This window comes from Muscardinus avellanarius (assembly GCF_963383645.1).
Source record: "Muscardinus avellanarius genome assembly, chromosome: X".
Lineage (NCBI taxonomy): Eukaryota > Metazoa > Chordata > Mammalia > Rodentia > Gliridae > Muscardinus > Muscardinus avellanarius.
This window is the reverse complement of record NC_137792.1, coordinates 40,426,876-40,497,829: the sequence shown is the minus strand read 5'-3', so window position 1 is coordinate 40,497,829 and position 70,954 is coordinate 40,426,876. Positions and strand designations below refer to the sequence as shown.

The following is a 70,954-nucleotide window of genomic DNA, read 5'->3' as shown; positions in this document are numbered from 1 at the left end:
GCATTCTACCTTCGAGCAACACCCCCAGCCCTTTTTTATTCTTTTTTTTTTTTTTTGGTGTGTGATACTAGGGCTAGAACCCAGGGGCTTTTCTACCTCCAGACTACACTCCCAGACCTATTTTATATATTTTTTTGGAAACAGGGTCTCACTAAGTTGCTGAGAGCCTCACTAAGCAGCTGAGGCTGGCTTCGAACCTGTGCGATCCTCCTGTCTCAGCCTCCCAAACGCGGGGATTACAAGAGTGTGCCACTACGCCTGGCTTTATTTTATTTTTAGTTTGAGGCTGTCCTCAAACCTGAGATCCTCCTGTCTCAGCCTCCCAAGTATTGTGATTACAAGTGTGCACCACCATGTCCAGCATGAAACCAGGGTGTTTTATCTCCTAACTTCATTCCCAGCTCGTTTGTTTTGTCATTTTTGCTTTGAAACAAAATATCCCTAAATTACAGAGGCTGATCTCCAACCTGGGATCCCCCTGTCTCAGCATCCCAAGTACTGGGATTACAAACATGAGTCACCACATCCAGATCTGTCCATTAAATCATAGACTACTATATGTCCAGTAAATTATGTATACATATTCCATTATTATTATTATTATTGCCATACTTGGGTTGGAACCCAGGGGCATTCTACCTCTGAGCTACATCCCCAGTCCTATTATTTATTCTTTCTTTCTTTCTTTTCGATATTAAGGATGGAACCCAGGGGCATTCTACTTCCGGGCTACACCCCCAGCCCTATTTTTTATTCTTTATTTTGAAACCGGGTCTCACTAAGTTGCAGAGGGCCTCACTAGGTAGCTGAGGCTGGCCGCGAACCGTGATCCTCCGGTCTCAGCCTCCTAAATGCTGGGATGACAAGCGTGCGCCACCACACCCGGCTTATATTCCATTTTTAGACTGATCAAAGAAGCCGAGAGAAAAATGTTGCTCACGGCCCAACACTATGGGGACAGTCAAAGTGCTATCAACTAAATGACACCAGCCTGAAGATCCCAAGAAGCAGACCTCCACCGCCTGCTCTGGCCCCGTGATCAAAGGACTCCAGTGCTCGGGATCAGCTCCCCCACACCTCTCAAGTTTCTCTCCTACAAAGCTTCCTTTCAAAGAAGAGCCCCGCACGCCCAGCCGGCCGCCCCTCGCACTTGGAGGTGGCCCATGCTCTCTGTTTGATGTGTATTTCTTACTTTCCCATAAAACCCTCTGTGTCTCTGACTGGCGTGTCTGAAATTCTTTTCCGTCATGTAAGCCAAGAACCCCGCAGATGTTGACGAGGAATCGACCCTTCTCCCCTGACGGTCCCAGTCCTTGGGAGGCTAAGACTAGAGTATCGCAGGTTCAAAGCCAGTCTCCAAAACTTAGTGAGGTCCTGTTTCAAAATGAAAAAATAAAATAGGGCTGGGGAATCTAGTTCAGAAGTAAAATGTCCCCAAGTTTACTACTAATTATATATATATATATATATATATATATATATATATATATATATAGTACTGGGGGTGGAATCCAGAGGCTTTCTACCTCCAAGCTATACTCCCAGACCTAGTTTATATTTTATTTGGAAACAGGGTCTCACTAAGTTGCTGAGAGCCTCAGTAAGTAGCTGAGGCTGGCTTCGAACCTGTGCGATCCTCCTGTCTCAGCCTCCCAAGTGCGGGGATTACAAGCGTGTGCCACCACGCCCAGCTATTAATAATATTTAAAAATAATAAAAAACACCAGGTGTGGTGGTACACACTTGTAATCCCAGTGCTAAGGAGGCTGAGATAGGAGGATCACAGGTTTGAGGACAACCTCAGCAAGTAGTGAGATCTAGTAGTGAGATCAACCTGTGAGACTCTTTTTTTTTTTGCATTCTACCTCCAAGGTACACCCCCAGCCCTATTTTTTATTCTTAATTAATGAATTTATTTATTTATTTTGCTGTACTAGGGGTGGAACCCAAGGGAATTATACATCCGAGTTACACACCCAGCCCTATTTTTTTATTCTTTATTATAAAACAGGGTCTCACTGAGTTGGTGAGGTCATCACTAAGTAGTTGAGGCTGTCCTCGAACCCTGATCCTCCTGCCTCAGCCTCCCAAGTACTGGAATTACAAGCGTCCACCCCCACGCCCAGCTTGAGACTCTTCTTATTTTTTTCGGGTCTGGGGATGGAACCCAGGGACATTCTACCTCTGAGCTACACCCCCAGCCCGATTTTTTATTCTTTATTTTGAAACAGGGTCTCACTGACTTGCAAAGGCTAGTCTCACTGAGTGTGATGGCGCACGCTTCTAATCCCAGCATTCGGAAGGCTGAGAATGGAGGATCACGGTTCGCGGACAGCTTCAGCTACTTAGTGAGGCCCTTCTCAACTCAGTGAGACCCTGTTTCAAAATAAAGAATATTTTAAAAAGTAGGTCTGGGGATGTAGCTCGGAGGTAGAATGGCCCTGGGTTCCATCCCCAGTACCAAAAATAAATAAATAAATAAATAAATAAATAAATAAATAAATAAAAAATAGGGCATGGGGTGTAGCTCGGAGGTAGAATGCCCCTGGGTTCCAACCCTAGACCCGTAAAAACTAAACTAAACTAAAATAAAATAAAATAGGACTTGAGATGTAGCTTGGAGTTAGAATGTCCCTGGGTTCAATCCCCAGTGCCACAAAAATAAGTAAATACAAAAGCCCGGGGTGGTGGTGCACACTTGTAATCCCAGCATTTGGGAGGCTGAGACAGGAGGATCGCAGTTCGAGAAACAGCCTCAGCTACTTAGGCCTTTGCAACTTAGTGAGACCCTGTTTCAAAATAAAAAATAGGCTGGGGGTGTAGCTCGGAGGTAGAATGCCCCTGGGTTCCATCCCCAGTACCACTAAAAATATACATAAGTATATAAAACAACTTTGCAGGGGCCGAGGAACTGGCCTGCACCCCGGGGCGCCCTGCAGTGGCACTGGGGACCTGCCTGCCCTGGAAACTGCAAGGGCAGCCCCACCACCAAGCCCACGCGCACCCACTGTGTTCCCTGTGCAGCGGCGTCAGATGGGGCCAGGGAAACACGACCGGCCTTCCCAACAAAGCCCGGCGCGGTGCCCGGGGCACCAGGCAAACGACCATGTTGAACAGAAGGACGTCACGTGGTGTCTGAAAATGAATTTATTAGTCACAGCCCCCAGAGGTCAGGCCCTGCATGTCACACCGCAAGAAGACGACCATCTGCTAAAATCGAAGATTTAAATAGGATCCCGGGGTCTGAACATACTAGACAAAATGTTCAGGATGCAATAGAAAGAATTAGGTATCCTACCAAGACCCAGAAAAGAGACAAGGTGAGAGAAAAGAGACAGCCCACCGGAGGCCAATAAATATCAAGATGAATCCGAAGGGACCGGACAGGATTACACTTAAATTGGAAATTCAAGAAGATATAAACATTTTACCATATAGGAGATATACAGTAGAACTAAATAGAAATAATACAACTAAATAGCACTAAATATAAATGATACAGAAAATAGAAGCAACATTTAAAACACATCTAGAAAAATCAATGGCAGAATAAATATGACAGAAGAACATTTTTTCTTTCTTTTCTTTTTTTTTCTTTTTATTTCCTCTGGTACTGAGGATTGAACTCCGGGGTATTCTACCTTCAAGGTACACCCCCATCTCTACTTTCATTATTATTATTATTATTATTATTATTAATTATTGTTGTTGCTGCTGAGGATTAAACCCAGAGACATTCTGTCTCCAAGCTACACTCCCTGTCCTATTTTTTATTCTTTATTTTGAAACCGGGTCTCACTGAGTCGCAGAGGGCCTCACTAAGTAGCTGAGGCTGTCTGCGAACCGCGATCCTCCAGTCTCAGCCTCCCGGATCCTGGGATTACAAGTGTGCGCCACCACGCCCAGTTTATACTTCATTTTGAAAAAGGACCTCACTGAATTGCAGAGAGCCTCACTAAGTAGCTGAGGCTGTCGGCAAACTGCAATCCTCCTGTCTCAGCCTCCCGAATCCTTGGATTACAAGCATGCGCCACCATGCCTGGCTCCTATTTTATTTTTTTATTTGGAATTGGGGCCTCAGAAATTGCTGAAGCTGACCGCAAACCTGTGATCCTTCTGTCTCAGTCCCCCAAGTACTGGGATTGTAAATGTATACCACCAAGAAGGCTTATTTTTTGTTTTGAAACAGGATCTCTCAGCTGGGCATGGTGGCCCATCCAAGTTTGTAATCCTAGTACTTAGGAGGCTGAGACAGGAGGATTGCAGGTTCAAGACCAGCCTCAACCATTTAGTGAGAACCTTGTTTAAAAAAATCAGGCTGAAGATGTGTAGCTCAGGGGGAGAACACCCCTGAGTTCAAACCCCAGTACCACAAAAAATAAAAGAAAGAAGAAAAGAAAAAGAAAGAAAAAGGTTCTTTCCCAGTTGCCGAGAGTCTCACTACTTTGCTGAGGCTGATCTTGAACCTGAGAACCTCTCATCTCAGCCTTCCAAGTACTGGGATGACAGGCATGTGCCATCATGCCTGCCACCTCCAGTATTTATTTATTTATTTATTTATTTATTTATTTATTTATTTATTTATTGTGGTACTGGGGTGAAACTCAAGGCCATTCTACCTCTGAACTACACTCTCAGCCCTATTTTATTCTTTTGTTAAAATTTTAAAAATGAAACCCAGTGGCATTGTACGTTCGAGCCCCAGTCCTAATTTTTGTTTCTATGTTTGTTTTCTAAGCCTGGGGATGCAACCCTGGGGTATTCGACCTCCGAGCTACACCCCCTGCCCTATTTTTTATTCTTTATTTTGAAAAAGGGTCTCACTAAGTTGTAGAGAGGTTCACTAAGTACCTGAGGCTGTCTGTGAATCTGTGATCCTCCTGTCTCAGCCTCCCAAGTACTGGGATTACAAGCATGAGCCACCACACCTGGCTCTCTATTTATTTTTATATCTTCTATATGAGAACTTCTAGCATAAAATACAGCAATCATAGCCAGCCATGATGGCATATACTTGTAACCCCAGTACTTGAGAGGCTGAGACAAGCAGGAGGATCGAAGGTTCAAGACCAGCCTCTGTAACTTAGTGAGACCCTGTTTCAAAATAAAAATAAGCCGGGCTTGGTGGCACACGCTTGTAATCCCAGCATTCAGGAGGCTGAAACTGGAGGATTGCGGTTCGAGGACAGCCTCAGCTACTTAGTGAGGCCCTTCGTAACTTAGTGAGACCCTGTTTCAAAATAAAGAATTAAAAATAGGGCTGGCGGTGTAGCTTAGAGGTCGAATGTCCCTGGGTTCCATCCCCAGAACCGCAAAAAATAAAAAATAAAAATAAATAAAAATTAAAGCCGGGCGTGGAGGCGCATGCTTGTAATCCCTGCACTTGGGAGGCGGAGACAGGAGGATCACGCAGGTTCGAAGCCAGCCGCGCTGGCGTAAGAGACCCTGTTTCAAAAATATAAAATAGGTCTGGGAGTGTAGCCCGGAGGTAAAAGGGCTTCCAGGAACCCCAGTACCACCAAATAAATAAATAAATAAATAAATAAATAAATAAAAATTAAAAGAGCTGGGGTGTAGCTCAAAGGTAGTATTCTTCTGAGTTCCATTCCCAGTACCCCCACACTCACACTCACAATCCAGGATTATAAATATGAATTGAACAACACCATTAATTAACACTATCTACTTGACATTTGTAGGACACTTGACTGAGGCAATAGAATGCACATTCTTTTGTGTGTGTGTGTGTGTGTGTGTGTGTGTGTGGTACTGTGGGTGGAACCCAGAGGCTTTCTATCTCCAGGCTATACTCCCAGACCTATTTTATATATATATAATTTTTTTTTTTGGAAACAGGGTCTCACAGTTGCTGAGAGCCTAAGTAGCTGAGGCTGACTTCGAACCTGTGTGATCCTCCTGTCTCTGCCTCCCAAGCGCGGGGATTACAAGCGTGCGCCACCACGCCCGGCATGCACATTCTTTTTGAATGTCCAAGAAACAGTCACCAAGACAAACTATTACCTGAGCCATAAGACAAACCTCGACAATTTTATTTTATTTATTTTTGTGGTATTGGAGGTTGACCCCAGGGGCATTCTGTCTCTGTGCTACATCCCCAAGCACTATTTTATTTTATTTATTTTTGTTTTATTCTTTTCCTTGGAAAGAGGGTCAGCTAGCTGGGCGTGGTAGCGCTCGCTTGTAATCCCAGCATTTGAGAGGCTGAGACAGGAGGATCATGGTTGACAGCCAGCCTCAGCTACTTAGTGAGGCCCTTTGCAACTTAGTGAGACCCTGTTTCAAAATAAAGAATAAAAATAGGGCTGGGGGTCAAATACCTCTGAGCAAAATAGCTCAGAGGTAGAATGTTCCTGGGTTCCATCCCCAATACCACCAAAAAAGAAACAAAAATAGAGGGTCAGCCGGTGTGATGGCGCACACTTGTAATCCCAGTACTTTGGAGGCTGAGGCAGGAGGATTGCAGGTTCCAGGACAGCCTCAGCAAGTAAGGAGACTCTCATCATCCTAGTGAGACCCTGTTTCAAAATTTTACAAAATAGGGCTGGGGGTGTAGCTCAAAGGTAAAATCTCTTTGGGTTCAATCAATGTCCAGTACAAAAAAACAAAAATAAGAAAAGAAAACAGAAACAGAGTTTCACTAAATTGTAGAGGGCCTCACTAAATTGTTGAGGCTGGGCTTGAACCTGTGCTCCTCCTGTCTCAGCCTCACAGGTACTAGAATTGCAGGCATGATGTAATATATATATATATATATATATATATATATATATATATATATTATATGTGTGTGTGTGCATGCATGTTTTTTTTTTTTGTGTGTGTGTGTATTTTTTTTTTTTTTTTGGTGGTACTGGGGTTCCTGGAAGCCCTTCTACCTCCGGTATACACTCCCATGGGCTACACTCCCAGACCTATTTTTTAACATTTTTTTATGTGGAAACAGAGTCTCTTAAGCCAGCGAGGCTGGCTCCAAACCAGCGCGATCCTCCTGTCTCCGCCTCCCAAGCGCGGGGATTACAAGCGTGCGCCACCACGCCCGGCGTGTGTGTGTATTTAGTACTACTGAGGATTGAACCCAGGGTCATTCGGCTTCTGAGCTGTACCCCAGCCCTTTATAATTTATTTTTGAAACATGATCTCATTAGTTTACTGAGAGTCTCACTAAGTTGCCAATGGTGGTCTTGAACGTGCAATCCTTCTGTCTCAGCCACACAAATATTGGTATTACAAGCGTGTGTTACCACATCTATCTTCTCATCTCTAATATATCTTTGTGTGTGTGTGTGTGTGTGTGTGCGCGCGTGCGTGTGTGTTTATGGTACTGGAGGGTCAACCCAGGGGCATTCTGCTTCCAAGCTACATCCCGAGCCCTATTTTTTTTTTAAATTTTGAAATAAGATCTCACTAAGTTATGGAGGGCCTCACTAAATTGTTGAGGCTGACCTTGAACTTGTGGTCCTCCTGTCTCGGCCAGGACAGATGTGGGACAGCCAGGTGTTGTGGCACACACTTGCAATCCTAGTACTTGGGAGGCTGAGGATGGCAGGTTCAAGGCTAGCCTCAGTTACTTAGTGAAGCCTTCTGCAACTTAGTGAGACTCTGTTTCAAAATAAAGGGTCTGGGATATAGCTCAGAGGAAGAATGCCCCTGGGGGGTTCAATCCACAGGGGGAAAGGAAAAGAGAAAAGAAAAGAAAAAAGAAAAGGAAGGAAGGAAGGAAAGAAGAAAGGAAGGAAGAAGAAAGGAAGGAAGGAGTGTGGAACACCACACCCAGCTTCCTCTACATGTTTTGTTAGCTGTATTAACTATTTCATTGTCTTTGGAACCATTATATATGGTGCTGTGGGGTTTTTTTGTTTTGTTTTGTTTTTGGTGGTACTGGGGTTCCTGGAAACCCTTCTACCTCCGGGGGCTTACACTCCCAGACCTATTTTATATATTTTTTTAAATTTTGAAACAGGGTCTCTTAAGCCAGTGCAGCTGGCCTCGAACCAGCATGATCCTCCTGTCTCAGCCTCCCAAGCGTGGAGATTACAAGTGTGCGCCACCATGCCAGGCTGTGTTTGGTTTAAAAAAAAATTTTTTGCGGGTCTGGAGATGGAACCCAGAGGCATTCGACCTCCGAGCTATACCCCCTGCCCAATTTTTATTCTCTATTTTGAAACTGGGTCTCACTGAGTTGCAGAGAATCTCACTAAGTAGCTGAGGCTGTCTGCGAACCGTGATCCTCCAGTCTCAGCCTCCAGAATGCTGGGATTACAAGCGTGCACCACCAGGCCAGGGTTTTATTCTTTATTTTGAAACAGGGTCTCACTGAGTTGCAGAGGGCCTCACTAAGTAGCTGAGGCTGTCTGCGAACCATGATCCTCCAGTCTCAGCCTCCGGAATGCTGGGATTACAGGTGTGTGCCACCAAGCCCAGCCTAAATATATGTATGTATGTATGTATGTATGTATGTATGTATGTATGTATGTATTTTTGGTGCTGGGAATGGAACCCAGTAACTTGCTCATGCCAAACAGGTGCTCTAGAACTGACCACTGAGCTATACCCCTATCGCCTGGTGTTGTGTTTTAAAATTTGATTGTTAGTATATAGAAATAGCATTGATTTTTTTTTTGCGTTCCATTAAACTTTATTTACAAAAGCGGGTAGTAATCCATATTTGATCACAGGCCATTGTTTGCTGGTCCCCTCTCTAAGAGAACAGAAAAATAACTTAAAACCAATCTACTCAGGATTTCTTCTCAAAGGCAAATTTCCCTTCTTACTAAATGGACAAAAATGAAAATCAATTATTTTTTCCATCAGAAAAGATTTCTAGCGCACCGTTCTCATTAGTAACATCGTGGCTCCTGTGAGGCCTGCAGGACATAGGCTAATGCATCTCTCTGTGGCTGAGCAATATCAATTTGTATCAATTCAAACTCCCTTTTCTATACCTACTAATCAAATGATGAAACATGTAAACAGATTTCTTGTGGCAGGAAATGTAAGCAGCCTTCGCTATACACAGTAACTTTTGTTGCCAGGCCAATTCCCATCTTCCTGTGTCTACATTCTTTTTTTTTTTTTTTTTCTTGGAAATGAGGATTGAACTCAGGACTATTCTATACCGTGAAGCTACAGCCTAGCCCTAAATTTTTTTTTTTTTTTGAAATGGGATCTTGTTGGTTGCTGAAAGCTTCAGGACATTACTTAGGTTGTCTTCGAACCTGCAATCTTCCTGTCTCGTGCCCGGCTTGCACTGTATGATTTCAATTTTTTTTTTTTTTTTTTTTGGTGGTACTGGGGTTCCTGGAAGCCCTTCTACCTCCGGGCTACACTCCCAGACCTATTTTATATTTTTGAAACAGAGTCTCTTATGCCAGCGCGGCTGGCTTCGAACCTGCGCGATCCTCCTGTCTCCGCGCTGGCTTCGAACCTGCGCGATCCTCCTGTCTCCGCCTCCCAAGCGCGGGGATTACAAGCTTGCGCCACCATGCCTGGCTGATTTCAATTCTTCTAACCTTGTTAAGGCTGGGCATGGGGATGCACTCCAATAATCCCAGTACTTGAGAGGCCGAGACAGAAGAATCCTAAATTCCAGGTCAGTCACCAGGTCCATAGCAATTTAGAGAGACCTGTTTCAAATTTTTAAAAAAGCCAAGCATGGTGGTGAGCTTCTATAATCCTCGTACTTGAGAGGCTGAGACAGGAGGATGGCAGGTTTAAGGACAACCTCAGCAACGTAGCAAGACTTTCTGTAACCTTGTGAGACTCTATTTCAAAATAAAAAATCGCCGGGCGTGGTGGCGCATACTTGTAATCCCAGTACTTGGGAGGCTGAGACAGGAGGATCGCAGGTTCTCGGCCAGCCTCAGCTACTTAGTGAAGCCCTGAACAATTTAGTGAGACCCTGTCTCAAAACAAAAAATAAAAAAAATAAGTCTAGGGGTATAGCTAGGAAGTAGAATGCCCCTGGGTTTAATCCCCAGTACCACCCACATACACAACACACACACACACAATAATAATAATAATAATAATAATAATAATAATAATAATACTGAATGAATAAATAATAAAATTTGAACGTGGTGGCCCACACCTGTAGTCCCAGTACTTAAGAGCCTGAGACAGGAGGATCGTGGGTTCAATAGTAGGCTCAGAGGCTGGGTGTGGTGCACACGCTTGTAATCCCAGTACTTGGGTGACTGAGACAGGAGGATCGCAGCTTCATGGCCAGCCTCAGCTACTTAGGCCCTCCACAACTTAGTGCGATCCTGTTTCAAAATAAAGATTAAAAAATAGGGCTGAAGCCGGGCATGGTGGCGCACGCTTGTAATCCCAGAGCTTGGGAGGCTGAGACAGGAGGATTGCACAGGTTCGAAGCCAGCCTCAGCTACTTAGTGAGGCTCTCAGAAAATTAGTGTGACCCCGTTTCCAAATAAAATAGAAAATAGGTCTGGGAGTATAGCCCTGAGGTAGAAAGCCCCTGGGTTCCACCCCCACTACCACAAAAAATATTTTAAAAAATAAAAATAATAAAAATTAAAAAAATAAAAAATAGGGCTGGGGGTGTGGCTCGGAGGTAGAATGCCTCTGGGTTCTGATAGATCGGGTCCCTCTCTTCCCCCACGGGAACCCGCAGTGGGGACAGAAGGCAGAACTCCAGAAGCCAGAAGAGGAGATATCCCGAGACTCCAGGTATCAGAAGATTCCAAACATCGCAAGACAGACTCCAGGCATTGTGAGACTCCGGATGTCGAGAGAGAATTGGCATTCCCACACTGCTAGCCCCACCCCAAACCCCTCGCTTTAAATATCAGGGTACTTCTGCTCCCCCGCATGACTCTGTTGACTGCATGGCTCATGGATTCCTTTTCCCATGGTCGGCAGCTTTTGATAACTAGGCTGCTGTTTACCTCCTTCACTACTCCCGCTCAATTTCAATGTTACAGGTTCCATCCCTAGTACCGTACCCCCCCACACACACACACAAAGAGCAGTTTCAGCAATTTAATGAGGCCCTCAGCAATTGAGCAAGAAAATATAAAAAATATCGTACAAGTTTTTTACCCTAGTATAATGTATGAATATAATGCACCAATAAAAAATTGTTTTAAATAATTAAAAAAATAATAAGATCATGGTTGGTGGATAGCCTCAGCTACTTAGTGAGGCCCTTTGAAACTCAGTGAGACCCTGTTTCAAAATAAAGAATAAAACATAGGGCTGGGGTGCCACTCGGAGGTAGAATGCCCCTGGGTTCCACCCCCAGTACTTCCAGAAAAAATAAAAATAAAAAAAGAGGGTTGGGGGTGTAGCTCGGAGGTAGAATGCCGCTTTGGTCACTGGTAACACACGCGCACACACGCACACACATGGTCTTGGTAGCTGTTTTCATAATAGTCAAAACACTGGAATTAGGCCAGATGTCCTTCAGTGAATAAATGGTTGAACAAAGGGTTTTATATCTGTGCTACAGAATATATGCAATGAAAAGGAACTATTGATAAATGCAACAGCTTAGGTGGGTCTCAAAGGAATTGTGCTGGGTAGAAAAAGCCGTTCTCCAACGGTTTCACATGGTGTGATTCCACTTACCTAACATTCTTGAAATAATACAATTATAAAGATGGAGAAAGGATTTGTGGTTGCCAGGGGGACAGGGATGGGGGAGGGGACCAGAAAGGGTTAGCACCAGCTCTTTGTGCTGAATGAACAGTTCCAAATCTTGATTGTAGTCCTTGTTACACATGTGCTAACCCCCCCCCACACACGTGCATGTAAAACTGGTCAAATCTGAATAAATTCGGCGGCTTATTCCAGTGTCAATATCTTCTGTTTTGGTATGTGTGCGTGCATGTGTGAGTGTGTGTGTGTGTGTGTGTGTGTGTGTGTGTGTGTGTGTTGGGGAATTGAACCCAGGGGCATTCTAATTCTGAGCTACACTTCCAGCCCTATTTTATGTTTTTAGTTTGAAAGAGGATGTCACTAATTTGCTGAGGTTGGCCTTGAACCTGCAATTCTTCCATCTCAACTTCCCAAATACTAGGATTATAGGTGGGCACCACCACACCCGCCTTAATGTTTTATTTTGAAACAGGGTCTCACTAGGGTGCTGAGAGTCTTTCTAGGCAGCTGAGGCTGCCTCGTACCTGAGATTCCGTCTCAGCCTCCCAAGTACCGGATTGCAGGTGTGCGTCACCAGGCCTGGCAGCTATGCAAAACTGTGCTAATGATACCTGGAAACTCTTTGTACTTTGTGTGTTTCTGTTGTTGTTATTAATGTTTTTAGGGTACTGTGGATTGAACCCAGGGGCATTCTACTTCTGAGTTATACTCCCAGACTTATTTATTCATTTATTTATTTATTTTGCGGTACTGGGGGTGGAACCCTGGGGCTTTCTACCTCCAGGCTATACTCCAGACCTATTTTTTATATTTTATTGAAAACAGGGTCTCACTAAGTTGCTGAGAGCCTCACTAAGTAGCTGAGGCTGGCTTTGAACCTGTGCGATCCTCCTGTGTCAGCCTCCCAAGTACTGGGATTACAAGAGTGTGCCACCACGCCCAGACTTATTTACTTATTTATTGGTACTGGAGATTGAACCCCAGAGGCTTCTACCTCTGAGCTACATCCTCCATCCTAATTTTTATTTTTTATTTTGATACGGGATCTCACTAAGTTACAGAGGGCCTCAGTAAGTAGCTGAAGCTGGCCATGAACCTGTGATCCTCCTGTCTCAGCCTCCCAAGTACTAGGATTACAAGGGTACACCACCATTTTCTTTCTTTCTTTCTTTCTTTCTTTCTTTCTTTCTTTCTCTTTCTTTCTTTCTTTCTTTCTTTCTTTCTTTCTTTCTTTCTTTCCTTTTTCTGTGGTGCTGGAGATTGAACCCAGGGGCCTTCTGAGCTATACCCCTAGCCCAATTTTTATTTTTATATTTATTATTTATTTATTTATTTATTGCAGGTCTGGAGATGAAACCCAGAGGCATTTGATCTCCAAGCTATACCTCCTACCCTATTTTTTATTCTTTATTTTGAAACAGGGTCTCACTAAGTTGCGGAGGGCCTCACTAAGTAGCTGAGGCTGTCCATGAACCGTGATCCTCTGGTCTCAGCCTCCCGAATGCTGGGATTAAAAGCGTGCGCCACCACTCCCGGCTTATTTTTATTTCGAAACAGGGTCTCACTAAGGTGCAGAAGGCCTCAGTAAGTAGCTGAGGCTGGCCACAAACCTGTGATCCTCCTGTCTCAGCCTCTCAAGTACTGGGATTACAAGCGTGCGCCCCCATGCCCAGTTTATTTTTCCTTTTCTTATCTTTTCTTTCTTCTTTCTTTCCTTTTGTTTGTTTGTTTGTTTGTTTTTGGTACTACGGATGGAACCCAGGGGCATTTTCCCTCAAGCTATACCTCCAACTTTATATTTTAATCTTTATTTTGAAATAGGATCTCACTGAGTTGCAAAGGGCCTCACTAAGCAGCTGAGGCTGTCCACGAACCATGATTCTCCTGTCTCAGCCTCCCGAATGCTGGAATTACAAGCGTTCACCACCATGCCAGGCTTTTTTTTTTTCTTTTTGGTGGTACTGGGGTTCCTGGAAGCCCTTCTACCTCCAGGCTACACTCCCAGACCTATTTTTACATTTTTATTTGGAAACGGTCTCCTAAGCCAGCGCGCGACTGGCTTCGAACCTGCGCGATCCTCCTGTCTCTGCCTCCCAAGCGCGGGGATTACAAGCGGGCGCCACCACGCCCGGCAGGCTTTTTTTTTTTTAAACAGAGTCTGGATAATTTGCTGAGGCTGGCTTCCAACCTTCAATCCCCTTGTCTCAGCCTCCCGCATGCTGGGATGATAGGCCTGTGCCGTGGCACCTGGCTCTTTTACTGGCTCTTTAAGCAGTAACCTGTCTGAACACATTTTAGCTCAGTGTCTCTGTTCCAGCCCAACCCATGGACATGTGACAAGCCAGCCTAGCAACCGCGGGGTTGCTTAGGAACTGCTTGACCACTTGACATCAATGTGCATAAAAGTGAGGGAGGATAAGCTTCCGCACGCGTTGGCATTTTGATGAAACATCTTCCCAGTGGCACCTTATCTTACAAATTCCCACATCAGCCTCCTGTGTCATATCGCCTTCATACATTGACACCCGGGAGAATGGAGCTCTGTGTAATGCGAGCAGTCGGAAATTCACCAGGAATGAAAATGTGGAGTATAATTTAAGAGATTCTAAAAGCAAAGACAAGAAAAATATATCTGTAAATTTCCTAGAAAAAAATCCAATGAAAAAAATTCAGTGTAGGTGTGTGATCTAAGAATGCAGGCCATAGATACGTTTTTGTGTGTGAGACTGGAGATTGAGCCCAGGGACTTTCTACCTCTGAGCTACACCTCTAGCCCTGTTTTACTTTTCTTTTTTTTTTTTCTTTTTTCTCTTTTTGGTGGTACTAGGGATGGAACCTTTCTACCTCCGGGCTACACTCTCAGACCTATTTTTTTATATTTTATTTGGAAACAGGGTCTCTTAAGCCAACAAGGCTGGCTTCGAACCTGCGCGATCCTCCTGTCTCCGCCTCCCAAGCGCGGGGATTACAAGCGTGCACCACCACCCCCAGCTACTTTTCATTTTGAAGCAGGGTCTCACTAAGTTTCTGAAGCTGGTCTCCAACTTGCAATCCTCCTGTCTCAGCCTCCCAAGTACTGGGATTGCAGGCATTGCCACCATGCCAGGCTCACAGACACTTTGTTTTTTTAGTGCTAGAGATAGAAATCGGGACATGTTAGGCAAATGCTGTACCACTGAGCCACATCCTAGCCCCAGATCACAGACATTTTACAATAAAAAATATATTTAGAGCTGGGCGTGGTGGCACACGCTTATAATCCCAGCATTCAGGAGGCTGAGACCGGAGGATCATGGTTCGCGGGCAGCCTCAGCTACTTAGTGAGGCCCTCCACAACTTATTGAGACCCTGTTTCCAAATAAATAACAAAAAATAGGGCAGGGAGTGTAGCTCGGAGGTAGAATGCCCCTGGGTTCCATCCCCAGACCCACTCCCCCCAAAAAAAGGATACTTAGAAATGAATTAGAATTAGCCCAACAACAACCTATATCAAATGGGTACATATTTTTAGTCATGCACGGTGGTATATGCCTGTAATCCCAGTACTTGGGAGGCTGAGACGGGAGGATAACAAGTTTGAGGCCAGTCTCAGCAATTTAGTGAGACCTTCAACAATGTAGTGAGGCCCTGTTTCAAAATACAAAATAAACTGGCATGGTGGTGTATGCCTATAATCCCAGTACTTGGGAGGCTGAGACAGGAGGATCGCAGCAGGTTCAAGGACAGCCTCAGCAACTCTTGAGACTCTCATCAACCTAGTGAGGCCTTGTTTCAAAATAAAAATAAAAAAAGACAGGCATGGTGGTGTACACTTGTAACCCCAGCATTTGGGAGGCTGAGACAGGAGGACCGTGGTCCGCAGACAGCCTCAGCTACTTAGGCCCTTCGCAACTCATTGAGACCCTGTTTCAAAATAAAGAATACAAAATAGGGCTGGGGGTGTAGCTAGGAGGTAGAATGCCCCTGGGTTCCATCCCCTGACCAGCAAAGAAAAAAAAAAGTGCCTGTAGGAAGTTCACTGGTAACATGGCCCAGGCTGTTGTATAGCACTGGCTCTTTGGGCCAAATGATGGTAAGTAAACAGCACCTCTATTGCCATGCACACGCCGAGGACACCAAGTGCCAGCAGCCACAGAGGTCCTGTTAGTCCCACACACCTTTGTGGCTGGCCACCCTGTCACTCCTGATGTCTATTCTTTTTTTTTTTTAATGGTACTGGGGATTAAACCCAGGGACATTCTACCTCATAGCTACATCCCCAGCACTTTTTTTTTTTTTTGGTGGTACTGGGGGTGGAACCCAGAGGCTTTCTACCTCCGGGCTATATTCCCAGACCTATTATATACTTTATTTGGAAGCAGGGTCTCATTAAGTTGCTGAGAGCCTCACTAGGCAGCTGAGGCTGGCTTCGAACCTGTGCGATCCTCCTGTCTCAGCCTCCCAAGTGCGGGGATTACAAGCGTGCGCCACCACGCCTGGCGCTTATTTTTTGTTTTGAAAGAGGGTCTACAAATGGGCATGGTGGTGCATGCCTGCAATTCCCAGTACATGGGAGATACAGGAGGATCACAGGTTCAAGGACAGCCTCGACAACTTAGCAAGACTCTTAAGAACATAATGAGACCCTGTTTCAAAATTTTAAAAAAAAGTAAGCCGGGCATGGTGGCGCACGCTTGTAACCCCCGCGCATGGGAGGCTGTGACAGTAGGATCGCACAGGTTCGAAGCCAGCCTCAGCTACTTAGTGAGACTCTCAGCAACTTAGTGAGACCCTGTTTCCAAATAAAGTATAAAATAGGTCTGGGAGTATAGCCTGGAGGTAGAAAGCCTCTGGGTTCCACCTCCAGTACCACAAAAAATATTTTTAAATTAAATAAAATGGGGCTAAGGATGTAATTCAGAGGTAGAATGCCCGAGTTCCAACCCCAGTACCACTGAAAGAAAAGGAAAGGAAAGAAAAGGGAATGAAACGGGCCTTGCTAAGTTGCTGAGGCTGGCCTTGAACCTGCAGCCTTCCTGACTCCAAGGACCAGGATTATAGGTGTGCGCCACCGCATCCCAGCTTCCGAAAATGTCCATTCCTATCTCATGAGGCCATCACCCCGACTCTGCTGGTCACATGTTCAGGTGTGTACTTGGGCTGGGGAGGGGAATTAGTACAAAGAACAAAAGTTTAGCTTGCAGTTTTCTGTGTGTGTGTGTGTGTGTGTGTGTGTGTGTGTGTGTGTGTGAGTGTGTGCGCGCGCATACTAGGCAAGTGCTCACAGCACTGAAGTACATCCCTAGCTTTTTTCTTTTTTCTTTTTTTTGAGGTACTGGGGATGGAACTCAGGGATGCTCTACCTCTGAGCTACAACTCTGCCCTATTTATTTATTTATTTATTTATTTATTTATTTATTTATTTATGGTGGTACTGGGGTTCCTGGAAGCCCTTCTACCTCTGGGCTACACTCCAAGACCTATTTTGTATTTTTTTGTTTTTGGAAACAGGGTCTCCTAAGCCAGCGCGCGGCTGGCTTCGAACCTGCGCGATCCTCCTGTCTCCGCCTCCCAAGCGCGGGGATGACAAGCGTGCGCCACCACGCCCGGCTTAATTTTTTATTTGGAAACTGGATCTTGCTAGGTTGCTGAGAGTCTCACTAAGTGATGGAACCACTGGAACCCCGGGGCAGTCTACCTCCAAGCTACATCCCCAGTCTTATTTATCATTATCATTATTATTATTATTATTTTTGTGGTACTGGGTTTCCTGGAAACCCTTCTACCTCCGGGCTACAATCCCAGACATCATATATATATATATATATATATATATATATATATATATATATATTTTTTTTTTTTTTTTTTTTTTTTTTTTTTTTTAAACAGGGTCTCTTAAGCCAGCGAGGCTGACTTCGGACCTGCGTGATCCTCCTGTCTCGTCTCCCAAGCGTGGGGATTACAAGTGTGCGCCACCTCGCCCAGCGTTATTCTTTATTTTGAAACAGGGTCTCACTGAGTTGCAAAGGACTGCGAACCATGATCCTCTTGTCTCAGCCTCCGGAATGCCGGGATTACAAGTGTGCGCCACCACACCCAGCTCTTTTTCTCTTTCTTTCTTTCTTTCTTTCTTTCTTTCTTTCTTTCTTTCTTTTTTTTTTGTGGTACTGGGGTTCCTGGAAGCTCTTCTACCTCTGGGCTACATTCCCAGACCTATTTTATATTTTTTTAAATTTGGAAACAGGGTCTCCTAAGCCAGTGAGGCTGGCTTCGAACCTGTGTGATCCTCCTGTCTCTGCCTCCCAAGCGCGGGGATTACAAGTGTGCGCCACCACGCCCGGCTCCTTTTTTTTTTTTATTTTAAGATGGTCTTTCTAAACCTGCAAGGCTGTCCTTGAACATACAATTTTCTGTTTCAACCTCCATGCTAGCTGAGATTATAGGCATGTATAGTGCACCTGGTTTACCTCAAAGTTTTCTATCATACACATTAATCAAACTTACAATTGCACTATAACTATACAGAAGTTTATAGTTAGTTACATAATATAGTCTCAATATTTAGGTAAGAAGCAATGTACTAGAAATTCTAGCTCTGCCTTTTTGACCTGGCATCCTGAAGCACGTTTGTAATCCCAGTACTTGGGAGGCTGAAACAGGGGGATCGTGGTTCACAGACAGCCTTAGGTACTTCATGAGGCCCTCCACAACTTATGAGATCCTGTTTCAAAATAAAAAATAAAAAAATAGGGCTGGTGGAAGCCGGGCGTGGTGGCGCACGCTTGTAATCCCCGCGCTTGGGAAGCAGAGACAGGAGGATCGCACAGGTTCGAAGCCAGCCTCACTGGCTTAGGAGACCCTGTTTCCAAATAAATATATAAAATAGGTCTGGGAGTGTAGCCCGGAGGTAGAAGGGCTTCCAGGAACCCCAGTACCACCAAAAAGAAAAAGAAAAAAATAGGGCTGGTGGTGTAGCTTGAAGGTATATGCCCCTAGGTTCAATCCCCAGTACTGGGGGAAAAAAGTGCTAAGTATTGTAGCTTGGAGTTAAAGCACCCTGGGTTTAATTCCCAGTACCACAAAAAAAGTAGAATTGAGCTGGGGATTGTGGCACATGTCTGTAATCCCAGTACTTAGGTGACTGAAACAAGAAGATCGCTTAAGGAGAGCCTTAGCAACTTAGTGAGATCCTTTATTTCTCTCCCTTCTTTTCTTCTTCTTCTTCTTCTTCTTCTTCTTCTTCTTCTCCTTCTTCCTTTTTCCTTCTTTTTATTTAGTGTGTGTGTGTGTGTGTGTGTGTGTGTGTGTGTGTGTGTGTGTGGTGCTAGGTTTGAACCCAGGGATATTCTACCTCCAAGCTACACTCCCAGCCCATTTAGGGTTTTTTTGGGGGGTGGGGTCTGGGGATGGAACCCAGGGGCATTCGCCTCCGAGCTACACCCTCTGCCCTATTTTTTATTCTTGATTTTGAAACAGGGTCTCACTAAGTTGCAGAGGGCCTCGCTAAGTAGCTGAGGCTGGCCGCGAACCGCAATCCTCTTGTCTCAGCCTCCCAAGCGCTGGGATTACAAGCGTGTGCCACCATGCCCGGCTCAGCCCATTTAGTTTTTTAGTTTGAAACTGGATCTCACTAGGTTGCCGAGAGCCTCACTAAGTTAGTGAGGCTGGCCATAAACCTGGGATCCTCCTGCCTCAGCCTCCCAGGTACTGGAATAACAAGCACATGCCAGCACAAGATCCTGTTTCAAAATTTAAGAAATAATAAGTAAAAGGGTTAGTGATCTGGCTCGGAGGCCAAATGCCTCTGTGTTCAATCCCCAGCACCAAAAATATAAGTAATAAATGTTGCACCTGTAGCCGGCCGCGGTGGCGCACGCTTGTAACCCCAGCATTCGGGAGGCTGAGACCTGGAGGATCGCGGTTCGCGGACAGCCTCAGCTACTTAGTGAGGCCCTCTGCGACTCAGTGAGTCCGGTTTCAAAATAAAGAATAAAAATAGGGCAGGGGGTGTAGCTCGGAGGTCGAATGCCCCTGGGTTCCATCCCCAGACTCTAAATAAAATAAAATATAATATAATATAAATGTTGCAACTGCACTTTAAGAACAATGACAGAAAAACGCTCAGTGTACCTTTGCTCCAAGCCCAGCCAGTGAAGGCTGCCTCTCAGAGGGCTCCTCTCACGTCTTTGACTCCTTTTTTCGAGGTCTCCTTCTGCCTCTCTGAGCAGCAGACCTGGCATTTCACAGAAAGTCACTCACTCACGCTATAAAGCAAAATAGTTATTATGACATCAAGTGAACTCTTATAAAATCACGCAAGTGAGCTGTGTGTGTGTGTAGCACTGAGGAGTGAGCTCGGGGCGCTCTGCCTCCACGCTGCCCCCCTCTAATTACTGAGAGTCTCGCTGTGTTTCCGAGACGGTCCTTAAACCTGCCATCCTCCTGTCTCAGACTCTCAGGTACTGGGATTACAGGCACGCACCACTACACCCGGCTCCATATACTGGTCTAACATTTTCTTTTACAGTACCGGGGCATTCTAGCTCCAGGATACACCCCCAGCCCTATTTTTTAATTTTTATTTTGAAACAAGGTCTCACTGAGTTGCGGAGGACCTCACTAAGTATCTGAAGCTGTCCTGGAACCTGCGATCCTCCTGTCCCAGCCTCCCGAATGCTGGGATTACAAGCGTGCGCCACCATGCCTGGCCTGGTTTAACTTTTTAGATAAAGTACATAAAAGATGATATTGATTTACACATTTAGAGAATTTTATTACTGCTGCTTAGAGGAAAGGCCCACCTTGGTCTAGCAGCTTCTACAGGAAGTTCTGCCGTTTGATAAAATGGAAATATCAGGATCTGATACATCAATAATCTATTCACAAAATGGTACCATTCTCGTATTATATGGGCGTGGTGGCACACGCTTATAATCCAGTACTTGGGAGGCTGAGACCGGAGGATCGCAGTTTGTGGCCAGCCTCAACTACTTAGTGAGGCACTCCGCAATTTAGTGAGACCCTGTTTTATAATAAACAATTTAAAAATAGGGCTGGGAGTATAGCTTGGAGCTAGAATGTTCCGGGGTTCAATTCCCAGTACCACAAAAGAAAAGGAAAAAAAAAAAAAAACCTTTCCTGCACACCTTTAATCCCAGCATTTGGGAGGCTAAAACAGGAGGATCACAAGTTCAAAGACAGCCTTGACAACTTAGCCAGACCTCAGCAACTTAGTGATACCCTGTTTCCAAATACAAAATAAAATAGGGCTGGGGGCTCAGAGGTAGAATGTCCCTGATGTCAGTTCCTGGTATTAAAAAATAAAGAAGCCCTTTCCATACCACAAACTGACCCTGAGAATTTCACGAACTTTGTTGCAATGGATTAGGGCTTTTTGGTGATAAAAAAAAAAGTTTTTTTTATCATTATGCTCTTGAAAGGGTAGCGAGTTATTTTTGCTGTACTTCTGAGGAAAGTAACAAGAAATAACAAAAGCAGGGAAAAAAAGCTGAAAATCATTTTCAAGGTCAAAGGAAAGGAATGTGTGGTACTGTCCACATGTCGTCTGTTAAAACAGGCAAGTGTGCTCAACTATCTTGGGTGGGACAGGCAGGGATCTAGATAAGTCTGAAACAAAATGTTGCTTTTCTGGGTATAACTATAGTAACAAGGACAAGGAAAAATATGTCAGCACCAGAGGGAAAATTGGGTTACATGTCCTGAAAACCACAACCTCCTGGTGCTTCTCGCTATGAGAATTCTTGTTGGGGCTTGCTGGTGCAGCTCAGTGGTAGGACATGCACTTAGCACTCGCCTGGCTCCAGGGTCCATCCACAGCACCAAGGAAGAAAGAGACAGACAGATGGAGGCAGAGACAGACAAGTCCTAGAAACAAGAAGCTGGGCTGTGCATGGTGGTCCATGCCTGCAATCCCAGTACTTGAGAGGCTGAGACAGGAAGATCACAGGTTTGAGTTCAGCCTCAGCAATTTAGTGAGGCCTTCTGCAGCTTAGTGAGACCTTGTTTCAAAAAATAAAAAATACTAGCCGGGTGTGGTGGCGCACGCTTGTAATCCCAGCATTCGGGAGGCTGAGACAGGAGGATCACGGTTCGCGGCCAGCCTCAGCTACTTAGTGAGGCCCTCTGCAACTCAGCGAGGCCCTGTTTCAAAATAAAGAAAAAAAATAGGGCTGGGGATGTAGCTCAGAGGTAGAATGCCCCTGGGATCCATTTCCAGTACCGCAATAAATAAATAAATAAATAAATAAATATAAATAAATTAAAAAATAGGGGTGGGGGTGTAGCTCGGAGATAGAATGCCTGGGTTCCATCCCCGGGACTGCAAAAAAAAGGAGGGGGGGCTGGGGATGTAGCTTGGAGGTAGAACATCCCTGGGTTCCATCCTCAGTACCACAAAATAAATAAAATAAAATAGGGCCGGGGGTGTAGCTCAGAGGTAGAATGCCCTGGGTTTCATCCTAGTACCGCCCCTCAAAAAAGGAGAGAAGCCAGTGTGGTGGTGCACACCAGTAATCCCAGCGTCTGGGAAGCTGAGACAGGAGGCTCTGTCACAGGTTTGAGGACAGCCTCAGCAAGTAGTGAGACTCTCATCAAACTAGCAAGATGTCGTTTCAAAATAAAAAAATCAGGCTGGGGGGTGAAGCTTGAAGGTAGAATGTCCCTGGGTTCAATCTCCAGGACCGAAAGGGAAAAAAAAAAAAAACAAAAAAGCAGCCCAGGACAAGCCAGATGCAGAGGGGCACTGTAACTTTTTTGGTGGAAGGCTTGCAGGTGGTGGGATTGAGTTGATATTAAAGTTATTTTTCTGAAATAATAAAACCTGTTTGTTCCAGAAAAGATTAAAATGAGTCATCCCGCTCCTTATATCTCTTCCACCCACCTCCTGCACAGCTTCAGAAGGTCCAGGAGCAGAAACAATAGCAGAGGGTTACCACCGGCGAAAATAACTGATCTGGTCATCACACATGCATGCTCGTGAACAGAAAAGCATTTCTGTTCTCAAATAGGATTTACCAGGTGAACTCAAATGTCCCGCACACAGCTGAGAGGTTACCATGGACACGGTCACAGACGTGCCCAGTTCTACCATGAAACCTCAGAGCAGCAAGAGCTCTGCGTGCAAAGCATCCCCCAGCCCATTCCTTCTGCAGCTGGAGAGAGAGAGAGAGAGAGAGAGAGAGAGAGAGAGAGAGAGGAGAGGAGAGGAGAGGAGAGGAGAGGAGAGGAGAGGAGAGGAGAGGAGAGGAGAGGAGAGGAGAGGAGAGGAGAGGAGAGATTAGTTCAAGGCCAGAAATGGAGGGTCACGCCCTGCATGGTGAACAGCCAGGGTGGCCAGACTCCCCAACTATTGAGACTCTTATCAACCTAGCGGGACCCTGTTTCAAAATAAGAATAAAATAAGGCTGGGGTGTATCTAGGAGGTGGAATGTCCCTGGGTTCCATCCCCCATACCGCAAAAAAGGGTGCTTTGTGTCTGGCGGGCATTGTTATCAGGTGACAGAGAGCGCTTCTGAAGCCAGCACTTGCCAGGCATCTTTTCCTTCATTCTTACTCAAAGGAAAAAGAGCCGCTTGGCTCAGAACCCTGCCCCTGACTTCTTACATTTCTTTATTTTCTCTTCTCCCCTCCACTCTCCTCTCTTCTTTTTCTTCTTTTTGTGGTACTAGGGATCAAACCCAGGAATATTCTACCTCTGTTCTACAACCCCAGCTCTAATTATATTTTTATTTATTTATTTATTGGTGGTACTAGGGATGGAACCCAGGGGCCTTCCACCTCCAGGCTACACTCCCAGACCTATTTTTATATATTTTATTTGGAAACAGGGTCTCTTAAGCCAGCGGAGGCTGGCTTCGAACCTGCGCGATCCTCCTGTCTCCGCCTCCGAAGCGCCAGGAATACAAGCGTGCGCCATGACGCCCGGCTAGCTCTTCTTATTTTATATTGAAACAGAGCCTTGCTAAGTTGCTGAGGCTGGCTTTAAACCTGCAATCCTCCTGTCTCAGCCCCGCAAATTCTGGGATTACAGGCGTGTACCACCATGCCTGACTAGTATGTCTATTTTTTAAATTGGTACTAGGGATGGAACCCAGGGGCCTTTTACCTCTGGGCTATATCCTCAGACCTATTTTATTTTTTATTCGGGAACAGGCTCTCATTAAGTATCTGAAGCTGGCGGCAAACCTGTGATCCTTTTGTCTCAGCATCCCGAGGACTGGGATTAAAAGCGTACACCAACCACTATACCCAGCTAGAATGTTTCTTAATTTGGTATTATTTAATTTTTTCCCAAATGGACAATACAGGCTATGTCTTTTTAGCAGTACTAAAAAAGTGATGCTGTATCCTCAGCATCTAGAAGCAATTGATGCTGATTTGTTAACTTTGATCACAGTATGTGATTACTGAATGTTCTTTTCTTTGTGCTAGGGATTGAATCCAGCATTCTACCTCTGAGCTACACCCTTAGCCCTTTTTAAATTTTTTTTTCTTTGAAACAGAGTCTCACTAAGTTGCAAAGCGCCTAAATTGTTGAGGATGGCCTCAAACCTGCAATCCTCCTGCCTCAGCCTCCCAAGTGCTGGGATTATACGTGTGTGCCACTATGCCCAGCTTTGATTTTGTTTTTTGAAACAGGCTCTCACTAGGTTGCTGAGATGCTGAGACTGGCTTCAGACCTGCTTTAGCACCCCCCTCCCAAAGCTGGGATTACAAGCATGTGTCACCATGCCTGGCTCTTTTTTTTTTTTTTTGTGATATTGGGGATGACTTGAAGTCAGGGGCATTTTACCTTCAAGCTACACCCCCAACCCTATTTTCTAGTTTATTTATTTATTTATTTTCGCAGGTCTGGAGATGGAACCCAGAGGCATTTGACCTCTGAGCTACACCCCCTGCCCTATTTTTTATTCTTTATTTTGAAACAGTGTCTCACTAAATTGTGGAGGGCCTAAGTAGCTAGGGCTCTCTGCTAATTGAGATCCTCTGCTCTCAGCCTCCCGAATGCTGGGATTATAAGTGTGCACCACCACGCCTGGCTGTCTCTTTACTTTTGAAAGAGTCTCACTGAGTTGCGAAGGGCCTCACTAAGTAACTGAGGGCTGTCCGAGAACTGCCATCCTCTGGTCTCTGCCTCCCAAATACTGGGATTACAAGCATGCGCCACCACGCCCGGCCTGCCCAGCTCTTAATAATGGTTTTTTTTTGTTTGTTTGTTTGTTTGGTGGTACTGGGTTCCTGGAAGCCCTTCTACCTCCGGGCTACACTCCCAGACCTATTTTTACATTTTTATTTGGAAACAGGGTCTCCTAAGCCAGCGCGCGCGGCTGGCTTCGAACCTGCGCGATCCTCCTGTCTCTGCCTCCCAAGCGCGGGGATTACAAGCGTGCGCCACCACGCCCGGCTTAATGTTTTAAAAGTGCAAATATGAGCCAGGTATGGTAGTGCATACTTGTAACATTCAGTACTTTGGGAAGCTGAGACTGAAGGATCTCAGGTTCATGGCCAGCTTCAGCAATTTAGTGAAACCCTGTTTCAAAATAAAACACCAAAAAGGGCCGGGAGTATAGATCAGAGGTAGAATGTCACTGGGTTGACTCTCCAGCCCCACACAAAAAAAGTTCACATATGACTTTGGGAAACTGTTTTCATTGGAATTGATAAGGTACCGCTGCAATTTTTGTTAGTTGGTTGGTTTTGGTTTGTTCTATTTCTCAGTGCTAGGGGTGGAACTCTGGCTCACTCTACCATTGACCTACACCCCCTACCCATTGTTTAATTTTTATTATTTATTTATTTATTTGCGGGCCTGGGGATGGAACCCAGGGCCATCCGACCTCCAAGCTACACCGCCCCGGGTCTCACTGAGTTGCAGAGGGCCTCACTAAATAGCTGAGGCTGGCCGCGAACCGCGATCCTCAGGTGTCAGCCTCCCGAATGCTGGGATTACAAGCGTGCGCCACCACGCCCGGCTCCATTTTTTTATTTTGACAAAGTGTATCACTAAGTTGTCCAGGCTGACCTCAAACTTGTGATCTTCCTTTTTTTTTTTTTTTTTTTTTTTTGCGGTATCGGGAATGGAACCCAGGGGCATTCTACCTACGAACCACACCCCCAGCCCTATTTTTATTCTTTATTTTGAAACAGGGTTTCACTGAGTTGCAAAGGGCCTCACTAAGTAGCTGAGGCTGTCCACAAACCACGATCCTACTGTCTCAGCCTCCTGAATGCTGGGATTACACGCGTGCGCCACCACGCCCGGCTCTCAGAAATGTGATCTTCCTGCCTTAGCCTTCTAAATAGCTGAGTTTACAAGTATATCATGGTGACTGGTATACTGATTTGCTGCAGTGTGTGTGTGTGTGTGTGTGTGTGTGTGTGTGTGTGTGTGTGTGTGAGAGAGATATGTTACTAGGGATTGAACCCAGGGGCATTCTACCTCTAAGCTACACTCCTAGCATTTTTAATCTACTTTTTAATTTTTGAAACAGGATTTTGCAAAATTGCTGAGGTTGGCCTTGAATTTATGATCTTCCTTTCTTCTTCTTTTTTTTTTTTTGCAGCTCTAGGAATGGAACCCAGAGGCATTCTACCTTCGAGCTACACCCCCAGCCCTATTTTTTATTCTTTATTTCGAAACCGGGTCTCACTGAGTTGCACAGGGCCTCACTAAGTAGCTGAGGCTGTCCGCGAACCGTGATCCTCCTGTCTCAGCCTTCCGAATGCTGGGATTACAAGCATGCGCCATTATGATCTTCCTTTCTAAGCCTTCAAAGCATTAGGGTTACAGGCATGCAAAACCATGCCTAACTATACTACAGGATTTTTTTGTTTGGGGGGTGTGTGTGTGTGTGTGTGTGTGTGTGTGTGTGTGTGTGTGTGTTACTGGGGATTAAACCCAAGGGTGTTCTACTTCAAAACTATACCCACAGACCTTTTTTTTTTTTTTTTTTTTTTTTTTTTTGCCTTGAAACAGGGTCTCACTAGGTTGCTAAATTTTTGGTCTGGAAACTGTGTTCCTCCTGTCTCAGCCTCCCAAGTATTAATTCAGGTATATGCCAGCAGCCCAGCTCCGGGTTTTTGTTGTAGTTTGTTTCTGTGGAACTGGGGATTGAACCCAGGGGCATTCTACCTGTGAGCTACATCCAGGCTCTTTTTTTTTTTTTTTTTCCTGTAATCCCAGTACCGGGGATACTGGGATAGAAGATTCGCAGGTTCCAGACAAGCATCAGTAACATAGCGAGACCCTATTTCGAAACCCAAAATAAAAAGGGCTAGGGGTGTGGTTCAGTTGTAGAATGCCCCTGGGCTCAATCCTCAGTATGAAAGGAAGGAAGGAAAGGAAAGGAAGGAAGGCAGGCAGGCAGGCAGGCAGGCGTGGTGGCACATGCCTGTAGTCCCAGTACTTGGGAGGCTGAGATACGAAAATTGCAAGTTTGAGACCAGCCTCAGGAATTTATCAAGACTTTCAGCAACCTAGTAAGGTCTTGTTTCAAAACAAAACAAACAAACAAAATTAGCTGGGCGTGGTGGCGCACGCTTGTAATACCAAGCATTCGGGAGGCTGAGACAGGAGAATCGCAGTTCGAAGACAGTCTCAGCTACTTAGTGAGGCCCTCTGCAACTCCGTGAGACCCTGTTTCAAAATAAAGAATAAAAAATAAGGCTGGGGGTATAGCTCGGAGGTAGAATGCCACTGTGCTCCATCCCCAGTACCACAATAAATAAATAAATAAATAAATAGTAAAATAGGGCTAGCAGGGTGTGGTGGCATATGCTTATAATCTCAGAATTCCTCCTGAGACAAGAGGATTGCAGGTGCAAGATCAGCCTCAGCAACTTAGCGAGACCCTGTCTCAGAAAAAGAAAAACCGGGCTGGGGGGTGTAGTTCAGAGGTAGAATGTCCCGGGGTACCATCCTCAGTACCACAAAGATAAAATAAAAAAAGGGCTAGGGGAGCTGGGAGTATAATCCAGAGGTAGAATGCCCCTGGGTTCAATCCCCAGTACCCCCAAACAATAGTAACAATAAAATTGCCCTTCCATAACAGTCACAGAGTTCCTGGTTTCTTGGAAATATTCATAAAATTCTAACTAACCAAATAAACAAGTTTTCCCCAAATTTTGCTTTGAACACTGTTGGAGGAAAAGTGGGGGAGGGATAAAGAGGAACATTAAAAGAATTCTAATGGGAGCTGGAGGGGTGCAGTTGAATGGTAAAGCATTTGCCCAGCATGCAGGAGGCCCTGTGTTCAATCTCCAGCACTGCCAGGAGGAGGGGGGTAGGAGGGGGGTAGGGGGGTAGGAGGAGGATGACAGTTTGGGAAAAATAATAAGTGTCATAGCATTGCAATAAGAAATTAAAGCCGCCTATCCCTCCATTCAGAAGCTCCCTGGAGAAGGCTCACCAGCTTTGGGTTCAGCGGGCGCTCTGCCTGCGCAATCTCCCTGCTAAGATTAGGGCTTCAGATGTAGTTAATGACAAGCAATTCATGCATTGAATACATTGCCTCATCATCTGTTTAATTTGGTAAATCCAATAAAAGTAGCCTCGGTGCTGTCAGACTGCTGCGTGAACCCCCGCTTATCTCCAATAAACCGTTTTCTGTTGGAGCGCTCCATTGGTTTTAACAGCACAAGAGATGTAAGCTCTGGAATATGAGTATTATAAACTCTCTTTGTGCTCCAAACACACAAATAATCTACTTTAGCTTCTTTTCTTTCTTTTTTGTGGTACTGGGGATGGAACCCACAACCCAGGGGCATTGTACCTCCGAGCTACATCCACAGCCCTATTTATTTGGAAACAAGGTCTCACTAAGTAGCTGAGGCTGGCTTTGAACCTGCACAATCCTCCTGTCTCAGCCTTCCAAGTACTGGGATTACAAGCACGCGTCACCACGCCCAGCTCAGTTACTTATTTTTTTATGATGCTGAGGATTGAAACCAGGGGCATTCTACTTCTGAGCTACACCCCCAGCCTTATTTTTTTTCCTATTTTGAAGTAGGGTCTTGCTAGGTTGATGACAGTCTCACTACTTGCTGATCCTGTCCTCAAACTTGTGATCTTTATATCTCAGCCTCCCAAGTACTGGGACTACAGGTGTGTGCCACCATGCCCAGCTCCTTAAAATACTGTGTGTGTACGTGTGTGTGTGTGTTCGTTACTGGGGATTGAACAACTCGGGGCATTCTACCAGGCTACTACAGCCCCAGCCTTTCTTTCCTTTTTTTTTTTTTTTTTTTTGGTACAGAGAATTTAATCCCAAGGATATTTTACCTCCTAGCTACACCTCCAGATTTTTAAAAAGTCCTGAGCCAGGCGTGATGGCTTACACTTGTAATCCCAGTACTTGGGAGGCTGAGACAGGAGGAGGATGGCAGATTTGAGGACAGCCTCAGCAAGTAGTGAGACTCTTATCAACCTAGCAAGACCCTGTTTCAAAATAAAAATAAAAAATAGGGCTGAGAGTATAGCTTGGCAGTAGAATGCCCCTAAATCCAATCCCTAGTACCACAAAAAACCAACAATTACAAAACAATTTTTTTAAAACAGGGTCTCGCTAGTATGCTGAGAGTCTTGCTAAATCGCTGAAGCTGATCTCCAACCTGTGATCAGCCTCCTGATCAGCCTCCCAAGTACTAGGATTACAAGTGTGTACTACCATGCCTAGCTATTATTTTTCTTTTTTTCATGTTTTTTTTGTGTGTGTGTGCGTAAGGGGGGGGGAGAGAATGTGTGTTATCAGAGACTGAATTTAGGGGCATTCTACCTCGGAGGTAAACCCTCAGCCCTATTTTTTTATATTTTGAGGTACTGGGAATTGAATCCAGGGACATTCTACCTCCGAGCTACACTCCCAGCCCTGTTTTTTATTATTTTTAAATAGTCTCACTAAGCTTGGGAAAAATTTGAAATAACCCCAGAGGCAGAATGCTACCACCACGCACCCTCGAGAACGAGGGACATATGGCTGGGCAAAGAGGGTGCTCGGATTGGAGCCTGCCAAGGGGTGAGGCCAGCGACAGAGACAGTAAAGCTGGGATTGGAGCCTACCATGAGGCAAACCGGTACTGGAGCCTCCGAGGCCAGGATCGGAGCCTGCCGAGGGGTTAGGCCGGTGCTGGGGTCTTGGAGGCCAGGATCGGAGCCTGCTGAAGGGTTAGGCCGGTGCTGGGGCCAACGGCTGACATCAAAGCCTGCTGTGAGGCAAGACCTGTGCTGGGGCCTCCGAGGCCGGGATCAGAGCCTGCCGAGGGGTTAGGCCCATGCCGGGGCCAACGGCTGGCATCGGAGCCTGCCATGAGGTAAGGCCGCTACTGGGGCCTCCGAGGCCGGGATCAGAGCCTGCTGAGGGGTTAGGCCGGTGCTGAGGCCAGCGAGGCCGGGATCAGAGCCTGCCGTGAGGCAAGGCTGGTGCTGGGGCCTCCAAAGCCAGGATCGAAGCCTGCCGAGGGCTTAGGCTGGTGCCGGGGCCAACAGCCGGCATCGGAGCCTGCCGTGAGGCAAGGCCGGTGTTGGGGCCTCCGAGGCCAGGATCGGAGCCTGCCGAGGGGTTAGGCAAGTGCCGGGGCCAGCAAGGCCGGGATTGGAGCCTGTCGTGAGGCAAGGCCGGTGCCAGGGCCTCCGAGGCCGGGATTGGAGCCTGCCGAGGGGTTAGGCTGGTGCCGGGGCCAGCGAGGCTGGGATCGGAGCCTGCTGTGAGGCAAGGCCGGTGCTGGGGCCTCTGAGGCCGGGATCGGAACCTGCCGAGGGGTTAGACCGGTGCTGCGGCCTCAGAAGCTGGGATCGGAGCCTACCGTGAGGCAAGGCTGGTGCTGGGGCCTCCGAGGCCAGGATCAGAGCCAGCCGAGGGGTTAGGCCGGTGGGGGGTCCAGCGAGGCCAGAATCGGGGCCTCCCATGAGGCAAGGCCGCTGCTTGAGCCAGCGAGGTCTGGGTCAGTCCACCAGGTAGCCAGGCCACTACTTGGGCCGTCAAGAGTGGGATCGGTACTTGCAACGCAGCATGCACAGAGAAATATCGCAGAAAATAAAAATCAGATGCTTCTCCTAATCAACAATAACTAGGAGGAAAGGGGCAACAGGAAGAGGTTGAGCTATAGAAAGGGCCCTATAGTGAAGCAACTAAGGTGACCAATCAGAGGGTATGGGATTAGGGGAGGATGGAGCCTCTTTAAAACTCAGGAGGTACATAAACAAATGTATCAAAGTTAATCACCAAACAAGCATGGGATCCAGGGAGGGGGAGGGAATGGGATGGGGGCTGGATGAGGGCTAATTGGATGATGTGTGCTTGTATATCCTCTCAAGTCTTGTATTCCAATATGATATATGATTACAATACACCAATAACAATAAATTTTAAAAAAATTGTCTCACTAAATTGCAGAGGGCCTCACTAAGTACCTGAGGCTGGCGATGAACCCAGGATCCTCCTGTCTCAGCCTCCCACGTACTGAGATTTTAAGTATGTGGCACCATGTCCAGCTAGTTTTTAATTGTCAGGGTCTCACTAGGTTGGTGAGAGTCTCACTACTTGCTGAGGCTGTCCTCAAACCTGAGATCCTCCTGTCTCAGCCTCCCAAGTACTGGGATTATAAGCAGGCATTGCCACAGCTGGTTTATTCATTTTGAAAGGGTCTCACTAGTTTGCCGAGCATCTTGCTAAATTGCTGAGACTGGCTTCAAATCTGTGACCTTCCTGTATCAGCCTCCCAAATACTGGGATTATAGGCCTGAGCTACCACACCTGGCTTTAATACACTTTTTATACATGCAGTACTATGGACTGAGCCCATGACCTTGCATATACTAGCATGCGTTCCACCATGGGCCATACCCTCAACTTCACTAAACTGTCTAGGGTGGCCTTAATTTGTAGTCCTCCTGCCTCAGCCTCCAGAGGAGCTGGGATTTCAGGAATGCGCTACCACATCCAGTTTAAGACACTTTAACTTGTATTCCAATTTACACAGATTCTCTCCTCAGTGTGTCAAGTGTATTGTTAAACTCATCCGTTGAGTACCTCCGAGGTATATCTCCGGCCCTATTTTTTATTCTTTATTTTGAAACAGGGTCTAAGTTGCAAAGGGCCTCATTAAGTAGCTGAGGCTGATTGAGAACTCAATCCTTCCGAATGCTGGAATTGTAAGCATGCGCCACAATGCCTGGCTTTTCTTTTTCTTCTTTCTTTTCTTCTTTCTCTCTTTCTTTCTTTCTTTCTTTCTTTCTTTCCTTTTTTTTGAGTACCAGGGATGGAATCCAGTGGCATTCTACCTCTGAACTAAACCCCCAGCCCTATTTTTTATTCTTTATTTTGAAAAAGGGTCTCACTGAGTTGCAAAGGGCCTAAGTAGCTGAGGCTGTCCGTGAACTGTGATCCTCCCGTCTCAGCCTCCCAAATGCTGGGATTACAATTGTGCACCACCATGCCCAAATCTTTTTCCTTTTGGTACTAAGGACTGAACCCAGGAGCATTCTACCTCTGAGCTACACCCCCTTTTTATTTTTGCAGTAGTGGGGATTGAATCCAGGGGCATTCTACCTCCGGGCTACACCCCAGCCCATTTCTTTTTATTCTTTATTTTGAAACAGGGTCTCACAGGAGTTGCAAAGGGCCAAAGTAGCGGAGGCTGTCCTTGAACCATGATCCTCCTGTCTCAGCTTCTCGAATGCTGGGAATACAAGCATGCACCACCATGCCTACTTTTTTTTGTGTGTGTATGGTACTGGGGATGGAACCTAGGGACCTTCTACCTCTGAGCTACACCCCTACCTATTCTTTACTTTGAAACAGGGTCTGAGTTGCAAAGGGCCTAAGTAGCTGAGGCTGGCTGCGAACCATGATCCTCCTGTCTTAGCCTCCCAAATGTTGGGATTACAAGCGTGCGCCACCACGCCCAGCTCCCCAACCTATTTTATACTTTATTTGGAAACAGGGTCTAAGTTGCTGAGAGCCTCACTACGTAGCTGGGGCTGGATTCAAACCTGAGCAATCCTCTCTCAGCCTCCCAAGTACCAAGATTACAAGTGTGCTCCATCATGCCTCGCTTTTTAAATTGTTTTGAAACAGGGTCTCGCTAAGTTGGCGGGGCTAGCCTTGAACCTGGGATCCTCCTGTCTCAGCTGCCCAAAGTATTGGGACTCTGTACGTGTGTGTCACCGTGGCTGGCTCAGCAACAGCTTTGGAGTTCTTGGATCCAGTTGTACCTGAAAGCAGTATTTCTGTTGAGTCAGTTTGAGCCCTGATTCCTGCCTGGACACCTTGTGGTGGAAGTGCCGGGGCAGGGCGGCCTTCCCGCTGGGTCCTGGCTGAGTCTGGGCAGGGCCGAGGGCATGGCCCTCAGCTGTCGCTGATCAGGACTCCCTCCCGCACAGTGAACGGCTATTTATGTCCAGATGCCACACATTTGTCCTCTATTCCAGCCCATGCTGTCCCCACCAGAGCCTAATGTCGTGGTGACGGTGGCGGGAGATGTTAGTGCCCGTCCTTGGTGCCATCCCATCAGTGGCATGCCCACCTCCCTCTTCACGGGGAGGCGAGTGGCCTGTGGGTGTGGTCTGTGGGTGCTGGTATGGTAGGGGCGATGTGGGGACAGATACATTTGTCCGGTCAGGCTGGCCGCTGTGTCCCATCCCCACAAGAGTTCTTGTGGGAACTAACTCCTCTCAGAGGACATGGCCAGGGGGCTGAGAGATAGTCTGGTGAGCATCTTTATGTCCCCAAATGGCATGTTTGCCTCCAGAACGCTTGTCTCTTGCAGGTGTGCCCTTTGCACTATAGCTGTAGCACACTCGGGTGCACAGAGAGGTCTGCAGTCGCAGGTCCAGATGGATCGTCTCCGGTATGACCAGAAAGATACACTGACCTCTCGAGCAAACCGGAGCCATTCCTTAACCTGAACCGCAGTTTCCCCATCTGAAGCTAGTGGCCACAACCCTGCAGGAAATGTGAGGACAGAGTGGGGATTTGTAAAAGGCTTCAACACAGCTGGGCATACCTCTGGTGCTCGGAATCGTGTGTGGCACTCGCTCAGAAGGCACTTGGCACGCATCTGGTGCTCAAGAGGTACTCAGAGCAGCGCCCACCACACCTGCCATTCACTACACGCACACAACACAGGCCTAAAATTGGTGCTAGGTATGTATGGGGTGGGGACCACACTGCCGAAGAGGAACAAAACAGCGCTTTATATATATATAACACAAACACAGCAGAAGGTACAGGGTCTCGATAAGAAAATACACTCTGTTCAGGTGAACCCCCATCACCAGCCACTAAGAACACTCAAGGGTGAGGAAAGAGGGAAGGGGACACCATAAATAAGACTAGGAGGGAAGGTCACTGCGCTACAGGGCACACACAGCAGGGCACACTGCCGGGGCACAGAGCCTCTTCTTCCTGGGAGAACAGCCACGTGGTGGCACAGGAGAACAGTAGCCACGATAAGACTGCAGCACCTGGTGGGGCACCGAACACGGGGAGAGGGGTGGACACGAGAAGCAGGTGGCAGAGAGGGCTTCCTTCCCTGTGGCGGGTTCCAGAGCTGCTCAGTTAACATCCATGAACTCGGGGTTGGGTGGGGAGCAGGTGGGGGAGGCCGGGGGGCCAGAGGAGCCAGGCTGGGCCTGGCGGCGCAGCACATCCTGGCGCTGGTAGAACAGCACGTAGGCTGCCTTGGACTGCAGGGAGAGGACAAGAGTCAGTGTGCCTGTCACGGGGGGGCGGGGGGGGGAGCGGGAGGAGGAAAAACAGGTATCGCACCTCGATCTGATTCTCGTTGACAGGTGAGACACTGTTGTCGTCAAAGTAGTGCCACTGGCCACTGTCCTTGTTGCAGGCAAATGTTGTGTCTGAAAGGGACAGAGGTGAGGTGTCCTCACTCGTGCTCCTGGCCCTGTAAGGGCTCTAGATTCACTCCTCCCATCCGGATAACCTGGCCCCCTGGCCCACATACCTAGTCACCTACTGGGGACATCCTGAACCCCTCTACCCCCCAGGGCACACCCCGCCCACAGCCCTGCACATACAGTGTCCGTCGCGCATGCCCCCGTAATGGTTGGAAACCGCGATGAGATCATATTTGTATAGCTCCGGGGCCGACTCGTTCTGTGGTTTGATGACAAACTCAGAGAAGTCCAGATCCCTGCGGGTAGGGAGATGGTTAACACCAGGACCCCCACCCACCCCTTCTCCTGCCTTCCCCCGGCTCCTGTCCCTCTGGCTCCTGACCGGATAGGAAACTGCACAAGGGTGTCCAGCTTCTCACGGGAAAACTTGGAGAAAGAAAAGCGCTTCAGGTGGATGATGAGAATCTCAGGCAGCATCCACAGATCCAGCTTCTTGGTGGCCAGCTGGTGCTGCTTGCAGGAGGAGCAGTACCTACGGACAGGGCGGAGCAAGGGAAGGGACGTCGGCACCTGCTGCATCCCTGTGGGCTGTCGCTCGCGCACCTCGTGGGGGATGCTTCTTTATTTTCATTTTTAAAATGAGGCTCTGGTACTTTGCCTGGTCCTCTGATTTGCTCTCTTCTTGTTGAAGAAACGCTTTCATTCAATCATTCAGTACCTATCAGCTGCCTTTCATGTTTTTGTACTGTATTTCTTTTCTTTGTGGTACTGGGAATTGAATCCAGAGGCATTCGACCTCCAAGTAGAATTAGCCCTACAGCCCTACTTTGTTTTTTTTTTTTTTGTTTGTTTGTTTTTTTGAAACAGGTTCTCACCAAGTTCCTGAGGCTGGCCTTGAACCTGTGACCTGTCTCGGCCTAAGCCCTGAGATCACAGGTGTGCTCTACCATGCTCAACTCCATTTTGTAGTTTTGATTCCTGGTCCATGGGACAATCTTACTTTGGAGGCTGTCTCTATCCCTCTGTTTTCCACTCTTCATATTTTAGTTATTCCTTCCTTTGCCAAGTATTTAGTGATTAAGCAATAAATCCTTTGGTCCTATTTTATGACTGTCCCATTTCCACTTCACGGCAACACCGGGGCTGGGGGGCGGGGCAGGGCAGACCCCAGGGGCTCACGTGCAAGGCGCGTGCTGTGCCGCTGAGCTACACCCTCAGCCTCTGCTTTTGTTTTTGAAATTGGCTTTAGCATTTTAGCTCTTACTCTGTTCATTCTGTGTACTGAGCACCTACTGAATACCCAATACTCTTGTAAGCAGTACAAGAGACACTGCAAACAACGAAGTCTTTGTCCTCCAGGATTTTACTCTTTAACGGAGAGAGAGCATACAAAGAGGGCTAGAGAACAGGACTTCAAGAGACGTTACTGAGCTAGCAAGAACATAACGCTCAACTAAGGAAAGAAGCACAGACATGGAGTGCAGGACAGGGTGACACGGGGTGACTTTTGGGGGGATGGTACTGAGGATGGAACCCAGGGGCATTCTACCTCTGAGCTACATCCCTACCCTCTTTATTTTTTTTATTTACTTTTTTTTGTGGTACTGGGGATGGAACCCGGAGGTATTCTACCTCCAAGCTACACCCCAGTACTAATTTTTAGTCTTTATTTTGAAACAGGGTCTCACTGAGTTGCAAAGGGCCTCACTAAGTAGCTGAGGCTGTCCGCAAACTGCAATCCTCCTGTCTCAGCCTCCCGAATGCTGGGATTACCAGTGTGAACCACCATGCCTGGCTATTTTTTTTATTTTGAGACAGGGTCTCACTCTGTTGCTAAGACTGACTTCAAATGGCAATTCTCCTCTCTTAGCCTCCCAACTACTGGGATTGTAGGCATGCTCCACCACACCCAGCTCAGAGGGTGACTTCTGTTTTCATGGAACTGGGGATGGAACCCAGGGGCATTCTACTTCTGAGCTACACCCCCAGCCCTATTTTTTTTTATTCTTTATTTTGAAGCAAGGTCTCACTAAGTTGTGGAAGACCTAATTTGCTGGGGCTGGCCACAAACCTGCGATCCTACTGTCTCAGCATCCCAAGTACTGGGATTACCAGCATGCTCCACCGTGACCAGCTCAGAGGGTGACATTTTTGTGTGTGTGGTACCGAGGATGGAACCTAGGGGCATCCTATTTCCCAGGTACATTCTCAGTCCTACTTTTTATCCTTAATCTTGAAACAGGGTCTCACTAAGTTGTGGAGGGCCTCTCACTAAGTAGCTGAGGCTAGCCGCAAACCTGAGATCCTCCTGCCTCAGTCTCCCAAGTACTGGGATTACAAGCATGTGCCACCATGCCCAGGTCAAGGTAGGAAAAAAGATATCTCTAAGGGAGTCCCATCTGATCAATGATTTAAAGCATGTAGGTAATCAGAGGAAGAATGTTCCAGGGAGCAGGAGCGCCTGGCCTCTGGAGACGCCAAGGGGAGCGCACGTGTGACGGTGGCCGGTGAGTGTGGCAGGCCGGGTTCGAGCACAGGGCAGAGTGGAGGAAGGTCTGCGACAAGCAGTGTCACCTAACGAACCCCGCCCTGGATCCTCACCAGGGATTCTCCTTCTCCAGGGTCTCCACGGTGGTGAAGAGCTCGATGCACTCCTGCAGTTGCACCGGAGCCTTCTTTAGCACGTACCCCACGCAGTCATGCTTCACGTAGCCCTAGGGTGGGGCGAGTGCACGGCCACAGGGCCGGTGTGAGGAGGGGAGGGGACCCAGAGAGCAAGGCAGAAGGCAGGTACCAAGCGGTCAGACGGGAAGGCTAGAAACCCGAGGCCCTGCGGCTCTGGGGGTGTTGGGTTGCCAAGGCCGGGCCAGCCCCAGGCCTGGATCTGCTGGCTTTATTTCTGGATACAGGAGTTGGGAAGAGAAGGGTTGAGGGGTGTGAGCTGTGAGTGTCCCCATCCCTGAGGTCGCACTTACCTCAGCCTCCACCTCGTCATAGTAACGCCTCTTCATCTCTGGCTCCCAGTCCATGGCGATGTACGGCTGGGCTGGGGGGAAGGGGAGGTGGTCACAGCTCCTGCGGCCGGGAAATCCCACCTCGCACCACCCTGGCCCTGGCGCCCAGCCAAAAGGACGTACTCTGCACTTCTTCGGGGCAAGTCGTCCGATCACTGGTCCCATTGGAGTTCACTGTCTGCAGGGTGAAGAGCTGCTTGCGCCGTCGCCTCGGGGGCCACCGAGAAGAGCGAAGGCAGTTGTCCAAGAGGAACGGGCATCTCCTGGCGGCCCCGGAGCTGGGCCCGGCCTCTTCCAGCTCAGCGTCTCGGAGGCCGTCCCTAGCGGAGGGCCCAGGCCCTTCCTCTTTCTCCTCCTCTTCGCTCTCATCATCTTCACCTAGGATGGGGAGGATGCCAGAGGCAGGAACGTGTTAGTCCCAGGCGTAGAGCCGGACAGACCCGGTGTGTGGCTCACACCTGTCCCCAACCCCCGCCCACTGACCCTCGGCCCCTCACCCCCATAGGCCATGGGACACGTGTGCAGACCCCTGTCCTTGTTGACCCTCTCTCCCTCCTCTCCCTCACCTTTCTCATCCCCATCGTCTTCCTCATCTGAGCTGGGTTTGGTCACGTAGCGTCTGCGACAGAGCAGAGGAAACTCCCAAGGCAGGGGCACAAGGACAGCGGGGCAGAGCCCGGGATTGTACTTTGGTACTGACATGGAGGGGAAGCCACCGGTGAACCCGCACGTGAAAAGTTCTTAATGATGGGCCTGGGAGGTGTAAGGTGGCAACATAACTGCACGTAGAGGTGACATACGCCGAGGACGCCAGCAGCGGCCTGAGAACGCAGCGCTCGCGTGCGGCTGTCAGGAGCATCGGCCTTAAGTGTAATAAGCCACCGGCAAAACACTAGCTGGGAATTCCTTCAGGGAAGCCTCTGAGGGGAGGAGTGTGTGTGTGTGTGTGTGTGTGTGTGTGTGTGAGAATTCCTTCAGGGAAGCCTCTGAGGAGAGGAGTGTGTGTGTGTGTGTGTGTGTGTATGTGTGAATTCCTTCAGGGAAGCCTCTGAGGGGAGGAGTGTGTGTGTGTGTGTGTGTGTGTGTGTGTGTGTGAGAGAGAGAGAATTCCTTCAGGGAAGCCTCTGAGGAGAGGAGTGTGTGTGTGTGTGTGTGTGTGTGAGAATTCCTTCAGGGAAGCCTCTGAGGAGAGGAGTGTGTGTATGTGTGTGTGTGTGAATTCCTTCAGGGAAGCCTCTGAGGGGAGGAGTGTGTGTGTGTGTGTGTGTGTGTGTGTGTGTGTGAGAATTCCTTCAGGGAAGCCTCTGAGGGGAGGAGTGTGTGTGTGTGTGTGTGTGTGAGAGAGAGAGAGAGAGAGAGAGAGAGAGAGAGAGAGAGAGAGAATTCCTTCAGGGAAGCCTCTGAGGGGAGGAGTGTGTGTGTGTGTGTGTGTGTGTGTGTGTGTGTGTGTGTGTGTGAATTCCTTCAGGGAAGCCTCTGAGGGGAGGAGTGTGTGTGTGTGTGTGTGTGTGTGTAATGGAGAAATTAATTCAGATAATTGTTCGTCATGTGTAAGGACTCTGGATTTTAGCAATAATGAAACTACTAGTAAAAACACAACCAAATAACAGCATGGTGGCGCACGCTTGTAATCCCAGCTTTCGGGAGGCTGAGACAGGAGGATCGCGATTCACGGACAGCCTCAGCTACTACTTAGTGAGGCCCTCTGCAATTCAGTGAGACCATGTTTCAAAATAAAGAATAAAAAACAGGGCTGGGGGTGTAGCTCCAAGATAAAATGCCCCTGGGTCCCATCCCCAGTAGCGCAAAAAAAAAAAAAACCCCAAAAAAACCCATAAGTCTCTCTAAAAATGAAACAAATGTATTACAAGTTGAAGGGGTCTCTACTTAGTCTTAATCTCCTTTGTATCCCTAGCACCTACAGAGGCAGTAGCAAAGCCAAAAGTGTAGAGAAAGAGAAACTGCTACAAGCTCTTCTCTGGCCATGCTGAGTTTGAGTTGTCTTTTGCATGGTGAAGGAGAGGTGTCGAACAAGCAGCAGAATACCCAGGACTGCCCCGTCCCTGGAAGAAGACACTTACGAGAGTCGGTACATCAGGATGTTATACAGGCCCTCCCAGGAGAACCGGTCCCGGGGCACTGAAACCAGCAGTGGGTGCCCGAAAAGCATCAGACCATAATAGGAGTTGTTGTAGTCTCGTGCTGGGGTACGTTCCCGCAGGTAGACAGGAACCACAATGTCATCCCTTGAGCCCTCGATGGCCTCAATCCGACCTGACACCTCATATCTGTAGGGGGAGGCATCAGATTCTTTCACTTTGCCCCAGTGGCTCCATGCACCCATCCCTCAGAGTCTAAAAATATTTCTCTCAGCCGGGCGTGGTGGCGCATGCTTGTAATCCCTGCACTTGGGAGGCTGAGACAGGAGGATCGCACAGGTTCGAAGCCAGCCTCTGCTGGCTTAAGAGACCCTGTTTCCAAATAAAATATAAAATAGGTCTGGGAATGTAGCCTGGAGGTAGAAAGCCTCTGGGTTCCACCCCTAGTACCACCAAAAAATAAAAATAAAAAAAAGAAAAAAGAAAAATATGTCTCAAAGGATTTGAAGTCACCAAATGTTTTATGCTTTCCGCACTGTTAGGTAACTTAATGCTGTACTTTATGTGCCATTTTAGAAAGTACTTGGGGGCCAGGCATGGTGGCACACACCTGTGATCCTAGCATTTGGGAAGCTGAGACAGGCAGATCATAGGCTCTCGAGGACAGCCTCAACAACATAGTGAAATTCTCATCAAACTAAGCAAGATTGTATTTCAAAATAAAAATTAAAAATAGAGCTAGGAGCCAGGTATGGTGCTTGTAATCCCAGCATTTGGGAGGCTGAGACAGGAAGATCCAGGTTTGTGGCCAACCTCAGCTACTTAGTGAGGACCTCTGCAAGTTCGTGAGACCCTGTTTCAAAATAAAGAATAAAGGGCCAGGCGTGGTGGCGCACACTTGTAATCCCCGTGCTTGGGAGGCGGAGACAGGAGGATCGCGCAGGTTCGAAGCTGTCCGCGCTGGCTTAAGAGACTCGGTTTCCAAATAAAAAAGTATAAAAATAGGTCTGGGAGTGTAGCCCAGAGATAGAAGGGTTTCCAGGAACCTCAGTACCACCAAAAAAAAAAAAAAAAAAAAAAAAAAAAATCGGGCTGGGGATGTAGCACGGAAGTAGAATGCCCCTGGGGTCAATCCCCAACAACCACACACACACACACACACACACACACACACACACACACACACACACAAATAGGAAATAGGACTGGGAGTGTAGCTCAGAGGTAGAGGTAGAATGTCCCTGGGTTCAATCCCTAGTACCACACACACAAAAAAGAAAATACTTCGGTGGTTTTGTTGAGGGGGTAATAAAACTATTAGTGACAAAGAGATTTAAAACCCATTTGATTTTTGGAAGACACTGGTTGGTATACAAAGACCTTTTCTCTTCAGAAAGTACTTTCTATTTAGGCTTTAGTTGTCTGAGTATTTAAAAATTGTTCCTGGACTGGACACAGCTTAGTGGTAGAAACTTGCTTAGTATGCTTGAGGCCCTGGGTTCAACTCCCAGTTACCTCAAAACAAAACAAAAAAGGTTAAAAATTATACTGAGTGCTCCTATGTTCAGAAAGTCTCCCTCTCTTTCCCCTTTGTGCGGTACTGGGTATTGCACCCAGGGACATTCTACCTCTGAGCTACATCCCAGCTCTATTTTATTCTTTTATTTTTGAATTGGGGTCTCACTAAGCTGCAGAAGGCCTCCCTAAGTTGCTGACGCTGGCCACAAACCCCATTTTTTGTTGTTGTTGTTTTTTTGTTTTGTTTTTGCAAGTCTGGGGATGGAACCCAGGGGCATTTGACCTCTGAGCTACGCTCCCTGCCCTATTTTTTATTCTTTATTTTGAAACAGGGTCTATTTATTTATTTATTTATTTATTTATTTATTTTTTGCAGTACTGGGGATGGAACCCAAGGGAATTTTACCTCTGAGCTACACCCCCAGCCCTACTTTTTATTCTTTACTTTTGAAACAGGGTCTCACTGAGTTGCAGAGGACCTCACTAAGTAGCTGAGGCTGGCTGCCAATCCAGAGCCTCCTGTTTCAGCCTCCCAAATGCTGGGATTACAAGCGTGCGCTACCATGCCTGGCTTTTATTTTTTATTTTGATCCTCTTGTCTCAGTCTCCCAAGTACTGGGATTAGAGTTGTATATTACCATGCTCAGCTTCATAGCACTCCACATTTCAAAAATGCCTTTTTTTATGGTGCTGGGAATTGAACCCAGGGGCACTCTACCTTCAAACTACACCCCCAGCCCTAATATTTATTCTTTATTTTGAAACAGGGTCTCCTCACTAAGTAGCTGAGGCTGGCTGTGAACTGTGATCCTCCTGCCTTAGCCACCCAAGTACCAGGATGATGATGATGATGATGACTGGTGGTCCTGGGGTTCCTGGAAGCCCTTCTACCTCCGGGCTACACTCTCAGACCTATTGTATACTTTTTTTTTAATTTGGAAGCAGGGTCTCTTAAACCAGTGCGGCTGGCTTAGAACCTGCGTGATCCTGCTGTCTCCGCTTCCCGAGCGTGGGGATTACAAGTGTGCGCCACCACGCCCGGCAAGTACCGGGATTGTAAGCATGCACCACCACATCTGGTGTTCAAAAAAATGCCTTTTTGTTTTTGAGGACTGCCTGGTGTCTGGTACATTGGAGGGGAGTAGAAAGTACTGAATGAAATCAATGAGAAAAGGAGCATCCTTCCCATAATAGAAGAAAACACCCAGGGACAGACATCTGCTACCCACCACCTGCTCTGCCACGGCCATGGTCAGAGCCCTGTGTAGGGCAGGTGGGAAGGGAAATGGGGGTTAAGGCAGGATCGGGAAAAGTTAAGTGGGGCTGGGAGTGTGGTGCAGTGGTAGGGTGCTTGCCTAGTATGCTGGTGAGACCCTGGGTTCTATCTCCAGCAGGGTCAAACGAAAAAAAGTAAGGAAGAAGACCAGGTTCCCGGGGAGGCACCATCTCCCCTTGGCTTCCCACTCACACAAAGATATCGTCGCGGTCCAAGATGCCACTCAGCGGGTCCTCCAGCTGGTAGAGCTTATAGAAGCGGTGACTGAAGACATCAGCCACGATCATCTGGGAATGGGATGGGGGGCTGGTCAGTCTGCAAGGTCTCCCTAGACCCTTCTGCTCCTTGCTTCTGAATCCCACCCGGCCTGTTCTGGCAGAGCCTTACCTTGTCTGGCGCAACACCAGTGTGTTTGGACAGAGCCACACACAGATCCGAGATATTGCCTTTCTTGGGGACCACAACCCGGTGCTGAGGGGGAAAAGCACCCACAAAATATCAGAAGGACTGTGCAAATACAAGCACCCTGAGACGTGGCCAAGTGATGGCACTCTGACTGCCTGGCCCTCACCCCGTCTCCATCTCCCCCACCTGCTCTGGCTTGCGGCGGGGATCCATGGGGACGAAGAAGACCTCCAAGACCCTCTTGTGGCAAACGGGCAGTGGGACGCTGAGGTAGCAGAAGGGGTCGAAGGTCACAGACACATTGCCACAATCAGGGCACACCAGTGTGGACTTGAAGAGGCCATGGAAAGTGTCCACGATCACAGAATCGTTCCGCCGTTTGTGGTTCTGCCAGGCCTCCTGAGCGACCTCCTGTTGACAGCGTCACAGTGAGTAGAGAAGCTTGCCAAGGGCAGGGGCCTTGGGGATAGATTTTTACAAGGTTAAGGGTAGGGGCACTGTTAACAGTCCAGCTAGGAATAGCTGGAACCCATGGTCACTGTCAAGGATGGATTTTTTTTGTGTGTGTGTGGGTTTGGGGATGGAACCCAGGAGCATTCGATCTCTGAGCTACACCCCCTGCCCTTTTTTTTTTATTCTTTATTTTGGTGGTACTGGGGGTGGAACTCAGAGGCTTTCTACCTCCGAGCTATACTCCCAGACCTTTTTTTTTAATATTTTATTTGGAAACAGGGTCTCACTAAGTTGCTGAGAGCCTCACTAAGTAGCTGAGGCTGGCTTTGAACCCGTGAGATCCTCCTGTCTCAGCCTCCCAAGTGAGGGGATTACAAGCGTGCGCCACCACGCCCGGCTTTTGTTTGTTTTCTGGTACTAGGGATTCAACCAGAGGCATTTTACCTCTGAGCTATGCCCCCAGCCCTATTTTGCAGTAGGCCTTGCCAGGTTGCTGAGGTTGGCCTCGAACCTTGCCATCCTCCTGTCTCAGCCTCCCAAGTACTGATATTACAGGTATTCACCACTGCGCTGGGCTCAGAGATGGGCTTTATGTGGGGTAGATCCTGGTTGGGGTTCACTCTGAGTTGGGTGTGGGAACTGATGTGGTGCTGGGGGTAAGCCAGGGACTGAAGCAGGAATGAAGGTCAGGTTTAGTCAAGGAACTTTTATCTGGTGTGTAGGGTGCTGGGAATTGAACCCTGAGGCATTCTACCTCCACAGTACACCCTCAGGCCTTTTTTGGTTTTTGCTTTGAAATAGGGTCTCACTAGGTTGATGAGAGTCTCACTAATTGCTGAGGCTGTCCCTGAACTTGAGATCCCCCTCAAGTACTGGGATTAAAAGCATGTGTCACCACACCTGGCTTAGTAAAAAAACTTAACAGAAAACAGTGGGGGTGTTGGCAGGCTGGGGAGGCCAGAGAATCCCCAAGGCCGTGGCCTCAGGGTTTTAACAGGACATTGGGAGCAGTTTACCTGATCTGGCCGCCCGGCCGCGTCACACAGCTCCACATATTCCTTCTTCTTGACCCTGTTGAGGTCCTCATGCAGCCCATCCAGGAGGAACGACAGCAGCTCCTGCGAGTCATGTTGCTGGTAGCCCAGAAACTGGGACGCAAAGTGGCCGACCTTGTTCTGAGAAGGCAGGGTGGTTAGCAGGGGGGGGGGTAGGCCAAGAGAGGAGGAGGGGACACGAGGGGCGGGGCCACACCTTAAACACGTTGGGCACAATGGAGCGGTGGTAGCCGGACCATGCCTGCTTCACCAGGTCGGCGTAGGCCTCCGCCAGCTCGCCTTTCATGCCCAGCGGGTTGCGGAAGTTGAGCTCGTCCAGGTAGCGGTTGTTGAGGAAGTACTCAGTGAGCTGGGGCACATTGCTGAGGCACTGCGGGCAGGCCAGGTGAAGGAGGCGGCGGAGGGAGAAGGCGGCCCAGGTGAGACGTTAGTATTTCCACAGAAGGAAGGTGGCAGCCAAGGAGAGAAGAAAAGGGGGAGGTGGGAGCAAGCAGAGGGAGGTATTGAGGAGTGACTGTGGGCAGATGAATTCACTTTGTGTGACCTACGCTTCTGACTCTATCCCTTGTCTCGCAGTCCCCCCAGTCCCATAGCTCTGTCCCCAGCCCTATCTCTGAGCTACACCTCAAGCCTATTTTATTATTTTGCTTTTGAAACAGGATCTCACTAGATTGCTGAAGAGTCTTGCTATACTGCTGAGGCTGTCCTCAAGTCTGCAATCCTCCAGTCTCAGCCTAAGTACTGGAATTACAGATGTACAGCATCATGCTCCGCTTTAACCCCCAGCTCTTGAAGCCCACCCCTGTGACCGGCCAGACCCTAGCTTTTCTTTTTTTCTTTTTTTTTTTTTTTTGGTAGTACTAGGGATCAGACCCAGAGTCATTCTATCTCCAAGCTACACCCCCGGCCCTTTTTATGTTTTGTTTTGAAACAAGGTTTTGCTATGTTGCTGAGTTTTACTGCTTGCTGAGATTGTCCTTGAACCTGTGATCATACTGTCTCAGCCTCCCACGTACTGGGATCACAAGCATGCATCACCATGCCCAGCTCAGACCCAGTTCTAATGGTCCCACCTGCAGGGCTGAGTTCATGAAGCACGTGTTGCCCAGATTGGTGAGACCACAGATGCCTGGCTGGCCCTGGAAGTCCTCATCCTCTTCTGCTATGCTGCTCCTGGGATTGGATAAGAAAGTTTATGAGCTAAAGGCCTGCAAAATGCAGGTGCATTCTACCATAGCTTTGGTCAGTCTGAAAATTCTGCCCCCCCTCCCACATTCCAGACCAGATACCCCAAGGACTCACATGACACGGAGCTGTGAGCTGGGCCAAGTACCATCTTTGTTTCGGGACTCCATAATAACTAACTGGGTAGGAGGATAAAAAGAAGAGAAGGCATTAATGGAGGGCCTTATAGATGGCTAGGCTTTCATTTCCCCAGACCTGAGCACTGCCAGGTAAGTCCATCTGGCAGGTCACCTGAGCAAAACTGTTGTCCCCACTGTTACCTGCCCAGTCTCAATGGCAGCCTCAAACAGCGTAACATGTGTGTTGTACAACCGATCCAAAGAGCCTTCTGAGTTCTTCACCCAAAGTCGCGTGTCTTCCTGGGGTTCCACCAGAAACTGCTCCCGAGCTGTGCGCGAAACCAGTTCTGTGGAGCGCAACAAAATATTGTCAAGATCTTTTTTTTTTTTTTTTTTTTGCTGTACTGAGGATGGAACCCAGGGGCATTCTACCTCCAAGCTACACCCACAGCCCTATTTTTTATTCTTTATTTTGAAACAGGGTCTCATTAAGTTGCAGCAGGTCTCACTAAGTAGCTGAGGTTGGCCATGAACCTGCAAACCTCCTGTCTCAGCCTCCCAGGTGCTGGGATTATAAGCGTGTGTCACCACTCCTGGCAAGTTAAGATCTTTTGAGAACCAGAAGGCTCAACCCTTCTTGGCAAAACTGACCCCTTCCCATCTACCTTACACACTTGATCAATATCTCATGCCCAATCAATCTCCAAATAACTGACATATAATCAGGATCTGAGACCCCAGCAAAAGCCATCTTCCATACCATCCAAGCCACTGGGATGTGGGTCGCATACCTTCAGGACTCTAGTAGACACCCCCACCCAGTGCTTCTGTCCGACTTGGCCAACACCTTCTTTTTTTTTTTCAGGGTCTTTTTTTTCTGTATTTTTGGAACTCTGGATTGAACCCAGAGCGCCACACCTGCAAGGCAAGCACTATGCCACTGAGCTACATCCTAGTCCCGGGCAACACCTTCCAGGTCTTTCACTGTCTGCCCAGTGCCTTCTCAGCTGGCCATGGCCCAGTCCCACACATCTTCAGGTCACCAAGCTATGACCCGTGGCTGGGAACTCCAGCTTATCCTGTGACCCAAAGACTCACCCACAGAATCAGCGCTGCTGAACTGAATAGTGAGAGCTGTGTCCATGTCGCTGTGCTGGACAAGCAGCAGCTCCAGGGGGTACACTTCCACCTTCTGGATAGTAGGTAACTCGATGACCTGTGAGGCAGGGGGGCACAGGCACAGGTGTATCCACCCGGCAGACATGGAGACACAAGGGGCTGGACCCAGCCCGGGGACTACAAGGCCTTTCTCCCACCTAACCTCCCAGGGATCTACCCTCAGCACCCTCCCCACCCACTATACCTTGCGCTCAATGGGTGGCTGGCCAGGCTCTAGGCCATACCAGCTGACCAGGTAATGCCAGGCAGCTTCTGGGAGCAGCACATAATCCTCGCCTTCCACCAGTCCCTCCTTGAGACGCCAGGCCATCTGATCTGTGGGGTACAGATAAAGGAGGCAGAGGGAGAATCAGGGAAAGAAACTGATGAGTAATGTGGCCATCCCAGCAATGACCAAGCACAGAGAGTGGGCTTTTTCACATAGGAACAGAGTGGGTAGGAACTCCAGGGCTAGATTGATGGGGGAGGCAAAGGTCTGGTACCTTCAAAGAGCTCAGCATTGTTGATGCAGCCAGGAAAGGTGCTAGCATCCTGGTCCCCTCCCTGCACGTATGCCTCCCACTGTTTATACCAGCGTTGCTCCACAAGGAACCTGGGGCCCAGAGAGGCAACAGGGATGTTATGTGGTTATCTGGGGGTTTGATGTACAAGTTCCCATGGCTAGCAGATTTCAACTATCAACCCATTGTGATTCAAGATGAAAAGTTTCATGCAAAAATAAGCAAAAGGAAAAATATGCAGTGAAATTCACAGTTGAATATTAGATCACCCCATCTCTTTGAATACTGATTAAAGGATTGTTAGAAGCCGGGCATGCTGATGCACGCCAGCCATCCCAGCACTTGGGAGGCTGAGACAGGAGGATCTCAGGTTTGCAGCCAGCTTCGGCACTTTAGGCCCTCCACAACTTAGACCCTGCTTCAAAATAAAAACTAAAAGGGCTGGGGGTGCAGCCCAAAGACAGAACACCTACAGGTTCAATCCCCAGTACCACATACATACAAAAAAAAAATCCTAAGCTATGATTAAAGACAGAGAATGTACTAAAAAAACAGCAAATAAAAAACGCCAATCCACAGTGCTGGGAGGTTTTACTGCAGAATAAAAGATAATTCATTTTTATTACTACGTGGGATAACAATTAAATTAGACTCAAAATATCTGTCATTTGCCGGACGTGGCGGAGCACGCTTGTAATCCCCGTGCTTGGGATGCGAAGTCAGGAGGACTGTGCAGGTTCAAAGTCAGCCTTGCTGGCTTAAGAGACCCTGTTTCCAAATAAAAAAATATAAAAATAGGTCTGAGAGTGTAGCCCGGAGGTAGAAGGGTTTCCAGGAACCCCAGCACCACCAATAAATATACATCTGTCATTTGCTGGATGAGGAAGTACACACTTGTAATCCGAGTACTTGGGAGGCTGAGACAGGAGAATCACAGGTTTGAGGACGGCCTCAGCAAGTACTGAGACTCAGCAACCTAGTAAGACCCTATTACAAATAAAAAATAAAAGCCGGGCGTGGTGGCGCACGCTTGTAATCCCAGCATTTGGGAGGCTGAGACTGGAGGATCGCGGTTCGCGGCCAGCCTCAGCTACTTAGGCCCTCTGCAACTCAATGAGACCTTGTTTCAAAATAAAGAATAAAAATAGGGCAGGGGGTGTAGCTCGGAGGTCAAATGCCTCTGGGTTCCATCCCCAGACCTGCAAAATAAATAAATAAATAAATAAATAAATAAATAAATAAATAAAAAATAAAGAAGTGTTATTTGGGATTGGAATGCCCCATGGAATCAATTTCCAATACCACAAAAAGTAAAAAAAAAAAAAAAAAAAAATCTGTCATTTGCAGCTAATGTTATAAGGCTTTACCCATTTATTAAACGTGCATCCCTTTTGCCCCTTCTTTTTAGTACTGAAGATTGAACCCAGGGGCATTCTATTTGTGAGCTACACTCCTAGCCCTATTTTTTATTTTATTTTTTAATTTAAATTTTATTTTTTGCGGGTTTGGGGATGAGACCCAGGGGCATTTGACCTCTGAGCTACACCCCCTGCCCTATTTTTTATTCTTTATTTTGAAACAGGGTCTCACTGAGTTGCAGAGGGCCTCACTAAGTAGCTGAGGCTGTCCAAGAACCGCAATCCTCTGGTCTCAGCCTCCTGAATGCTGGGATTACAAGCGTGTGCCACCACGCCTGGCTAAAATAGGTCTGAGAGTATACCCTGGAGGTAGAAAAGCCCCTGGGTTCCACCCCCAGTACCACAAAAAATTTTAATTTTTTATTTTGATACTGGGGATTGAGCCCAGGAGCATTCTACCTCCAAGCTACACCCCAATCTCTATTTAGTTTTACTTTGAAACAGGGTCTCGCTAGGTTGTTGAGAGTCTCACTACTTGCTGAGGTTGTACTTGAATCTGTGATCCTCCTGTCTCAGATTCTCAAGTAATGGGATTACAAGCACACACCACCATGCCCAGCTCTTTTTTTTTTTTCCAGTACTGGGGATGGAACCCAGAGGCATTCTGTCTCCAAGCTATACTCCTAGCCCTATTTTCTTATTTGGAAACAGGATCTCACTAGGTTGATGCCAGTCTCACTACTTGCTGAGGCTGTACTCGAATCTGATCCTCCTGTCTCAGCCTCTCAAGTACTGGGATTACAGGCTTGCGCCATCATGCCTGACATATTTTTTTATTTTGAAACAGGGTTTCACTAAGTTATGGAGGGCCTCACTAAGTTGCTGAGGCGGCCCATGAATACTTCTTAGCCTCTAAAGTACTGGGGTTACAGACATGTATCATCACACCTGACCATTTTAAATTTTATTATGATGATTATTATTACTATCATTTTGGGGGGGTCTGGGGATGGATCCCAGGGGCATCTGACCTCCGAGCCACACCCCCTACCCTATTTTTATTCTTAATTTTGAAACAGGGTCTCACTAAGTTGCGGAGGGCCTCACTAAGTAGCTGAGACTGGCTGCGAACTGCGATCCTCCGGTTTCAACCTCCCAAATGCTGGGATTACAAGCGTGTGTCACCATGCCTGGCTTATTATTAATATTATTAGGCTGGGCGTGGTGGTGCACGTTTGTAATCCCCGCACTTGGGAGGCTGAGACAGGAGGATTGCATGGGTTCGAAGCCAGCCTCGGCTACTTAGTGAGGCTTTTGGCAACTTAGCGAGACCCTGTTTCCAAATAAAATATTTTATAAAAAAAGGTCTGGGAGTATAGCCCGGAGGTAGAAAGCCTCTGGGTTCTACCCCTAGTACCACCAAAAAAAAATTATTATTATTATTATTATTATTATTATTATTATTATTATTATTATCTTGGTGGTACTGGGAATTGAAAACCCAGGGGCACTCTACCTCTGAGCCACACCTCCATCCCTATTTTAATTTTTATTTTGAAGTTGAGTCTTACTAAGTTGCAGGGTGCCTTTCCAAATTGCTGAGGCTGGATATAAACTATAATCCGTCTCAGCCTTCCAAGTATTGATATTATAAGTGTGCGACACTATGCTCAGATATCTTTTATTTTAAAGCAGGGCCTTGCTAAGTTATTGGGGCTGGCCTCAAATTTGTGACCCTCCTGTCTTAACCTCCCAAGTACTGGGATCACAGGGGTGTTACCACACCTGGCTCGAATGGAATTCTTTAATGTGCGGAATTTTCCTTGCTCATAAAAGACCAGAGAGGGGATTATGGAGGGACGGAAAGCCTTGGGATAGTGACAAAACACCTGACTAGGCAAATATTTCTGCAGTTTTTCCAGGTTTTGGTTTTGAATGTATACTGATACCTTGCCTGCAGTTAAACCCTGCTATATCCCTACTCCAAGGAAAAAAAATTAAAACAATAAAACAACAACAGCCAGGTATGGTGACAAATGCCTGTGATCCCAGCACTGGGCAGCTGAGACAGGAGGATAGCAGGTTGAATACCAGCCTCAGCAACTTAACCAGACTCTCAGCAACTTAAGGAGACTCTGTTTCAAAACAAAAAAAGTTTTAAATAAGGCTAGAACTGGCATACACCATGCCTGTAATCCTAGTACTTGGGAGGCTGAGACAGAAGGATTGTAAGTTCAAGGCCAGCCTCAGTAATATAATAAGGATGTCAATGTACTGACGTACTATTTCAAAATAAAAAGGGCTGGGGATGTAGCTCAGAAGTAGAAGGCCCTGGACTCAATCACGAGTAACACACACACACACACACACACACACACACACACGCGCGTGCGCACGCGCACGCGCGCACACACGCACACACACACGCACACACGCACACACACACAAATACTCCTTTGTATTTCATTTTAGGGAGGGATGCTAATGTAAATAGTATCTTTTAAAATCTAATTTTTGCCCGGCGTGTCATTATAAAATGACACATAAGAGCCGGGCGTGGTGGCGCACGCTTGTAATCCCAGCGCTCGGGAGGCTGAGACAGGAGGATCGCACGGGTTCGAAGCCAGCCTCAGCTACTTAGTGAGGCTCTCAGCAACTTAGTGAGACCCTGCTTCCAAATAAAATATAAAAATAGGTCTGGGAGTATAGCCTGGATGTAGAAAGCCTCTGGGTTCCATACCCAGTACCACGAAAAAATAAAAAATAAAATAAGTAAAATGACACATAAAAAAAAAAAAAAGCTGATCTTGCCGGGCGTGGTGGCACACGCTTATGTAACGCCTGCGCTTGGGAGGCGGAGACAGGAAGATCAAGCAGGTTCGAAGCCAGCCTCACTGGCTTAAGAGACCCTGTTTCCAAATAAAATTTTTTAAAAAATTGTCTGGGAGTGTAGCCGGAGGTAGAAGGGTTTCCAGGAACCCCAGTACCACACACACACACACACACACACACACACACACACACACACGCTGATCTTCTTAGGTTAATTGCATTTATTCATAGAGAATTAGATACGCTGATATAGATATCTTTTCTCAACCCTTCTCGGCTTACTCTCCTATGACAGTAAAAGATACTATCATATACTCACCAGCCATTGCTGCAGCACTCTGGACCCAGCCACCCATGATTGGGAACTATCAGGAAGCTAACCAAATCCTGCAGAGGCCGGCCGGAGACTCATTTAATTTCTGTGGATAGCTTATTATCAAAAAGAAAACTGAAATCTCCCAAGGAAGCTGTATTACCATAGATTTGGATTTTTTTTTTTTTTTTTTTTTTTTTTGCGGTACTGGGGATGGAACTCAAGGGGCATACTACCTCTAAGCTACACCTCTAACCCTATTTTTTATTCTTTATTTTGATTTTTTTTTTTGGTGGTGGTACTGGGGATGGAACCCAGGGGCCTTCTACCTCCGGGCTACACTCCCAGACCTATTTTATATTTCATTTGGAAACAGGGTCTCTTAAGCTTGCTGAGGCTGGCTTTGTACCTGCGCGATCCTCCTGTCTCAGCCTCCCAAGCGCGGGGATTACAAGCATGCGCCATCACACCTGGCTTTATTCTTTATTTTGAAACAGAGTCTCACTGAGTTGCAAAGGGCCTCGCTAAGTAGCTGAGGCTGTCCTCGAACCACGATCCTCCTGTCTCAGCCTCCTGAATGCTGGGATTACAAGCATGAGCCACCACGCCCAGATTTACTCTTAAAATGTTTCTCCCAGAAATTAAATCACTTCAGATGATCAAATTAACTAATTGCCCTTGTCTAGATCTGGCACTGACAAGGACAAAACGTGCAAATATTAATACTGACACGGGTGTATGAATCAGGGTTAGCTTATAATTTCAAAATGCTTTATAAACACTTATTTCCTGACCAATACAAAATATTGTAGCTAACTCCTATAAAGTGTAGGACAAATTAAAGAACAAAACAAATGAAAGAATTGGAATTACAGCGGCGCACGCTTGTAATCCCAGCATTCGGGAGGCTGAGACAGGAGGATCGCAGTTTGCAGGCAGTCTCAGGTACTTAATGAGGCTCTTTGCAACTCAGTGAGACTGTTTCAAAAAAATATAAAGAATAAAAAATAGAGCTGGGGGGACAGTACCACACACACACACACAGAATGACTGCTATGTAAAGAGGAAAACAGTACTTTCACAGTTGAGAAATCTGGCAGATAGCACTGTAGCCGAGTGATCGAGGTTAACATGAACGTCATAGGACACAGTATATGACCTGCTTTGAGAGGAGCTCACAGTATGCATCCAGTATAATTTCACTCCTGAAGTTTGATTTCATATATGTTCCATATATATAAAGACAAAGCTTAGACAACACGCACTACTTAGGGATGCATAGAGTGATGGGAAAATATTAAGAGATTATTTATTTAAAGTTGAGGGTAGCTGGGTATGGTGGTGCACACTTGTCATCCCAGTACTTGGGAGGCTGAAACAGGAGGATCGCAGGTTCAAGGCCAGCCTTGGCTACTTAGTGAGGCCCTCTTAAACTTAGTGATATCCTGTTTCAAGATAAAAGAATAAAATAGGGCTGGAGGTATAGCTTGGAGGTGCCCCTGGGTCCCATCCCCAATACCATACACACACAAAAAAAACGTTGAGGATAACATGCTGGGTATGGTGGTACACCCTTGTAATCCTAGTATTTGGAAGGCTGAGAGGAGAATCATAGGTTCAAGGCCAGCCTCAGTTACTTAGTGAGGCCCTCTGCAACTTAATGAGATCCTGTTTCAAAAATAAATAATAAAGCCGGGCGTGGTGGCGCACGCTTGTAATCCCCGTGCTTGGGAGGCTGAGACAGGAGGATCGCGCAGGTTCGAAGCCAGCCTCAGCTACTTAGTGAGGCTCTCAGCAACTCAGTGAGACCCTGTTTCCAAAAAAATATAAAAATAAAAAATAAAATAATAATAATAATAATAATAATAATAATAATAATAAATGGGGATGGGGGTGTAGCTTGGAGGTAGAATATGCCTGGGTTCAATCTCCAGTACTGCAATTAATTAATTAAGAATAACAGTTTCTCATGGAGCAGGAAAGGGAAATTCAATCTGTAAGGGTAAGGGTCACAGAAGGGTTTCTTAAAGTTCTGAATTGTGTTTTTTTTTGTTTGTTTGTTTTTGGTGTGTGTGTGTGTGTGTGTGTGTGTGTGTGTGTGTGTGTGTGTGTGGTACTGGGGATGGAACCCAGGGGCATTCTTCCTCCAAGCTACATCCCCAGACCTATTTTTATTCTTTATTTTGAAACAGGGTCTCACTACATTGTAGAGGGCCCTACTAAGTTGCTGAGGCTTGCCACAAACCTGCAATCCTCCTGTCAGCCTCCTACACCTGGCTCCCTGCTCTGAATTTTAATGTAGATGATGAATTCACGTATTTCTGTTTTGTTTTTTTTTTTGGTGTTTGGTACTGGGGTTTGAATTCAGAGGCATTCTACCTCTAAGCTACACCACCAACCCTATTTTATTTTTTATTCTGAAACAGGGTCTCACTACATTGCTGAGGACCTCATTAAGTTGCTGAGGCTGGCCACAAACCTGCCATCCTCTTGTCTCAGCCTCCCAAGTACTGGGATTACAGGTGTACGCCACCATGCCCAACTTAAAGTTGTTTTTTTTTTTACTTTGAAATAAACTTAGAAAAATGGCAAAAGTAATAGACTTCCAGTATGTCCTTCACCCAGATTCCTCAAATCTAACATTTTACCTGTTTGTTTTTCGTAAGCATTTTTCGGGTGTTTTTATTCACTTTAAAACTGGCCAAACTGGGCATGGTGGCACACACTTTTAATGAGACCCTGTTTCAAAATAAAAAGAGTAAAATAGGGCTGGAAGGTATAGTTTGGAGGTAGAATGCTCCTTGGGTTCATCCCCAGTAACACACACACACACACACACACACACACACACACACACACACACACACACTGGCCAAAATTGTTTGTATTTATGGCGTGGAACATGATGTTTTGACAAATGTGTATATTGTGGAATGACTAAATCAATCTAATAAATCCATCACATTACATACTTATCATTTTGAAGCGAGAATCTTTGTGTTCCTCGTTTCTACCTGAAATTTTCATCTTCTCACCAACATCTCCTCAATCTCCCCCCTCTCCTGTATATGTATTTTTACATATATTTCTTCGATCTCTTGAGAATAAGTTTCTTTCACGATAATTCCTTATCTCCAAAATTTTCAGGATATGGATATTTTTTCCTAAAAGCAAGGTTATTTTCTAATCGCAACAATATCTACCGGTCTTAGTCACATTTACCAACCTTTTTCCCTTGGAATTTTACAGTGAAAAAGTTGTGGGGAGCCGGGTGTGGAACTCATGCTCCAGCATTCCGGAGGCTGAGACGGGAGGATCGTGGTTAGGGACAGCCTCAGCTACTTAGTGAGGCACTCCATAACTTAGTGAGACCCTTTTCAAAATAAAGAATAAAATAGAGGGCTGGGAGTATAGCTTGGAGGTAAAATGTTTCATCCCCAGACTCACCAAAAAAAAAAAAATGAGGTAAAGCCAGACATGGTGGCTTTTTTAATCCCAGTACTTGGGAGGCTGAGATCGGAGGATCCGGGTTCGAGGCCAGCTTCAGATACTCAGCGAGGCCCTTTGCAACTCAGTGAGACCTTGTTTCAAAATAATAGGGCTGGTGCACCAATTTAAAAAAATGCAAAAAAAAATAATAATAGGGCTGAGTGTGTAGCTTGAAGGTAGAATGCCGCTGGGTTCCATCCCCAAACCCGCAAAAAAAAAAAAAAAAAAAAAAGTGTGTGTGTGTGGGAAAAACCTGGTTTTTAAAAATATTTTTGTTCCAGGATCCAATGGAGGACCACATGTTGCATTTAGTTATGATGACTTGTTAAACTGCCATGAATTCCTTCAACCTAAAACAGTTTCAGCCTTTGTCTTTCACGCCCTTGACATTATTGGGGTACAGACCATTCAGTATGGTCTGTGTCAACATTTTGTACTGTCAGTCTTACGCCTTTCACAGGTTAAACAAAGAGAGAGACAGGAGATGAAACTAGGCGAGAAATACAATGAATCCCCGGAGCAGTAAATTTCAAAAAGCGCTAATTATCAATCAGTAAAACAGGCCAATTTATCAGGATGCACACTCTTCTTAAATAACGAGTTTCTCCTGATTATACACACCAAACAGTGCTAAAACAGAAAGTAAATTTAACAGCGGAGGTGCTTTCCGTGCTAATCACCCGCACTTTCTCCCGTACTGGGAAAAAAGCGTCGGCTAGAGTGTAAAAAAAATAAATAAATAAAAAACAAAACCGGCGCGCCGCAAACTTTGTTCATTCGCAGGCGCCATTTTCTGCCTGAGGCACGACCGCCCGAGTCCATTCGCTCCTCGGGCTCAGACCACGCCCCCCGCCGACTCCACCAGTGCAGCCTCGTTCCCAGGCGCCGGGTCCTTGCTGCGTCAGCCCTCGCTCCCTCCCCCGGCCCACAGCCATTGGCTGCGACCCTGCCATTCGGTGACGTCATAAGCTCCGCCTCGCTCGCAGGCGCGCTGGAGCAAAGGCAGGCCTCTCCTCCCGCCGGACGCTTCATTACGTAATGCAGGCCCCGCCCCCCGGGCTTTCGTTAAAACCGGCCTTCTTCCCAGGCTCGGGCACTCCAACGCAGGCCCCCGCCCCCTTGGCCGCTTCGCCCCAGGCCCCGCCCCCAACCTAACAAACCCCATTTTGTTCTCAGGCGTCAGACTGCACCACTTAGGCCCCGCCTTTTTCCCAGACGCTGCGATTCATTCACAAGCACTTCCCCGCCCCTCTGGCCCGGTCCCGCCTGCCCCTCCCCCGCCCCCGCCGCGGCTCTGGCATGGCGCTCGGCTTCCAGTTCCCCCGCGGCGGCCAACGCCCCCACCGGCCCTTCCGCCGAGGCTTCGCAGCAGCCCAGCCTCACCAGCTTTCGCCGGCCCTTAGTGGACGCTCTCGCCCACTCTCGCTATTCTCGATTTGGCGCCACTGGTCGTCCAGGCCAGGCATCGCCTCACGCTGTCCTTCTAGGTCTTCAGCCGCCGCCGCGACGGCAGCTGCGGCTGGGTCGGCTGCGACCGCCGCCATCGTCGTCCGTCCTCTTCTAACTGCCAACGCAACTGAAGATAGGAAGAGGACCCTCAACTGCCACTTCCGGATTCTGATCCCGGAAACGGAAGCAGAGCCCCCCAAACAGCCAGGGGGCTACTGCCATCTTGGAAGAGGGCCCCACGTTCGGCGTGTCGAGGGGCTTGGCGGGTATCAGGCAGTGAGTGGGTTTTGATCTCTGCGACCAACACATGGGATAAAACCTCCAGTTGGGAACTAGTTAAGGCAATAGTTCTAGTGGGCTTCTAATGCCATGTTGAGTTAGAGCAAAAGGTGGTGTGGAAGGCCAAGGTGGGCCTGGACATGTGAGGGAATGCTCAGAGTCCCCTGCCCTGTGCCCTGCTGAGGATTGCAGACCTACCCCGAGTGCTGCTTTTGTTAGCCTGACCAGAGTGGCCTCCTCTTTCATTGCCTAGCCATCAAGACCCAAAGCAAAAGAGGTCATCTCCTGAGAGCCACGTGGGCCTGCCGGCCATTCTTTTCCTTCCTGAACTAGATTTATTCGCTAGACAAACCGAAGGCACGTCAGCTCCAGGCCCTGTTGTTTGTTGATAGCACAGCAATAATAACTAGTAATCTGTCCAGTGTTTGTTGGACTTAAATTGTAGCTTCAGGTAGCAGGTACTGCCCTAGTCGCCCTTGGGCAACAGTGCAGGAAGCTGAGGGCCAGAAATGTTAACTCACTTGTTCCTCAGCTAGTAAGAGCTGGAGCAGTGGTTCCAACTCAGAAAATCTGGTTCCAGAGCTGGGAACCAGGCTGGAGATGCCCAAACTGTGATCTCAGGCCATCAGCCCAAGAAACCCTCTTGAGGTTAACAAACTCAAAACTGTTTTCACAGTACTTTCTTATTCTCCTCCTTTCATGTGTAAGTTTTGTGGAATTACCCAGGGATTACGTGACCTAAGCAAGAGCTCTTTGGTGTCCTCAAATTTTAAGACTATAAAAGGATCCTGAGCCCCGTCCAATAGAACATGTCTGTTAATTCCAGCGACTGGGAGGCTGAGGCAGGACCACAGGCTCCAGGCCAGGCCCTGCAACTTAGTGAGACCCAGTCTCAAAATTAAAAAAATTTCTTGGTGCTCAAAAAATTTTTCTTTTTTTGGCGGTACTGGGAATGTAACCCCAGAGAATCTACTGCCTAGCTATACCCTCAGCTTATTTCTTATCCTTTATTTTGAAACAGGGCCTAAGTAGCTGAGGCTGGTTGCAAACCTGTGATCCTCCTGTCTCAGCCTCCCAAGTACTGAGATTACAAGCGTGTGCCACCACATCTAGCTTCACAAATTTTTTAAAAAGTGCTGAGGATATAGCTCAGTGATAGAATGCCACTGGGCTTAAATCCCCATTATTGCCATAAAAAAAAGTGCATGTGGTGGTGGTGGTGCTCTGAAACCAAAAGTTAGAACCCTTGCAATTTGGTCAGGATTCCTTTCCTCATCATCTTCTTTTTGTGGTACTGAGGGTCAAGCCCAAAGGCATTCTACTTCCTAGCCACATCCCTAGCCCTGTTTTATTTTTTTTTTAATTTTAAACAGGGTCTTGCCAAGTTGCTGAAGAAGACGTCTTGCCACATTGCTGAGGCTGGCATTGAACCTGCTCTTCTCAGCCTCCCAAATACTGGAATTACAGGCATGTGATACCATGTCCAGCTTGGTCAGTTTTTTTTTTTTTTTGAGGGTCTGGGGATGGAACCCAGGGGCATTCGACCTCCGAGCTACACCCCCTGCCCTATTTCTTATTCTTTATTTTAAAACAGGGTCTCACTGAGTTGCAGAGGGCCTCACTAAGTAGCTGAGGCTGTCCACGAACCATGATCCTCCAGTCTCAGCCTCCTGAATGCTGGGATTACAAGTGCGTGCCACCACGCCCAGCTGGTCACGGTTTCTTAACCACAGCACTGCTGTCATTTCTTTGTTGTGGGGAGCACTTCAGGCTGTTCAGCTGCATCCTTAGCACTGTCACTAGAGTACACAGGATAACCAGAAGTGTCTTCCACCAGACATTACCAAATATCCCCTGAGGGTGGTATTGGGGATTGTCTCTGGTCAAGAAACATTGCACTGTTTGTAGGCATCTACTTGCCTGTTACCTGTTCCTACCCAGACATCCCATAACTCCCCCAAGACAGGCTCATGATGATTCTGGAGTCGTCTCAGTGACTTCCTTCACTATTACCACCCAGTCCCCACAGGCCCATGTGTGTGGAGGTCTGCCTCCTTGCAGGATTTCAACCTTCCCCACAACCCCCCATATTTACCCATTTTCAGTTAACCTCTGGGCAGGGATGGTGTCTATACTAATTCCAACTCCCAATCCAAACCTGGCAGAAATGAGGGGTCACTGCTCAGTTGTGTATGCCCTGGAGAAAAGGGAGCATTCTTTTCAGTTGGAAGACCCCCAACGAAAGCAGGATTTGAGTTGGGTCTGGTACATGGCAGATAGCTGCTCTTCAGGCCCAACTGAATCCTGGTATTCACTGAATCGACTTCTCTCATTGCCCTTTGCAGAATGCCCTTCCCCATTGACCCGGGCAGCCAGGTAAATCCAAGAGGCCTCCCTCCCCAGCCCTAGATTTGGTTCCTTCCAACTTCCTGAGGTCAACCTCTGCCCACACCAATGACCCTACCAATTCCCAGATAGTCTGGCCTGGAATTCTTGTCCCCCTTTGCAAGGTCCTCATGGCCACATCATCTGATTCTAGCTAAGAGATGGCATACAAAGTCTGCAGAGGCACTCGTGGAAGTTCTAGCCCTATTACAGGAAAACAGGGTGTCCTGTTTTCTAGGCTTGCTTTCCCATCTCTGGGGACATAGCAGCCATTGTGGTACCATGAGGCTGCAAGCTGAAATAACGAAGTGCTTACAAGGACACAGTGGAGTGACTAGACGTCCGCAGATCACCACCAAGCTTTAAGTACACAACCACGTAGCCTTGCCATGACTTAGAGCACCTGCCCACCCCCTCTCTTCTGCCCAAGATGACTTTACTCAAGATAGCGGGACATAGGCTAGAATTCACAGGGCAGAGGAAACTAAAGCCTCAACTATACTCACACCTGAAGGCAAGTCTCAGGCTGTGGCATGCGACCTCAGGCCTCTCATAAACTACTACATCTTCACCAGGGACATCTTGCCCATTCATGGCTTCATTTAGCTTTTTTACTTTGCTTGTATGGTACTAGGGATTGAACCCAGGGTCATTCTTCTTCTGAGCTATACCTCCAGCCCTATTTTACTTTTTATTCTTCCTAAGTTAGCATGTGCTGGCCTAGAATCCGAGACCTCTGTTTCAGCCTCCCAAGTACTGGGATTACAAGATGGCTTGGTTTCCATTACTTCTAAACTTCTAGCTCCATCTATGCCCCCACTCCTGAATTTGATCCATGTATTAAATGATTCTTCTACCTACTCGGAGGTCCCAAATCTACCCTACTCTCATTTCCTCTCCAATTAACCCTCTTCAAAGTACCCCAGTCAAACATGTGGTGGTCATATCGGGCCTCTGCCTCATCCCCTCAACCAGTTTCAATAGGACCTTGCGTTGTCTTTAGAACAGCCTCACTACACTCTCCCTGTCTGTACCATCGGGGCTTCCTTTCACAGCTGAGTATCTCTTAACTCCTCTCTGCTCGATTCTTAGCCCATCAACTGTTCAGCCTCTCCTACCTGCTCAATTTGATGTCCCGACATTATGTGAGCCCTTTTCGTCGTCATGTCATGTCCATGTCCCACTCCCAATGCCCTTCTAGATGAGGACCAGGTATGAGCCCCTCAAGATCCCAGTACTCACCCCAGCTTGAGCCCCCTTTACAGCAATTTGCAATCAGGCTTTTCAGTTTAGACTTTTTAATGTTTCATACAGCGATTATGGTGCATTCAGGAATCCAACCCCCCAACCCCACTAGGAGGGCTCCCACCCTTGCCTCCCACCCCGTTTAAGAGCCCCAGGGCATAGGAGAGGAAGGGGAGGTAACCACCCATCCAGGGACTGACCCTGGAGACTGTCCCTGCCCTGCCTCACCCTCCCAGGAGTTAGGGAGCAACACCTGGGCACAACCCCCCACATGCCCTCTGTCCCTGCCTGCGCACAAATACACACTATGGCTCCTGGCTGAGTTGGTCAGTTCCTGGCGGGGCCCCTACTCAACAGCACCGAGTGGGACAGGGCAGGAGGGCTGGGCTGGGAAGACCCTGAGAAGGAAGGAGGCCCTGGCTACAGGACTGCAGGAGGGAAAGAGTGCCCCCCAACCCTGTCCATCTCCCAGAGTCTCCAGTAGTTCCCAGATCCCCCTGCGGTTGGGGATGGCAGGTGGGGGAGGAAGGCGAGTGGCCAAGGCATGCTTTCCCATAGCCGATCCCAGGGTCTGGTGATGGTCAGGGTTCCGAACAGGGGCTGTGTCCCTGCCTCTGAAAGGCTGGGAGTGGGGCTTCATTGCACAAAATACTGTGGGAGGGCCACACGCAGGGGGCGGGGCCCAGCCAGTCTGTATACAGAGATATTGCATTTAAAAAAATGAAAACCTCATTTAAAATAATTAAAAAAACAATGAATGAAACAAACAAAGAAAAAGGCCCACACAACATGAGGCAGGTGGGGCAGGCAGGAAAGCAGGCAGAAGATGCCTCAGACCCAAGGCATCACCACCTTCTCGTCTGAGTCAAGAGCCCCGGCCTGGGCTAGCTTCGGACCCCTGGCTGGCCGTAGGATAGTGGTCCTGGGGGAGGGTGTGACGAGGAGGGGTAGGCCTGGCCTCAGTGTGGGAGGCTGGCACGGCCATGCTGTCCGCCGGCAACTACCGAGACAGAGAGAGAGACAGACAGACAGACCAAGCAAAGGAGTGATGAGAGCTTTGTTAGCACCCAGCAGACAGGCCAATGGGTGGGTTGACAGGTCAGTGGTCAGATGTTTGGGCAGGTGGCAGGGGACAAGTGAGCAGGCGAGTGTGGCTCAGGCAGGTGGGCAGGCAGCAAGCAGGGAGGATGCAGCTGGGGGCTGCCCTGTGAGGGGTGTGGCATCCCTCCAGCTGCTGCCTGCTGGGGCCTCGGTCTGTGGCTTAGAACTTGGCTTAGAACTCGGTGTCCACCACACGGAAAGCTGGCCTGCCTGCGGGGGGAAAGCAGAGCAGACGGCTGTTGGTGGGCAAGCGGGCAGGTGGGTGAGGCAGGGCAGGGCAGGGGCTGCTCCTACCTGAGTCAGGCATTGACGAGGACCGCAGATTGGCCTCCTTCTGTAGCTGGATCTCCTTTAGTGCAAATATGGAAGTAGCTGCAGGGGGAGGAGACACGGGTCTGGAGGACAACCCACGGGCCGCTCAGGACCAGCCCATATGGCCCCACCGAGGAACTGAAACAAGCCACCTCCCTCTGGAGAGACCTGACTTTCATCTGTCAAATAATTCCACATGCATTATTAGCTACAGCTAGGCAATATGGACGATTACACGACAAAGACTCCATTAGTTTTGTCAAGTGTGATTATAGTATTCCAGTGACCACCTGTGAAGTCCAGGTGATAGACAGGGTTTTGGGATTTGATTTAAATATCAATCTGTTAGGAAGATAGGAAAAGTGGGCCAATTTTTTTTAGGTGACATAACAGCAGTTGGCCTTAAAAAATCTTTTATATATACATGCCAAAATTATTTAAGGCTATGATGTCTGGGACTGGACTGGATTCAAAATAACCAGAGGGAAATAGACAAAACCAAATTGGTCTCAAGTTGATGACTTATTGGAGCACTTACGATTTCATCATATTGTCTAATATATAAGTACATATAATTTGGTACCCATATTAAAAAGTCCTTTTTGTGCATTACTAAGGGTTGAACCCAGAGGCATTCTACCTTTAAGCTACACCCCTAGAACCTGCCTGCTTTTGTAGTACTAAGTATTGAACCCACGGGCATTCCACCTCTGATCTGCACATTGCTGAGGGTATCCTCGAACCTGTGATCCTTCTGTCTTGACCTACCAACTACTAGGATTACAAGTATAGACCACCATACCTGCTCTTATTATTTATTTTGAAATATGGTCTCACTAAGTAGCTGAGGCTGGCTTTGAACCTGAGATCCATCTGTCTCAGCCTCCCAAGTACTGGGACTACAGGCATGTGCCACCAACCCTGGCTTAAAAAGTATTTTGAAGCCATAGGTAAGAACATCCCCAGGCGTGGGACCCCATGCCTGGCTTCCATTTTTATAAAGTACAAGGACAGGGGAAACTAGACAGGCGTGGTAGCACATGCCTGTAATCCTGGTGCTTGGGAAGCTGAGACAGGAGGGTCACAGGTTCAAAATCAGTGTCAGCAACCTAGTAAGTGAGTGAGACTCTCAGCAACCTAGTAAGACCCTGTTTCAAAACAAAAACTAAAAAAGGCAAGCCACGCGTGGTGGCGCACGCTTGTAATCCCAGCATTCGGGAGGCTGAGACAGGAGGATCGCGGTTTACGGACAGCCTCAGCTACTTAGTGAGGCCTTTGCAACTCAGTGAGACCCTGTTTCCAAATAAAGAATAAAAAATAGGGCTGGAGGTGTGGCTTGGAGGTAGAATGCCCCTGGGTTCAATCTTCAGTACCGCAAAAATAAACACATAAATAGTAAGTCTGGGGATATAGCTCAGAGGTAGACTGCCCCTGGGTTCAACACCCAACACCAATACTGGGTTTAGTTCCCAATACAGGGAAAACTTATTTATACTGTTAGGAAAGAGCAATTGGAAGCGGAAGTCAATAGCAGTGTTTGCTTAGCATGTGCAAGGCACTGGTTTCAATCCTCAGTAATGCAAAAATAAAAGATAACAAAAAGGACATCAAAGCAATCCCAAGTACTGGGATTACAAGCATGTACTTGTACACCTGGCTTAGGATTTTTTAAATTTAATTAATTAATTAATTTATTTATTTAGTGGTACTGGGGATGGAACTCGGGGGCATTCTACCTCTGAGGTGCACCCCAGCTCTATTTTTTATTCTTTATTTTGAAATAGGGTCCCACTGAATTAGAGAAGGCCTTACTATGTAGCTGAGGCTGGTTGTGAACCGGATCCTCCTGTCTCAGCCTCCCAAATGCTGGGATTGCAAGCGTGTACCACACCTGGCAATTTTTTTTTTTTGAAACAATGACTCAGCAAGTTGCTAAGGGCCTCACTAAATTGCTGAAGCTGACTGCAAATCTGTGATCCTCTTGTCTCACCCTCCTAATTCTGTTATTATATAAGCATGTGCCACCATGCCTAGCTCCTTGCAGCTGTTTGTATGTACTGTATGTTTGAGAATTTTAAAGAAACTGAAAACTAAAAATAATTTTTAAAGAAATACAACCCAAGCCAGGCGTGGTGGTGCACACTTGTAATCCCAGCATTCGGGAGGCTGAGACAGGAGGATTTTATATCATGGACAGCCTCATCTACTTAATGAGGCCTTCTGCAACTCAGCGAGACCCTGTTTCAAAATAAAGAATAAAGCCGGGCATGGTGGAGCATGCTTGTAATCCCTGCGCTTTGGGAGGTTGAGATAGGATTGCACGGGTTCAAAGTCAGCCTTAGCTACTTAGTGAGGCTCTCAGCAAGTTAGTGATACCCTGTTTCCAAATAAAATATAAAATAGGTCTGGAGCTGGGCGTGGTGGTGCACACTTGTAATCCCCACGCTTGGGAGGAGGATCAAGCAGGTTCGAAGCCAGCCTTGCTGGTTTAAGAGATCCTGTTTCCAAATAAAAAATATAAATAAGTCTGGGAGTATAGCCCGAAGGTAGAAGGGTTTCCAGGAACCCCAGTACCACCAATAAATAAATAAATAAATAAATTTATTAATTAAAATAAAATAAAATAGGTCTGAAAGTATAGCCTGGAGGTATAAAAGCCCCTGGGTTCCACCCCCAGTACAAAAAAAAAGCCTGGCGTGGTGGTGCACGCTTGTAATCCCAGCATTCGGGAGGCTGAGACCAGAGGATCATAGTTCACAGATAGCCTCAGCTATTTAGTGAGGCCCTTTGCAACTCAGTGAGACCCTGTTTAAAAAATAAAAAGACTAAAAAATAGTGCTGGGGATGTACCTTGGAGATACAAAGCCCCTGGGTTCCACCCCCAGTACCACAAAAGAAAAAAAAGGAAAGAGAGAGAGAGAGAGAGAGAGAGAGAGAGAGAGAGAGAGAGAGAGGAGGAAGGAAGGAAATAGGACTGGGGTGTAGCTCAGAGGTAAAATGCACCTGGGTTCCATCCCCAGTACCACAAAAAAAAAAAAAATACAGTCCACTGCACATGTAACAGGATGTTCCTTTCTTAGAGACAGCACAGCCAGAACCCTACACAAGTGGCTCAGCTGCCCCAAGCAGTCCTGTTGTCCCCAGTTCCCACCCTGACTCTTCCATCCGCAGCTGCACTCACTGTCAGGAAGTTTGTGGATCCGCTCCCCTAGGCTGAGGAAGAATGGATGTTTCATGGCATCCTCTGCGGAGATCCGATTGCGACCCTCAAACTGAGTTGGGGGAGGACGGTGTGTTGGTATTTTCAACCAGTAGGTTTCTCTTCCTACCCGCCTCAGAGGAGGGGTCCCCACTCCCCAAGGCTGGCCCAGAAAGGTGGTCTCACCTGCAGCAGCTTGGTGAGGAGGTCGGCCCCATCGCTATCAAGTCTACCGCAAGGACAAGGGCACCTATTTTACATTGAGTTTGTGCACTCTGGTCCTAACGCCCACCCACCCACCAGCCTCACCGGGGTGCGTGGCTCAGAAGGGCCTCAGCTCGGTACTTGGGGTAGTTGTACGTCTTGAACTCCTCGTTGGACAGGATGCCTGGCCACGTCTCCTCGGTTGGGGTTCCTAACAGGGAAGAGGTATTAGCCCAGACATCTCAGGTCCTCCCTGCATGTGCCCAAAGCTCGTAGGGTGCATGCCTCCTCACCCAAGATGCGGAAGATGAAATGAAGCTGTTCCTCCACTGTGGAGCCCGGGAAGAGGGGCCGGCCTGTGGCCATCTCATAGAAGATGCAGCCCACACCCCTGGGCAGGGCACAGTGAACAGGGGCAGTTGGCCGGGTTGCCTGGCCGTGGCAGCCACCCCCTTCACTGCCTCGCCCGCTACACTTCCGCCTCTCCTCACCACATGTCAATCTGTGTGGAGTAGTCCGTGGACCCGAGCAGGATGTCAGGGGGCCGGTACCACAGCGTCACCACTTCGTTGGAGTAAGTCTTCGTTGGGATTGACTTGGCTCGTGCCAGGCCTGGTAGTTAAAAAGGGGGGCGGTTGGAAGGAGGAGGTTGTGAGCAGCCTGGGAGACAGAAGTTAGGCTATGAGTGCCCGAGGCAAGCTGGAGAGGCTGAGGGGGATGAGGAAGGGGATGCTGGGAGAGCAGTGTTGGGGCATCCACGGGAAGAAGGGGGAGGCTGACGGTACCAAAGTCGGCCAACTTGAGTTCTCCCCTCTCGTTGATGAGCAGGTTCTGGGGCTTGAGGTCTCGGTGTAGCACCTTCTGCCGGTGGCAGTAGGCCAGGCCACGGAGCAGCTGGAACAGGAACAGCTGGGGACGCAGGAATGCCAGGCAGAGGTCAAAGAGTATCCACCAGTCCAACCCCCAGCAGGCAGGTACCGCTCCCTCCCAAACACAGACACAGAGCTCAGAGTCTTGTCACGCAAAAGAGGACAAGTTTCCAATATCCTCCAAGAGCGCCCAGTAAAAAAAGCCAAAGAAGAACTAGCTATTTCTGGGAGATTTGTGAGGTGGGGTGGAGCGGGGACCCCTCCTGCCCCTGCTCCGTGTCCCACACCCACTTTCACGTTGTACATGTTGATGACGTTCCCGCAGTCATCCAGGTACTGCTTCAGGTCCTTGTCCTGCAGAGAGGAGGCAGTACAGGGTCGAGGGTCACAGCCTGTGGCTCCTGCCTTCTCCCCGCCTCCCACCAGGACCCACTGCTACCCAACCTTACCAGGTACTCAAAGACAAGGGTGAGGGACTTCTCCGTGTGGATAATGTCATGTAGCGTGACGATGTTGGCATGTTTGAGGTCCTTGAGCAGTGACACTGCGAGAAGCACGGGAGTGAGATGGGGCATGAGTCAGGGTCCCAAACTCAGGACAAGGGTTAAGACGAGGAGAACACAGAGATTCCCCAGGGTTTCTTTCTTTCCCTAGCAGTTTGGAGTAATATCTCCCAACTGGATCTAACCCATTTTATGCCAGAAAGAAGGTGGAGCTCCAAATTCCAGATGTGGAAAACAGAGCACAGGCGAATACTAGGCAAGAACCAGGGTTTGCAGCCCCAGGTTCATGCGGGCTACACTTCCACCACCTGTGTGGATTTCTGGGAGGGGGCTTGCAGCAGCCCTCAGTACACAGGCCTGCAGCACAGCGTGAAACTGGGTTTGCACTCATTCTCCGTGCAATTCAAGGCCATGCCATGTAGTGTTCGGAACCCTGTAAGGGGCGCTCTCAGAACCAAAGCAAACAGCGTGGTTTGCAATTCATTCAGCTTCTCTGGTTCCTTCACAGATTCCTGGTTTCCCTGATTACTACCTAGACATGGAGTGATGGGCACTCTCATGAGGCCAGAACATTGGCAGGGGAGTCTGTCCTTGCCATGGAGTGCGCGTGCGCGCACGCACACTACAGGGAGTGAGGGAAGCCTGTGGCAGGTGAGAGATGGGGTCTGTACCTTCCCGGATTGCGGTGCAGGGCGCCCCCTCTTCATGTTCCAGTCTGATCTCCTTCAGTGCCACAAGGTTGTCTGTGAGCTTGCTTTTGCCTTTGTAGACAGTGGCATAGGTGCCCTGGGGTGTGACAGGAAGTATGACAGGAGCGGCCCTGAGGCTACAGGGAGTTTCCACTGACCCCTAGCCCCACCGTTGTCCTCCTGGCTGTCTCACCTCACCCAGCTTGTCCAGCTTGATGTAGGTCTCCAATTTCCCAAAGCCGATCTCGGACTGTGGAGTGAAGGAGGCAGGTTGAAGCAGGCTCTGGGGAAGGCACTGAGAGAGGAGGACCGAGAGGAGGAGAGACCAGGAACAGAAGGTGCTCACCAGGCTGACGCGGCGGAGGCGGCGGCTGAGGGGCTTGTCAAAGATGGGGCTGTTGAGAGTCAGCTTCTCAAGGTAGCCCTCAGGCAGCCGGATGTCGGCTGGTAGCGACAGGCGCTTGTTGATGTCCTAGCAAGCAAGAGAAGGCGAAACCGGGCCGTGAACTCCACCTCCTCAGACCCAGACCCCTCTTTCAGCTCCTCCCTAACCAAGGACAGGGGATTAAGCACCTCAGTGGAGATCTTGCGTGGGGGGTGGTTGCGCATGCGCACTCTCACTGGAGATTGCACCTCATCCGAGGATGTGGCTGAAGCCTGGTCACTCTCCCCATCAGACCCCATCTTCAAGTCTTCGTGCACAATCTCTGGTGGCAGGGAGAGGGAGGGATAGGCCAAGGGGGGAGAGTCAAGAACACCCCCCCTCACACATTTCTTCATCACATCTGCGTGAGCACATGGTCCTTGGAGCAGCGTGGTGTCCCTCAAGGAGAGGGTTGGGGCCCAGGACAGGTTGAGCAGAGCGGGAGGAGCAATAGTCACCTAGTGGAGCACCCCATTCCACGGGTGAACTGAGACTGTGGCTGGCCCAGGGCCAGAAGGCAGGTGGCAGCAGAGGTACCCAAGGGCCCTAGGGAGGTAGACCCAAGCCAAGCAGGTACCAGAGCCCCGAGAGAGCCGCCACAGACTGCAGAAGGGCAGGGGACCCCTGGGGCCCCAGTAACAGGCAAGGTACCCTCCTTCCCCTTGGGGACTGGGCACAAAGCAAAGAAGGAAAGGGGCACAAATGGACAGACAGAGGGCGTTAAAGAATGGCAGGGAAGGAGGGGGAAAACAGAGAAAGGAGAAGAGCACAAGTGTAAAAGGAAGCTGGCTGGAAGGCAGCGCCTGGGAAGCAGGGACAGGGCGAGGAAGGGGTCAGTGGACCCACCTGGTGCAGAGCTGAGTGGGCCGCGTCCAGAGCGAGGCTCCCCCGGGGCGGCACGTGTGGGGGCTTCTCCAAGGTCACTGCCACCCCCTCCGCCACTCCCATCCAGGCCTATCTGCTCAGGGGCACCATTGGTCTTATCTATGCCTCGGCCCCCTCGGAGTGTCATGGACAGCTGCCGTTTGATCTTCTTCATCCGATCCATGGCGACCTGAGCAGGGGGGCACGGCCAGAAATGGCATTAGCATTTGCTTGAGCAAGATGAACCCCCCAAAATCCATGACAAGCTAGTGGGGAGCACAGGCATGAACTTTCATCAGCGTGTACCCAATCACTGGACGCTCTGAACCACTCAATATTCCTGGAAACCTGGCGTGGATGGGGCTCTCTGTCATTGTGGATAGGCTTATCCATAGCCAGCCCCTTGGGACTCTACTAAGTACCCCACCTGGGTACCCAGACTTGGGTGGCTAGCTGAGGACAGGGCCCACCCAGTAGATTGCTGGTCTCTAGAGGGGCAGCATGGCTGCGGGAACAGAAGGACCCACAGCAGACATTGTCAGGTGTAGCAGCAATGACGGATCCAGCCAAGGATGGAATGAGGGGCTCGCTCAGAAACGCGAAACACAGCTCAGAGAACGCCCATAGAATGGCATGTTCTGCTGGCACCAGCCCCACATCACCCCCAACTGCCCAGGCAGAGGCAGAATGCTCCCTTTGGCCACAGGGACCCTCTTACCTCCCCAGCAACCATTGTCATGGTAACTAGTGGACTACCCCACTATTCTACCCAGAGAGGGGGTGGGGAAGTCCTGCCCAAGCCCAACCACTGGGTGAGGTTGCGGGGGTGGCTCAGTGCATACCAGCTGTCCTCAGGGTTACTGGAAAGGTTTGGTCCAGTTGAGACCCACAGCATCCCGGCCAGATTTTTACAAGTTAGGTCATATTTCTCCTACTCAAGAATGTACCACACATCCCTTATCACCCCGAAGAAACACCTCAGTCCCCAATGTGGCCCACAGGTCTTACCCTTTTGTCCCCATTACCTCTTTGGTCTCACTTTCCCCTCGATCATTCCTAGGTGCTGTTGTACAACCACACCCAGCAGAGTCCCACCTCTGGGCCTTTGCACTGGCTGTTTCCTAGAACACCTTTCACCCAGATCATGAAATAGCTCACTCCCCACCCTCTTCAGGTCATTGCTCAAATGTCTTTTTCATGAGGCCGCCTATTGAAAACCTCAATCACCCTGGCCTCCTCCACCCTGCTAATGATCCCCCAACACTCCTCACCTCCTTAGAAGTGATATCATCTACTCATTGCTTTCTTTGCTCTTTCTGTCTTGTCTCCTCACCGTCACAACTAGACCAGCTCTGCCAAGATATATTTCTTTCTGTTTAGGTCATGGCTATATCTAAAGGACCTGGACTGGTGACTGACACAGAGTAGATACTCAAAAAGTGCATATGAGAGCTGGGCGTGGTGGCGCACACTTGTAATCCCAGCATTCGGGAGGCTGAGACAGGAGGATCGCGGTTCGCAGACAGCCTCAGCTACTTAGTGAGGCCCTCTGCAACTCGGCGAGACCGTTTCAAAATAAAGAAGAAAAAAAATAGTGTCGGGGGTGTAGCTCGGAGGTAGAATGCCCCTGGGTTCCATCCCCACTAGCACAAAATCAAAAAGTGCATATGACAAACTGGGCGTGGTGACACACACTTGTAATCTCAGTACTTGGGAGGCTGAGACAGGAAGATCACAGGTTTGCAGCCAGCCTCAGCAATTTAATGAGGCATTCTGCAACTCTGTGAGATCCTGTTTCAAAATAAAGAATAAAATAGGGTTGGGGGTAGCTTGGAGGTAGGATACCCCTGGATTCCATCCCCAGTCAGTACCACACAAAAAAAGTGCCTATGACAGAAATGAATGAATCGGGGGGCTAGGGGACTAGACTAGGGAACTAGGACCAACCTCTGCTGAGGTGCTGCATCCCCGCTACTTATGGACAACCCAACAAGGCGGCCTAGGGATGCTAGTATGAACAAGAACATGACCTAGATGGGCTGCTGGAGGGAATGGGGCCACTGAAAGGTTTAGGCTGGCCTTCTTCTGCTTCCTCCTGGGCTCTGGGCCAGCAAGGAGGGGGAAAGACCTTGCCCAGGAACCAT

The 70,954-nt window shown here is 48.1% G+C and overlaps 2 protein-coding genes across 3 annotated transcripts; both read right to left on the bottom strand.

Moving 5' to 3' along the window:
* Positions 1-34,192: 34,192 nt before the first annotated feature.
* Positions 34,193-56,958, bottom strand: USP11 (ubiquitin specific peptidase 11; the record flags this gene model as incomplete). Of its 2 annotated transcripts, none has more annotated exons than XM_080719301.1 (21): positions 56,671-56,958; positions 47,278-47,387; positions 46,980-47,110; positions 46,715-46,832; positions 45,818-45,963; positions 45,615-45,676; positions 45,386-45,485; positions 44,509-44,682; positions 44,274-44,432; positions 42,991-43,215; positions 42,787-42,870; positions 42,592-42,686; positions 39,588-39,794; positions 38,034-38,125; positions 37,630-37,884; positions 37,468-37,538; positions 37,094-37,206; positions 34,875-35,024; positions 34,673-34,788; positions 34,407-34,495; positions 34,193-34,324 (listed from the first exon to the last, which is right to left on the bottom strand). In XM_080719301.1, exons 1-21 carry the CDS (start codon positions 56,829-56,831, stop codon positions 34,193-34,195), a joined length of 2,790 nt encoding a protein of 929 aa, XP_080575427.1. In that variant the 5' UTR covers positions 56,832-56,958. The 2 variants fall into 2 exon arrangements, with proteins under 2 accessions (XP_080575427.1, XP_080575428.1); XM_080719302.1 differs by having other exon boundaries at positions 38,073-38,125.
* Positions 56,959-61,918: 4,960 nt separating this feature from the next.
* On the bottom strand, positions 61,919-69,445 carry CDK16 (cyclin dependent kinase 16; the record flags this gene model as incomplete). Its single annotated transcript, XM_080719185.1, has 16 exons — positions 69,238-69,445; positions 68,793-69,000; positions 68,096-68,229; positions 67,869-67,994; positions 67,716-67,772; positions 67,505-67,619; positions 66,780-66,874; positions 66,622-66,684; positions 66,247-66,370; positions 65,953-66,073; positions 65,755-65,852; positions 65,567-65,672; positions 65,444-65,486; positions 65,240-65,330; positions 62,041-62,118; positions 61,919-61,956 (listed from the first exon to the last, which is right to left on the bottom strand). The coding sequence occupies exons 2-16, from the start codon at positions 68,992-68,994 to the stop codon at positions 61,919-61,921; spliced, it is 1,491 nt and encodes a 496-aa protein (XP_080575311.1). The 5' UTR covers positions 68,995-69,000; positions 69,238-69,445.
* Positions 69,446-70,954: the final 1,509 nt, after the last annotated feature.